This window comes from Rana temporaria, chromosome 6 (assembly GCF_905171775.1).
Source record: "Rana temporaria chromosome 6, aRanTem1.1, whole genome shotgun sequence".
NCBI lineage: Eukaryota > Metazoa > Chordata > Amphibia > Anura > Ranidae > Rana > Rana temporaria.
The window spans coordinates 126682310-126754398 of record NC_053494.1 but is presented as its reverse complement, the minus strand read 5'-3'; the positions used below and the strand labels follow the sequence as shown (position 1 = coordinate 126754398).

The 72089-nt window shown below is 42.7% G+C and overlaps 1 protein-coding gene across 1 annotated transcript; it reads left to right on the top strand.

Moving 5' to 3' along the window:
• Positions 1–18917: 18917 nt before the first annotated feature.
• LOC120943782 (carboxypeptidase O-like) lies at positions 18918–70196 on the top strand. Its single transcript, XM_040357329.1, has 11 exons — positions 18918–19078; positions 35476–35551; positions 37122–37246; positions 38218–38332; positions 43418–43519; positions 47976–48080; positions 50319–50429; positions 56229–56316; positions 61062–61264; positions 64423–64507; positions 69089–70196. Exons 1-11 carry the CDS (start codon positions 18990–18992, stop codon positions 69421–69423), a joined length of 1434 nt encoding a protein of 477 aa, XP_040213263.1. The 5' UTR covers positions 18918–18989; the 3' UTR covers positions 69424–70196.
• Positions 70197–72089: the final 1893 nt, after the last annotated feature.

Below are 72089 nucleotides of genomic sequence, written 5' to 3'. Positions count from 1 at the left end.
GGCTCTCCTCTACTCGCGTCTATCAGACACGAGTGAGAAAGAGCCGATCAATGGCTTACTGTTTACATCGTGATCAGCCGTGATTGGACAAGGCTGATCGTGTGGTAAAGAGCCTCCGCCGGAGGCTCTTTACCGAGATCGGAGATGCAGGGTGTCAGATTGACACCCAGCATCACCGATCGCCGCGCTGTGTACCGAACCGTAGTAATAATATGAGCAATGTGAGTTCCAGAGGGCAGAAGGGGGTAGATGAGGGGCACAGTGCCAGAAGACAGCCATTCTGGTAAATATCCAGAAGCTCTGAAGGAGCTAGGCAATGAATGGAAAGACAAAGCTGCCACCTGGATGTAATTGGATACAAACCATTGCACATGACTAATCTGCTCCTTCCCTCCTTGATAGACAGCACAAGAAGATGAGGAGTACCTGAACTACTGTTGTAGCCTGAGACTGTGCTTGGCTGCCATTGCAGCCAAAGTGGAGGCATGCACCTAGCAATAGTGCTAAGAAAAAATTTAGGGTACTATAAACTAGTTTATGTTTCTCTGCTTGTATGCAGGTGCCTACAGAAGGGTAATGTTTTTATCTGTGCTGACTCTTCAGCTATTTGGGTCAAGTCTACTGCCTTTTCTGTGACACTGTTACAATGTGGTTGTGTGGTGAATCTGAAGAAATGATTGGCTAGTTTTTCCCTCCAATTTTCTACAGATCCACTCAAAAAAAGGCCTTTCAGTGACCCAAGGCAGAGCTTCTAAAAATACTGACAAGATGTAGACTGTTATGTTGCCAGACGACAACACCAGCATAGGGGGCAGTCAGGGCTCCCCGAGTGGCTGGGAACCTTAGGACTCTTAACTACCAAGGATGGACTGACAGCCCTTTAAATTGATTGTAAAGGATTATCTTGTAAAGAAATTCATTCAGTTTAAAATATAAATAACAGGCAAAACATTTGTTTATAGATATTTAAAAAAAAACATCATAAATACCCTTTTTCCCTTTTTTATAAATTCCCTCTACTCTCAGCTTCATAAGAGCTGTGGTTAGGAGAAGCAGCAGCACACTGAACTTTCCAGTGAATGGCTGTGCAGGGGTTGTGGGTCAGGACAAGTCTGATTATTTAAGGAGAGAAGGCTCAGTTCCCAGCATAGCTAGAGAACGCACCACACTGTGTTCTCCTGCTTAGTGTGGTTTCTAATAGGAAAGTAGAGGGAATGGCAGGAACACCAGGGTTTTCACATAAAGGAAGCAATACAAAGAGAACAGATACTTATTCACATAAGTACATGGTGCAGCAGGCACATATCCAGAATATGAAATGCTGGGGTAACGAACACTTTAGGTGTTCACCATGGGGACATGGTGCTTTGAGTGGTCACAGACCCCCAAAGCATCCTACCAATGCTGAGGGCATGTGGCCTGGTACGGTTCAGGGGGGCGCTCTCTCGCCCCCCCTCTTTTCCTGCGGCCTGCCAGGTTGTGTGCTCGGATAAAGGGTCTGGTGTGGATTTTTTTAAATTTGGGTTGGAGTTCCCCTTAAAATCCATACCAGACCTGAAGGGTCTGAATGGACATTTGGGGGGAACCCCACATCATTTTTTTTTATTTGACGTGGGGTTCCCCTTAATATCCATACCAGACCTGAAGGGCCTGGTAATTGAATTTTGGGGGACCCCCACGCATTTTTTTTATGAATGACTTTTCTCTGTATTGCCAGGAGCCGACGATTCATTATAGCCGCGAGTGGTTTTAAATTACTTTTTTTCCTTCAGAAATAACACTTTGTGCAGGGACAGTTCTAAGCACGGGAAACAAGCGCTGCTTTACAGGTATACTATACAAACCCCCCGGGTATGAAAATTAAAGCAATATTTCACTTTTATTGTTTCACTTTAAGCATTATTAAAATCACTGCTCCCAAAAAAACTGACATTTTTAAAACTTTTTTTGCATTGATACATGTCCCCTGGGGCAGGACCCATGTCCTCAAACACTTTTTATGACAATAACTTGCATATTAGCCTTTAAAATTAGCACTTTAGATTTCTCCCATAGACTTTTACATGGTGTTCCACGGCTTTTCGAATTTGCCGCAAACACCCCAAATTGTTCGCTGTTCGCCTAACAGGCAATGTTCGAGTTGAACATGAGTTTGGCTCGAACTCGAAGCTCATCCCTAGTAATCATGTTTGTGCACCCGGTTCTTTCCACAGATTTCCAACCACAGTTCCCGGGGAAGACAACTCTTAAGCCCCATACACACTATCAGTTTTCCTGCTGGTTTTCTCTTCAGGTTTACCAAAACCATGTAGTACAAGGACCTGCCTGATTGCATTCAAATTGAAACGCTTAAAGTTTGACCTCATATTAGATGGTTTTGGTAAACCTGAAGAGAAAACCATCAGGAAAACTGATAGTGTGTATGGGGCTTCACAGCCCCCAGTTTGCAGTACCGCACTGTTTTACTCTAGCCCAGGGATAAGCAATTAGCGGACCTCCAGATGTTGCCAAACTACAAGTCCCATGAGGCATAGCGAGACTCTGACAGCATCAAGCATGACACCCAGAGGCAGAGGCATGATGGGATTTGTAGTTTGGCAACAGCTGGAGGTCCGCTAATTGCTTATCCCCACTCTAGCCAATATACAGGATGGGCTATTTATATGGATACACCTTAATAAAATGGGAATGGTTGGTGATATTAACTTCCTGTTTGTGGCACATTAGTATATGTGAGGGGGGAAACTTTTCAAGGTGGGTGGTGACCATGGCGGCCATTTTGAAGTTGGCCATTTTGAATCCAACTTTTGTTTTTTCAATAGAAAGAGGGTCATGTGACACATCAAACGTATTGGGAATTTTACAAGAAAAACAATGGTGTGCTTGGTTTCAACGTAACTTTATTCTTTCATGGGTTATTTACAAGTTTCTGACCACTTATAAAATGTGTTCAATGTGCTCTCCAGTGACATGCGGCGAGTGCTACGCTGTGGGCTCTTGCTGAATGAAGCTAGGACAGCCACTGATGGTTCTTCATTAGTGACAGATTTCATATGTCCACATTTTGGCAAATCCAACACTGAACCAGTTTCACGAAACTTAGCAAGCAGTTTGCTAACTGTAGCATGGGAGATGGATGGTCTTGTAGGCTGTCTTGCATCTGCTGCAATGACCCGGTTACTGCGTTCACCAGACATCAACATAATTTCTATCCGCTCCGCACGTGTTAACCTCGGCGACATGTCAATGGCTGTAAACAAAGAGAAACTTGTAACTCATGAAAGAATAAAGTTACGTTAAAACCAAGCACCCCATTGTTTTTCTTGTGAAATTCCCAATAAGTTTGATGTTTCACATGACCCTCTTCCTATTGAAAAAACAAAAGTTGGATTCAAAATGGCCGACTTTAAAATGGCCGCCATGGTCACCACCCATCTTGAAAAGTTTTCCATCTCACATATTCTAATGTGCCACAAACAGGAAGTTAATATCACCAACCATTCCCATTTTATTAGGGTGTATCCATATAAATGGCCCACCCTGTATAATCGATGCATCCGTGCCTGAAGAAGTAGAGCAGATCCACGAAAAGCCTCAAGCCTTTTTGGGTGCATGCATATTTTATTACATAATGCCACAGTTTTATCTTGACCACACTATGTCATGCCTGCATTTTATTGATTTTGTTACATTAGTACAAATGGCTTACACTGTATATTGCAATAGGCTGGATAGTATCATGTAAATATGAATACATATGTGTTATCCTGTATATATATATATATATATATATATAGATATATATATATATATATATATATATATATATATATATATATATATATATATATATAGATATATATATATAGATATATAACTATATATCTATATATATATAGTACCTTTGCATCTGTGGAGCAGGAGGATGCATCAGGCTCGATCAGGGCAAGGGGAAAAAAATAACCATTGTTTTCCTGTCCTAAGCAGTTTTGTGCAGACAATTCTTTGTGTATCGGCAACATCTGTTCCGTGCGAAAGACTAGGGTATATAGGGTATATTGTCAATAAAATTGCGATCATGTCTGCTTCCAGAAAATGTAAACAAAAATGTAAACACTCTGGTGTCTGCGTGACTGGCTTAAGTGATACCTACTTGCCTACTATAAAGTGACTGACAGTCAATATACTAGATATGTTTTATAATTAAAGTTAAACTAACTTGCTATGTTTTTCTTAAAGTTTAATAAGAAAAAATTACTTACGTCAGTGCTACAGTTTGAATTTAAAACGTATTTGTGTGAACTGTTAAGTCATGGATTGTGGAAACTAACTAGTGTTGGGTGATTGTATATAGTGACTGTATACAGGGCTGGTGCAAGGATTTTTGACACCCTAGGCGAAACCTAATTTTGCCGCCCCCCACTTTGGCTCTGCCCCTGACTCCACCCCCTTTGCCCTTGTAACACATGTGACTTGACACATATACTGACCTACCTGACAAGGGCCAGTGCTAGCCAATTTTGTGCCCTAGGCACGACCAGCTAATTGGGGAGGAGGGGAGAGGGGGGCTAAGAGAGAGGGGGACTGAGAGGGCGGCTGTAAGAGAGGGAGGCTTTGAGAGAAGAGGGGTTGAGAGAGTGGGGGGCATGAGAGAGGTAGGTAGGAGGGAGGGCTGAGAGAGAGAGGTAGGTAGGAGGGAGGGAGGGCTGAGAGAGAGAGGTAGGAGGAAGGGCTGAGAGAGAGGTAGGAGGGAGGGCTGAGAGAGAGGTAGGAGGGAGAGGGGGACTGAGGGAGAGGGGAGCTGAGAGAGAGGGAGAGGGGGGCTGAGAGAGAGGGAGAGGGGGGCTGAGAGGGAGAGGGGGGCTGAGAGAGAGGGAGAGGGGGCTGAGAGAGAGGGGGTGTTAGGAGAGTGGGGGCTGAGAGAGGCAGTGCTAAGAATGGAGGGAGGGCTAAGAGAGGGGGGCTGATAGAGATGGGTGGGTTGATAGACAAGTAGGCTAAGGGGGGGCTGAGAGAATAGGGAGGGGGCTTAGAGAGAGGGGGGCTGAGAGAATAGGGAGGGCTAGGAGAAAGGGAGGGGCTTAGAGAGAGAGGGGGTGGAGAAAATAGGGAGGGCTGAGAGAGGGGGGATGGCTGAAAGACAAGGGGCTGAGAGAGAAAGGAGGGGGGGTGGCTGAGAGTATAGGGATGGCTGAGGGTATAGGGATGGCTGAGGGTATAGGGATGGCTGAGGGTATAGGGATGGCTGAGAGTATAGGGATGGCTGAGAGTATAGGGAGGGCTGAGGGTATAGGGAGGGCTGAGGGTATAGGGAGGGCTGAGGGTATAGGGCTGAGGGTATAGGGAGGGCTGAGGGTATAGGGATGGCTGAGAGTATAGGGATGGCTGAGAGTATAGGGATGGCTGAGGGTATAGGGAGGGCTGAGGGTATATGGATGGCTGAGGGTATAGGGCTGAGGGTATAGGGAGGGCTGAGGGTATAGGGAGGGCTGAGGGTATAGGGATGGCTGAGAGTATAGGGATGGCTGAGAGTATAGGGATGGCTGAGGGTATAGGGATGGCTGAGAGTATAGGGATGGCTGAGGGTATAGGGATGGCTGAGAGTATAGGGATGGCTGAGAGTATAGGGATGGCTGAGGGTATAGGGATGGCTGAGAGTATAGGGATGGCTAAGAGTATAGGGATGGCTGAGAGTATAGGGATGGCTGAGGGTATAGGGAGGGCTGAGGGTATAGGGATGGCTGAGAGTATAGGAATGGCTGAGGGTATAGGGATGGCTGAGGGTATAGGGATGGCTGAGGGTATAGGGATGGCTGAGAGTATAGGGATGGCTGAGAGTATAGGGATGGCTGAGGGTATAGGGATGGCTGAGAGTATAGGGATGGCTGAGGGTATAGGGAGGGCTGAGGGTATAGGGATGGCTGAGGGTATAGGGATGGCTGAGAGTATAGGGATGGCTGAGGGTATAGGGATGGCTGAGAGTATAGGGATGGCTGAGAGTATAGGGATGGCTGAGGGTATAGGGAGGGCTGAGGGTATAGGGATGGCTGAGGGTATAGGGATGGCTGAGGGTATAGGGAGGGCTGAGAGTATAGGGATGGCTGAGGGTATAGGGATGGCTGAAGGTATAGGGATGGCTGAGGGTATAGGGAGGGGGCTGATCAAGAGGGAAGGACTGAGAGGGGGGCTTAGAAAGAGGGGAGGGGGCTTGAGAAAGGGAGGGGAAGTTGGGGGGAGATAAGAGACTCCTAGCCCTGTCACTGCAGTCCCACCTCTGTCCCAGTCTCTGTCTGCAGGTGTGTTTGACGACAGACAGTACCTTCCATGCAATGATGTCAGTCTCCTGCATGATCCGTCCAATTCCAGTGGCTCCCGCAGGCTCAGCAGTCCTGCCCGTCCTCTGTGCCCCCAGTGAGCGGCGAGCCTGTCTGTCCTCCAGCTCCGGTCCTCACATCAGAGCATGTAGAGGAACTTGGAGCAGTCCATGCTCTGGAAGGCAGCATGGGGTACTCTGTGCCCGCTTGTCTCCTGGGGAGGCGGGGTCAGGGGACAAGGTCAGGGAGGAGGCGGTGCCACAGTGGAGCTCTTCTCCCAAATCCCGGGCTTATCTGCACTCGAGTCGGCTGGCCCCTCGCTGTTCACTGCCATTATAGCGATGGATGCCCAGCCGCCCACGCCTCCCCAAGGGTGCTGCTGATTGCCACGCAGTCACACACATGGTGCTTGACAGCCGGGTAGAGGACGAGGCACATTGCCATGCTCCAGGCACCCTCTCCTCCCAGTAGAGTATAGTTAAGCCAGCGGCCGTGGCTGCGCTCTAGGCGGCAGTGCGCTCTAGGCGACTGCCTAATCTGCCTAGTGGTAGCCCCGGCCCTGACTGTATACCACATTTACCACTGACTAATGCAGAGTTGCAATGCAAGGAGATCAGCTAAAGTAGTTGGATCTGTATGTGCGTTATAATTAATTCGAAATTAGTCGATTAATCGATTAAAAATAAAATCGATTAATCGAACAAGAAAATTGTAATCAGTAACAGCCCTAATATATATATATATCATTATCTACATTCCATTATATTGTATATGTGTCATGCTACTTACTATTTGCAAGAAATGTTATGTAATCTACCAATTGACAGAATAAATACTATGGCCCAGATTCTCATAGAATGGAGTAAAACTACGGCGGCGTAACGTATCTCATTTACGTTACGTCGCCGCAAGTTTTACGGGCAAGTGCTTGATTCACAAAGCACTTGTCTGTAAAGTTGCGGCGGCTTAGCTTAAATCCCCTGGCGCAAGCCCGCCTAATTGAAATGATCCGGGTAGGGGGCGTGGATCGTTTAAATTAGGCACGTTCCCACGCCGAACTGCGCATGCGCCGGCCTCTAAAATTTCCCGACGTGCATTGCGCGAAATGACGTCGCAAGGACGTCATTGGTTTCGACGTGAACGTAAATGGCGTCCAGCCCCATTCACGGACGACTTACACAAACGACATACATTTTTAAATTTTGACGCGGGAACAACGGCCATACTTAACATTGGTTGCCCTTCATATAGCAGGGGCAACTTTACGCGTCGCAAATCTAACGTAAACGTCGTAAACTTCACTGCGTCGACCGCACGTACGTTCGGGAATTCGCGTATTTTGCTAATTTGCATACTCGATCGGGAAAACGACGGAGACGACACCTAGCGGCGAAAAAAAAATTGCATTTAAGATCCGACAGCGTAAGGCTCTAATGTCGGATCTAATGGTTATCTATGCGTAACTGATTCTAAGAATCAGTCACATAGATACGACGGCCCAGATTAGGACTTACGACGGCGCACATGGCGTTGCGCCGTCATAAGCGCTTTCAGAATCTGGGCCTCTGCTTTTACATTGATCTTTACTTATTTGCACCTCACGTGCCTTATTTAAAGTCCCAAAACTCCCCCTTCCCCTTTTTTACACAGATTTCGGGATGGAGAGGTATGAATTCTGTGCACTTCACTTAAAGTCCCAAACCTTCGTTTATAGTTAATTTTCTCATGGTTTCTGGAGCCAGAAGGAACGTGAGCCAAGCAAGTCTTCAACAGGAACGCAGGAGATAGTCTCTGTGATGTTGACCAAGGCGAAGGCAGAGATCAAGTGAGCTGGATGGCTTAAGTAGGCAGGATTGACGAGCAGGATATCATCAACAGGTGAGTCACTGTAGAGAGATATGAGCTGGCAATTAGCCAACAGCTGAGGGGTCCAGCTCAGAAAAGGAAGGGCTGAACCCAGCCCTGACAGACGCCCGCCATCTTCACTCATTGATGGCTGACTGCTGAATGCTTCCTCTGCTGCATGACAGTTCTTATATAGGTAAGGGTGGGGCTACCTGATGACGTCACCTGGTTGCACCGCCCCTGTGAGATGTCACTGACCAAGCATGCACAGGTCCATGATTTTTTCTTTCTTTATTTTTTATTTTTACTGCAGCATGTTCTATAAATGCTACATGCAGACTTTACATTTAAAGTAATTGTTCATTTTTATTGTGGCATTACTAAAATCACTGCCCCTTTAAAAATGTTTGTTTTAAAAAAATTATTTGTATTGATACATGTCTCCCTGGGTAGTACCCGAACCCCCATACACTTTTTATGGCCATTTACTTGCATATAAGCCTTCAAAATGGGAACTTTAGATTTTTCAAGTTCAGCTCCTATAGACTTCAATGGAGTTCATTGTTCAGGTCAGAACTTTTTCTCTGTTTGGGAGTTCTGGTGTGAACTTAACAGGAGTGGTTTCAGCCCATCTCTCTCTCTCTCTCACACTCTCTCTCTCTCTCTCTCTCTCTCTCTCTCTCTCTCTCTCTCTCTCTCTCTCTCTCTCTCTCTCTCTCTGTATATATAAAGTGCCAATATGGGGCAGACACAGCTGGATGTGAAAACAGCTCAGGACCAAAATAAAGCCTTGCACATCTACAATGGGTAAAATACAAAGTTTACTAGAATACAAGAAACAAATTTTAAGATTTTCACCAGATGGTACAAAACTCCGGAAAAATTTAACAACATTTTCCCAGACGTCCCAGATATATGCTGGAGATGTCAAAAAGGCAAAGGTACAATGCTGCATATCTTCTGGGACTGTCCCGAGCTGAAAATCTTCTAGAGAGAGATCATACGAATTATACAACGGCTTACAGACTTAGATATAAAAGAAGACCCAGCACTTTGCCTCTTACACGTAAATGACATATCAGAGAAAAGATATAAAGAATCTCTCGTCTGCCATTTACTAGATGCTGCAAAGACCTGTATACCACTGAAATGGAAATCGACAATAGCTCCAACAATACAAATGTGGGCTCGTAAAGTGAAGGAGATAAGCAGGTTGGAAGACATGGTTCTCTCATCACGCCAACAACAAGAGAAGTACTTAGAGATTTGGGCGCCCTGGAACTCCTTTTCGGCTTCTGAGGAGGGGGATCTCTCCTCGAAGAGGAAACCAACTCACAGGAGATATGAGTAGGGCAAAGGCATAAATTGTGAATGGGGTCGACATCCCGACGGGCGGGTCTGAAGGAAGGGGAGGGGAAAGAGGGGATCTGGGGGGGGGGGGGGTTCCCCTTTTTTTTCTTTGGGGTAGGGGCGATTAAGGGGTGATTAAGGGGGATAAGATATTTGGTAGGCGATGCTTGTTGAGGGGTAGCCAATGCAAGGTAAACCCGGAAGACAATCAGAAGGGTAGGCATACCCGTGAGGGGTTAAGCCCAAACAGGAACTCATATTGTGGGGTTTCTTCTCATTTTTTTTTCTTGTTTAATTTAAGGGGCTGATGTACTTGCTAATGGTATAACAAGGTGTGATTATCGTGACTGCCTTTAACGTGTATTTGCCTATCTTTTTGTAAAAAAATACAAAGTTTAAGTGGGTGGAGAACATCAGCAGGTAAAGCTAGTTATCTAATGAAAGTAACCAGGGGGATCCCAAAATAACCATTCAAATCTATATAAAATACACAGGGGTTACAGCACAGTGAGTATACACTTATAGCCAGTAAATTAGCAACTTCAGGCATCCTTGTCCTTTATAGTTACCAACTTGCACCATGCATGGCCCTTACCCTTGGGGGCGGTGCGGTGCAATTTCCGCCCAATCAAAATGAATAGGCTGAAAACCCACTGCACAGAGCTGCATGTGAATCGCACATGAACCACACAGAATTCCTCTGTGATTCACAATTCACATGTAGTTTCTAGTGTGGATGAGCTATTAGGTGTCAAAATAATTCCTACCATTAAGGAAGGATCATGTGGTGCAATGCTTACTGTTGTCTGATTTAGGTAGGATATTCTATATATGTACAGTATATATACACAAGTTTTTATAATATGTACATAGGTGTGTACTGTAGGCTGATTTATGGCCTAGCACAGGTGGCAGGCAAGTTGTGGCTTTTACATATCAAAAGCTTGAAAGTGAGTACTGGTTTATTTATTAATTTAGATATTGCTTGGTTCTTTAACAAGACATCTGTGAAAAAGTCTTTTTTATTTACCATTATATGTATTTACAGAGCCATGGTACAGTTTACTGTGAGTATTCCATCATGATTTACAAGTAGATTCGTTTTATGGGCTAGGGTGTATTGTTTGAGTTTTTGTATACTCAAGCTTTCTGGAATTGTATAAATGAATGTTTGTAAATTGCTATGCAGCAACTAGTTATAAATATATGTGCTAGTAATGCTGCATGCTCAAATGTTCAAGGTTGATTTACTAAATGAGCAAAGAATCTTCACACAATAGCCTGTGTAAATATTCACTTTGATTATCCAATCACGGAAAAAGCAAATCCCTGTTTACTCATTTCATCTGCACAGGATTGGATAATTAAAGTAAAGTACAACGTTTCCAAGGAACAGAGCTTTTTTTTCTCAGAAAATAGGTGCAGGAACTCAACCACGACCCCGTTCAGATTTCACAAACAGTAGAAGGGTCTTAAAGGGGCATTAAATACCAGGATTGCATTACATATAAAGTGCAGAGTTCAGGGGGTTACACACAGAGTGCAGAGCTGTTGCTTGTAAACACAGAAACCAGACTTCTGTGTTTACAAGTGATTGTGGTGAGCAGGCACCAAAGGGTCTGAGCCAGAGGTGGTGGAACTGAGTTCCCACAAGTTCCCCTGAACAAAAGCCCTGCCAAGGAAGATTCTCAACCCTTCAGTAAATCAGCCCAACTATATTCAGAATGTTAAATTACATTTAAACGCACTAGGTATTGTTTTCTACAAATATTTTTTTTAAAAAACACGTCCATCAAAAAAAAAAAAGTCTTGCATCTTTAGAACCCTAACTCCACAGCTGATTTAGGGAATCCAGGGGTAATTCAGTGAACACCATTTTAAAATGAAGCCTGTATGACATTATAAATATTTAATATGGCATTTTTTTTTTAACAAGGCAATATAAAGAGCAAAGGTCATTTCATTAATTTGGGAACTCTGTAGTCCCACTATTACAGTTCCTGGATATTGCAGTGGGGACTGAAGTTCCATAAAAAAAAGTTGATATTTCTTCTGCAGTGCTTGCAGCTGTAAGCCCAAACCATAATGTGAATAAATTGTGTCTAAATGAAAAAAAAATAAAAAAAAACACACCTGCAAATGTGAGTATTAATAATTAACTTTTTTTTTAAGTTAAAAACATTTTTGAAAATGCAAAATAATGTAAATAACAATATTAAAAAATATATATTTCCCTTTAACAAAACACTTAATGTGGATGTAAACCCTCACATATACCTAATGAACAGCCTCAGATGATACAAAGGGATGAAACAAATCATAAGTTTTACATGTATATCTGCTGTCTTCAGCTTTATAATTTTTTTAGAAAGTTCAGATAATGTTAGTAGATTTTCTCTTCTTGCTCAGCACTGCAGTGAAGCCTGGGTATGCAGCCAAGACAGCTGATTGGAGGAAAGTCACACACCCCCTCTCCTCATAGGTAGAGAACTGTTTGTTTAATGGTTCAGCACTCTGCTAATCTATTTATAGCATCCTCCCCAACACAAAACTCAGGCTGAGTAGAACTTGTCAGACGTTATCATGCTGATAACAGAAGAATGGACCTGGAGACAGCTATGGGACACAGGGCTCTGAAGAGAGATATGAAAACACTGCAGATATATGTTCCCTGGTCAAATTTCATGAACCATGACAGCTCTATAGGTGACCAGATGTAAACAGCCTCCACTGTCTGTTTACATCAAGCTACCTCTGCTGATGGTGGCTCACATGTGGATTTTCTGAACACAAGTGGATTCTTTGAACTAAAGTGGATGAGGGAGTGGTTAATTGTTCACAGGTGAGTATATAGGGTCTGTAAAAACTCCCATAGGAGCTGGATCCCTGCTGATGGTGGCTCACATGTGGATTTTCTGAACACAAGTGGATTCTTTGAACTAAAGTGGATGAATTAAAAAACAGGATTTGAAAACAGGAGGTAAGACAATTATAAGCAAGAAATACATACAGGAAAGACAAAAACACTTAATTTCAAGAGAGCAAATTTTCCAAGGATGAGGGCTGCTCTCCAGGACTTAGACTGGAAGGGAATATTGGCACCGATGAACTCAGAACAGAAATGGGAATTCTTCAAAAAGACTGTTTGGAACCTCACTGCAAAGTATATTCCCATGGGTAATAAGTTTAAAAGGCTAAAAATAAAACCTATGTGACTCACGGTCAAAGTTAAAAAAGATATAAACAATAAGAAAATAGCTTTTAAAAAATATAAAAATAAAGGAACACTAGTGTCATTTAAATGTTACAAAGAATATAACAGGATATGTAAAAAGGAAGTCAAGGATGCAAAAATTCAAAAATGAACGACAGATTGCAAAACATAGTAGGACAAACCCCAAAAAATTCTTTAAATATATTAATAGTAAAAAAGTGAAGTCTGAGCATGTAGGCCCTTTACAAAATAATCTAGAGTGGGTGACTGGGGACAAAGAGAAGGCAAATTTATTAAATGCTTTCTTCAGCTCTGTGTATACAATGGAGCATGGGGGAGCTCATGTCCATAATGGGGGTGGGAGTGACACAGCCAGAAATCCACAATGGCTCAAAAGTGATATGGTCCAGAATAAAGGTGGATAAAGCACCTGGACCGGATGGCATCCACCCACGGATCCTAAAAGAATTGAGCTCTGTCATTTCAAAGCCACTGTATCTAATTTTTAGGGACTCATTAATGACAGGAATAGTACCACTGGATTGGCGCAGGGCCAATGTGGTTCCCATATTTAAAAAGGGAACACAGTCTTTGCCAAGTAACTATAGACCTGTTAGTTTAACTTCTATAATTTGGAAGATACTGGAACGTTTAATAAAAGACCACATGGATGAGTTCTTGCTGGAAAAAAAACTATTTAAGCAGCAGACATTATGGATTCATGAAAGACAAAAGTTGTCAGACAAACCTGATTTCTTTTTATGAAGAGGTAAGTAATACCTTGAAAAGAGGCGTGGCTGTGGAAGTGTTATACTTGGATTGTGCAAAAGCGTTCGATACAGTTCCGCACACAAGGCTCATGTGTAAGGTAAGGTCTACAGGATTGGATATATCAGTTTGTAAATGGATAGAAAACTGGCTGAAAGACAGAATTCAGAGAGTCGTGGTTAATGATTCTTACTCTGAATGGTTTAATGTTATCAGTGGTGTACACCAAGGTTCAGTGTTGGGACCCTTACTTTTTAATATATTTATAAATGATATTGGGTCTGAGATCAAAAGTAAAATTTCTGTCTTTGCAGTCCAAGCTATCCTTACAGGATGTCTCCAATTTACAAGCCCACCTCAATGCTCTGTCTAATTGGGCAACTATGTGGCAGATGAGGTTTAATGTTGATAAATGTAAAGTTATGCACTTGGGGGCTAAGAATATGCATACATCGTACATACTAGGAGGAGTACAACTGGGGGGATCCGTAGTGGAGAAGGATCTGGGGGTTTTAGTTGATCATAAGCTCAATAATGGCATGCAATGCCAAGCTGCGGTTTCCAAAGCGAGCAAAGTCCTTTCTTGTATTAAGAGAGGTATGGACTCCAGAAAGAGAGAGATCATTTTGCCCCTGTACAAATCATTAGTAAGACCTCATCTGGAATATGCAGTTCAGTTTTGGGCACCAGTTCTCAAAAAGGATATCGGAGAACTGGAGAAAGTGCAGAGAAGGGAAACCAAACTGATAGGAGGCATGGAGGCAGTGTCATCTTAAGAGCATTATAGGCCCCCGGGCAATACAGTGCACTGGGGCCCTGTATACACAATTACGCACCAGAATTACTGACAAAAATCATAAAATTTACTGGCAGAACCACATTTTTTACTGCCACTGCAAAAAAAGTACCTAAAATTACAGTTTTCAGTGCCCAACAATGCAAATGTCAGTATTTAAACTATAAACATATAGCTAGTGCTATTAGAAATGTGTTTAAGTTAAACAAAAGTAAAAAAAAAAAAATGTCTTCATTGACATGAAGGTCAGGTTACTATAACCCAGCCAGCACAGAGTTTCCTCTTACATCAGAGTCTGCAGGATTCCCCCTTACAGTGAAAGGGAACTCTTATGTAAAGGGGAACGCTGCAGATCATGATCTAAGGGGGGAACTCCGATGTGGAGGGGGGCTATGGTGACCAGAGACAACCTTATATCAGAGTCCAGGGGGAATCCTGCAGACTCTGATGTGGGGGGTACTCTGGTGACCAGAGACCACCTTCCTTAGATTAAATACACTAAGGTAAGGGGGGTCACTAATATAGGAGGGGGAACCTTTATATCAGTGCCCCCTTACATTTTTGCATTCACTCCCCCCTCACATCAGCAACCCCCCGCACTCGTGGAGGACCGGATCTTCTCTGTGATTTCCGCGAACTGGGCATGGGCAGTTCTAACCCGTCACTCTCCATAATTTTTTACTGGGGTTGCTGGGCAGCCGGTGGGGCCCCCCAGGCAAGCGGGGCCCCCGGGCAACTGCCCAGCGTGACCAATGGAAAAGATGGCCCTGCATGGAGAAGCTTAGCTATGAGGAAAGACTAGAAGAACTAAGGTGTACGTTTATCAAACGGTGATAATTTATCTCATTTCAGTTCTCAGCAGTTCTCAGAGAAAAATCTTCTCCTCTGGCACCCTGTTTATGAAGCGGAGAACATTTGTTCTCAGAAGGAGAATAGATGAGAAGTTTTTCCTCTGAGAACACCTGAGATCTGAGTAGAAGGGGGAGGGGCTGCCTGTGATCTCCTGATACACCTGTGTGATTACAGAGCAGCTGAGTTTTAAAAGTGAAACCAAAGTTAAAAAGGTTGTGTTATTACATGAAAATAATAAGCGCTTTTTTAACTCATTTTTTTTACACACATGTTGGCACATTGTTTAAATGTGTGTTTTTAATTGCTAATTTTGGCATTATTTATGCATATTTTGGAATTTTTTTTAACATGGCATATTTTTTTAACACACATCTGGCCGTAGGTTATTTTATTGTGCATTTTTTTTAAACACACATTTTGGTCCTTTAGCACACATTTTGGCACAGGTTATTTTAAGATGCATTTTGGTGTGGTTTGTAATGCACACTTTGGCGCTTTTTTTAGCATATACCGTATTTATCGCGGTATAGCGCGCTCCCGCGTATACCGCGCACCCCTAAAGTTGCCTCGAATCCAGTGGAAAAAAAGTTTTTTTTGTACTTACAGTTTTGGTGTCTTGCGCGGCGTCCATCGGCGGCCTCGTCGGGTCCGGCGTCCGTCTGCGGCTTCGGGTGTCCTCTTCGTCGGGTCCGGCGTCCTTCTGCGGCTTCGGGTGTCCTCTTCGTCGGGTCCGGCGTCCATCTGCGGCTTTGGGTGTCCTCTTCGTCGGGTCCGGCGTCCGTCTGCGGCTTCGGGTGTCCTCTTTGTCGGGTCCGGCGTCCTCCCCGCTCGTTTCCCGCGCCGAGTTTGAATACTGCGCCGACATATACAGAGCGCAGTACACTCGTGTATTGTCGGGGCAGGCTCGGCAACTCTCGCGCTGACGTCCTGTACGTCCAGGACGTGAGCGCGGAAGGAGCCGAGACTGCCCGACTATACCCGAGTGTACTGCGCTCGGTATATGTCGGCGCAGTATTCAAACTCCGTGCGGGTATCGGCGTATACCGCGCACCCACGATTTTGCCCTGAAAAAAATTTGCATTTTGATTTGCTAAATGTGAATGGTGTATAGTATATGAACGGAATCCCAGATATGTAATGCAGCTATACACCATTCATATAAATGAAAAATACATTTATAATCATAAATTATTTTTTTTTTTAATAAAGTATACAAATATAAACCCTGTATAACTGTCATAGAACAGTCCATGGGTAAAACCATATTCTAGGGTTTATAATTTTTTTACTAATAAATAAAAAAATTATATAAAAATAATTTTAATAATAGCATTTTAATGCAGGTAGAATATATATATATATATATATATATATATATATATATATATATATATATATATATATATATATATATATATATATATGTATATATATATATATTATAAATATATTTTTTATAGATATAGGTATATATATAGGTGTGTGTATGTATATATATATATATATATAGATATATAGATAGATATATATATAGATAGATATAATATAAAATATATATATAACAAAATATAATATATTTGTGTGTGTATATATATATATATATATATATATATATATATATATATATATATATATAGGGCCAGATTCACAAAGGTTAGCAGATCTTTAGATCCGTGTAACCTATGTGTTTTAAGATCCGCCCTCGCAAGTTTGTGAGGAAAGTGTCAAATTCACAAAACACTTACCTCCAAACTTGCGACGGCGGATCCTAACTCCCCCAGCGGAATTCAAATTCCGCGGCTAGGGGAGTGTCATATTTAAATCAGGCGCGCTCCCGCGCCGATTTAAATACGCATGCGTCGTCCGGGGAATTTCCCGGCGTGCATTGCTCCCACTGACGTCAATAGGACGTCAGTGGTTGCGACGTGAGCGGGACTTGCGACGCGCGTGTTCGTGAATCGGCGTACGCAAACGACGTAGGGAATTTCAAAATCGACGCGGGAACGACGGCCATACTTAACAATACTTACCCCTGCTTTTAGCATGGGTAAGTATACGACGGGTACCGCGCTACGGAAACGACGTAAGAACACCGCGTCGGGTCCGCGTACGGTCGTGAATTTCGCGTATCTCGCTGATTTACATATTATTCAGTGTAAATCAGCGGGAACGCCCCCGGCGCCATTTTTAAATCAAAAAAAAGATCCGACAGTGTAACACAGTGTGACACTGTCGGATCTCAGCCCTATCTATGCGTATCTGATTCTATGAATCAGGTGCATAGATAGGACCAGTAAAAATCCGAGATACGATGGTGTATCTGAGATACTCCATCGTATCTCTTTTGTGAATCTGGCCCATACACTATAAATTCCTAACCTGCTCATTTTGGGGTGTGTAATGGTGGGGAATATGTGATCTGACTGTATGGCTGCTTGTGTGTGAAGCATGGAAGTCAAAAGACTTCCTTCTTCCTCCACAATACTCAGACAGCTTCACGCTTCTCACTCTGATTCTCCACCTCTGAGATGGTGAATCAGAAAGTGAGAATTCTGTCACAGATCGCCAGTGAGGTGCTGAGATCACACCTTCATAAACTGGCCATTTCTGTGACAGTGAGTTACAGATTCTCACTGTGCTGAGGTAATCAGTGGAGAACATGTTCTCAGCTGATTACCTCAGCTTCATAAACTGTGTATGACCTGAGATCAGCGGTGAGAATCGGGATCACCGCTGATCTCACTTTCATAAAAGGACACCTAAATGTATTCACTCTTGAGAAGAGAAGAATAAGAGGGGATATGTTAAACATGAAAAATACATAAGGGGTCCATATAGTGAACTTGGTGTTGAGTTATTCACTTTATGGTCAACACTGAGGACAAGGGGGCACTCTTTACGTCTAGAGGAAAAGAGATTTCATCTCCAAATACGGAAAGGTTTCTTCACAGTAAGAGCTGTGAAAATGTGGAACAGACTTCCTCCAGAGGTGGTTCTGGCCAGCTCAGGAAATTGCTTTAAGAAAGGCCTGGATACTTTCCTAAATGTACATAATATAACCGAGTACTAAGATTTGTAGGTAAAGTTGATCTGGGGTAAATCCGATTGCCTCTCGGGTGATCAGGAACGAATTTTTTCCCCTGCTGTAGCAAATTGGATCATGCTCTGCTGTTTTTTTTTTGCCTTCCTCTGGATCAACTGTGGGTATGGAGTTGGGTGTATGGGATTGTACTGTGTTTTTTATTTTGTTTGTTTATTTTTTTGTGGTTGAACTGGATGGACTTGTGTCTTTTTTCAACTTGACTAACTATGTAACCTCTAATCCATCATATTTAGATCTTTTTTTTTTTTTAGGCCTAGACAGATGTGGAAGAAGGTGGGTGTAAACAGGCAGATGTCCATTTACATCCTCCTGTCCATAGGGCTGCATTTCCAATCAGGTCTGCCTGAAAAACTGAGAGCCAGACCTAATTGGAATGGCCATGTGAAACTGCCCTAACATACAGTTATGATAGAACAATTTCCATAGAATTTATAGGAATAGTCATTACAAATTTATTTTTCTAAAGATCTTATTATCTGTTCCAAAAGAAACTTTCAATTTATAATATTTGCAAAGTGTTGAATGCTATGTTATACAAAGGTAAAAAGGATAGGTACTGTATATAAAAAGCTGTCATAAGGATCTTTATTGTTGTCTTGTAAAACTAATTGGCAATTGGTGAAGATAACATTATCTTTATTGCATTTTACAACCGGGTTGCCAATTTATACCAGAATACATGTGCACGTAACTCATAGATTCCGCAGGATCATCCACCACACTCTACAAGATACAGCCTGAGAATAAATGATGAAGTCCCAAACTTGGACAATTTTCCTGCTTTCCTGCCTTCTGTATCCACAACCAGTCATCTCAAAAAAGGTCACATATTATGGGTGAGTACAGAAACATTTATCATATATTCACTACGAATGACATACATTACATTGTAGAGTGTAAAAAGTATTTATAATTGTAAGCATTCATCAATAGCAGTTTTTTCAACCAGGGCTCCGTGGATCCCTAGGCTTCCTCCAAAGGTTGCTAGGAGTTCATTGACCTTGTCCTTGACCAATGAGCATTGTCTTCCTTTCAGATAAATAACCATTGGCAACAATGATTGGGGATTCCTCCTAATGACCTTAAATGTAAAGAGCATTAGCCACAATATGACCAATATACTAAGGTATCGTGAGCTGTAGATTATTAATGAGGGTTCCCTGAAACCAGAAAGTTATTTTAAGGATTCCGTTGTGTTAAAAATGTTGAGTAGCTTTACACCTGCTGTCGCTTTGGAATGTATTTTTCTGTTACCTCAAAATAAAATACTTTGAAATTAAAAATGTTGAGAGAGGTTGATTTATAGACTTGATATTGAAAGAAAGTAACCACATGCAATACTACAAAATACTCAAAGCAGATTCAATTTTTGGAAAATCCATGTTTAGTTGATAGAAGGGTTTCTTAACTAATTAGCCTGACTTTTAAAAATTATATTTCATAAAATAGGTATTATTTGCATACATTGATATATATATAAAAGTCTTGAGAGTTCATCAGAAGATGCTAGAAACCAAGGTAGTATAGTAGAGAATATTTTCGCTCAGCTTATCAGTAAGGAGTGGTTTACCAAACACTTTGCTTACTGTGATGCTTAGGTGAAAACTGTTTTTATATTTGCTTATTTAGAGGGTGTATATTTTAGGGTAGTTTAATTTACTTTATTGAGGGCCCATTCACTCAGTTATCATATTGTAGCACATATGCATTAATGTGTGTTATGCCACTTCTAATTGAGTGGTCTGCCTAAATGCACAAAATCATTTCAAAACAATCTTACAGTTTTTAATTTACTTTTTTATGCTGTATTTGATTTCTTTCTGTATAAAAAAAAATATTAAAGCTAATAAGGGGCCATTATTTAGCACAAGAACAGGTTTAGCATGGTTAAAACAGCTTATGTAAACCTCATCTATATAAAGTAAATTTCACCCTTAAATACCAACAAACACCAAGTCTAATTTTGTCTTTCTCATTAACTGCTATGCAATTCACCAAAATTTCCAAATGCATCTAAAGTCACCTGATTTTCACACATATTGGGGAAATAAAATATTCAATTTTACTCATTCCTACTAATCAGTAATTTCATAAAAAAAAAGTCAAACTTTTGTGCTGCTGCCTCTTTTATCCACCATTGGATGTTTACTAAGCAGTAGGCTGCACAGCACAGTTATATTAAAGTGTATTTCAACCATAATTTATTTATTTATATTTATATTTTAAACGTTATTTATTTAATTACTTTATAGAGTGGAGGGGGGTGGGATTGCAACCCCTGATACATTTATACTGCTCTAGTGGGGACCATATTTGCAAGAAGGAAGGCCCTAAAAGCATGAATTAAGTACCGATTCAATCCAAAACATTTCAGGGGTCCTCCTTCATCAGAGCTATAAAGAACACATAAACGATTATGATCAGTATACACTGTTGACTGGTATGGTAGTGATAAAGGATATTGAGCATACATATGTAAGGATACATAATACAAAATTAGACAGTCAGGTACTGATATAAAATATAGGAAGAAGATAAAAAAAATAGCTATATAATTCTTAAAAAATAATATGGAATATATAATTACCATGTAAATGAAATTTCAAAAATAACAATAGATAGAATTAAAATGATATCTAAATGCTTATCTTAAACTGGTATTCAATTAATACATTAGAGGAGTAGAATACACACTATTATTAAGCATAGACCAAAACTAGGCATAGGATCAAAATTACAAATAATTGTAATTAGTAATATAATGTATTGTAACTAGTGTTAGACTGCAGTTTTTCTTATCCTTAAAGGATCTTAAAGACAATAATACAGAGGCAGGAGTTTGATGTTGTTACAATACCAACAATAGTGAGATAACATTATGACATTGTAATAACAATCCAACATTTTACTGTAACTTTATACATTTATAGGAGCTGTGTGTGTGCTTATTACTGTTAGCAGCATACTCTAAATAACTTCACTCTTTTGTTAGTGAAATGTGCACATCACTAAAACTAGTTATTATGCTAAGGACAGCCAAGCACTTTAAATATAAATATTCTAAACAAGCAAAAAGAACCAAATGTGCCATATTGGAATTTAAAATAACTTTTATTCACATTATTTATTCACATACTTTTAGTGGATTATTTTAGTTTTTATTTAAACACATTATTTATGCTATGGCACATTGTGATTTATGTGACACGCTATTACTTTAAATTTATATTTATTTGTTGCTGCATTGAGGTGCTGCACTTTGTTTTACAAATAATTTTTAGACTAGAACAGTGTTCCCCTGGGATGCCACAAGCACAGAACCCAGTTTTCCCCTGGATCAGCGTCATGAGCTGCCAAAGTGCAGGCGGCTGGTTGCCACCACCATAGCAACCAGTGACAGTCTAGGGCCAGGACATGTAGCATAATTCGTCGCTCTGGTGTTAGCAACTGGCTCACCTGCACCATGGCAGTGCACGACTCTGAACCAGGGCGCCATGCAGGGTGGCATGCAGGGCCTCCCCAGCATTCAGGAGAAGAAATATGTTTGTTTCCTCCAGACCTACTCCACCTCCTGTCCCCTGCTGCGCTTCTGGAGCTAAAAGGTAGGGCTCTGCTCTGATGTGAAGATGGGGTTATGTGATTGGGGGGCCCTGTGATAGGGGGACTGTGTGGCTGGTGGGCTCTGTAAAGTGGGAACTGTGTTACTTGGGGGAAGGGGGGGCTCTGTGATGGGGGACTCTGAAGAAATACTGGCTCGGTGGTGATGGTGGTACACTGATGTGATGAGAAGGCTCTGATGTGATGGAGAGACTCTGATATGATAGGGAACTTGTGTAGAAGGGGTATCTGATGTATAGGGGTGACTTGTATTTGAGGGGGGCTGTCATGTATAGGGGGGTCTCTGATGTGTAGGGAGGATTCTGATGTGATGTTAATTTCATCAAGACAGATGTGTGCTTTTGCCCAGGCTTGGGTTTTCCATTGGTAAGATACAATTATTTATTTATTTTTTTTATCAGAAAAAATGTTTATTCTGCCAACAAAATAAAGTACAAAATACAGACCATCAAAAAGAAAGCCACAAATAAAAAGAAAAGAAAACAAACAAATCTTGTACAATACAATAGCGGCACCAAAATGAAATAAAAACAAAACACATACTATCAATTACAAAGAGTAACAACACGACCACACATGAGGCCAACGGGCCACAACTTAAACCCTACACCCCACAGTCTGCCCATAGAATCATAACCACCTCCCACCATTATTCAGAGTTTTATGCCTAAAGTAAAGTTCTTATAGAATATACACTTCAAACCAAGCCAGATCTTTCTCCTGGATAGAAAATGCCTCTCAAACCTGCAACAGCCGAGTCAAAACCAGTCTCGGAGGTGCCAGTCCAGGGGTCTCCAACCAGGGCTGCCAAATGGAATTAAACTTCTGGGCTGCATTTCTATGCTGATATGTATGGTGCTCCCATATATGGATAGGATTAACTTGTTCAATCCATTGTTTCTTAGTCGGAACATGCGGGGACAACCAAAATCTAGCTATCAGCTTCCTTGCAAGGTACACAAGTCTAATCACTGCAATATTAACTGGATGAGGATAAATTTCTTCATTTACTGCCCCCAGTATACATATTAGGGGGTCCAAAAGGATCCTAACTTGGAATACAGAGGAAATAACCTCCGTAACATTACCCCAGAACCTATGCAGCTTAGGACAGCGCCACATTAGATGGATAAGCAAACCCTCCTCCCCACAGAGTTTGGGACACAGAGAAGAGTCCTTTCTACCCCAACGGAACAATTGAATAGGTGGGAAGATAGACCCTATGCAACAAAAACAGGTGAGATAGCCTATGTGACTGTGAAACTGAAGTAAGAGGTCGCGCTTGTAAACATGTGTCCCATGTTTCACCGTTAATGTCTCCCAGGTCTTCTGCCCACCCTCTCCTGCACGGTTAAGTCGCTGCATCCTGCACTGTCGATAGAAGAGTAGAATAGACATGGGATATTAGGCCTTGTTTGTCCTTACCAAAGAATATATCTTTTATTAAGTGATGACTAGATAATTGGAGAGTAGAGATCTGACCCTGGGCTTGCAGGGCATGCCGGAGTTGCAAGTACCTATAAAATTGATGCCTGGGAAGATCGAATGCAGTCTGCAGTTCGTGAAATGATTTAAGTAAATTTTGGTGATATATCTGGGCAACATTGCGAATACCAGCCAGCCTCCAGGAGAGTAAACCGTCCAGCCCACAGACCTCCACTAAATTAGGATTATCCCATAGGGGAGTCTCAACAATAAATCCTGAAACTCTCAAATTAGACCTCACCGTGGACCACAATTTCCTCAGGCCCCGTACACACGGCCGAGGAACTCGACGTGCCAAACACATCTAGTTCCTCGGCCAGTTCAGCCCTGAAGCCACCGAGGAGCTCGGCGGGCCGAGAGCTCCCATAGAACAACGAGAAAATAGAGAACATGTTCTCTATTTTCTCGACGAGTTCCTCGGCGGCTCCATCGGGCTGAAAGTGTACACACGACAGAGTTTCTCGGCAGAATCCGGCTCTGACCGAGTTTCTCGCCGAATTCTGCCGAGAAACTCTGTCGTGTGTACGGGGCCTAAGGAGAAACACGGTAGGCGCCGCCTGTGGCAGGTGCGGAAACCAGACACGCCAAAACCGAAGAATCCCAAGACCCCATACGTAATAGAGTGTCAATGGAATCACCTTCATTGATGCACCCCATTCCACACAAATACTGCAACTGAGCAGCCAAGAAATAGAATTTGGGATTAGGGACCGCAGCACCTCCCTGATCCTTACCATATTGTAATGTAGAAAGCCGAATATGGGCAGTTTTTTTCTTCCATATTAAGGATCTAAATAAGGAATCTATCCAAGTGAACCACCTACGAGGTACCCACTGAGGCGAGTTGTGCATTATATATAGAAATTGAGGGCCCCACACCATCTTGATCAGATTAAGCCTACCGATAACTGAAAGCGAGAGTTTACACCAGGTATTACAGGTCATTTGCAAACATCTAAAAAGAGGTAGGAGATTCTCCTCTAAATACGTCTGTGGGCTGGCCGACACCTGAACCCCCAAATAGACCACTCTCAGGGACCTTGCAGCATCCGGCAGCGAAGCAATTGGGCCATCTATGGGCATAAGGACAGATTTACTCCAATGAATCGAAAAACCTGACAAGGAGCCAAATTGCCAAATTGCGTAATCAACTCCATAGCCGCTGTAAGGGATGTATCCACATCCCCTAAAAACATGTGTCGTCCGCGTAAAGGGAATTCTTTTCCATGCATGGACCTCTATTAAAGCCAGTAACCACAGGGGACGATCTAATCAGGGCCGCCAATGGTAAAAGGGTCCGTAAGATCTACATTCACGCGGATCCTAACCGTAGGGGCAGCATACAACAAACGTACCCACCTGATAAAAGTGTCCCCCAGACCAAAGCGATCCAGGACCTCCCACAAATAGGGCCATTCAACGCTGTCACAAATTTGGCAGCTTCCAATGAAAGAATTGCCCTGGCCAGTAATTTCACGTCAGTCGTCAACAATGAAATGGGCCTATACGAGTCTGGAGAGTGGGCCTCCTTACCAGGTTTCAATAACAGCACAACTATAGCTTCATTCATGGACCAAGGCAAGGTACCGTTATCATAAGCATCCACAAACACCTCTCTCAAAAGAGGTATCAATACATCCGAGTACCGCCTATACACCTCCGCCGGCAAGCCATCCGAACCCGGAGACTTACCAGGAGAGGAAAGCGCCAATGCCTCCAACATCTCATCAGCCGTGAGCGGAGCACTCAGTTGCTCCACATCCGAGGCCGACAGACGCGGAATTTGACATCGGTCCAGGAAAGAGGCAATCTCCTCCTTAGCAGGCGACACCTTAGAAGAATACACATCAGCATAAAAATCTCTGAATATGGATAAAATATCTGCATGAGATGACCCCAAAGCCCCCGAAGGAGCAGTGATTGCCTCTATATGGGCAGAGCCCCTCTGTGATTTCACCATCATAGCTAGCATATGGCCGGTGCCCTCCCCTTCCTCAAAGTATTTTTGTTGGAGAAAAAAACTCTTATTTTCAGCCTTAGTCCGTTCAGAGGGGGAATCCACAAAAGCCGACTCAGCCCTCTCAACCTCCAGAAGCAAAAACTGCTCCCAGGACCTCGTCCCAGCCTTAATTTCGTTAATGGATCTGATAAACTGACCCCTTAGATAAGCCTTAAGTGCATCCCGAAAAACATTAAATCCCGTAGAATGCTTGTTAACTTTAATAAAATTAAAGTCGGTATTGATAGGATCAGGAGTGGGGAACAGCAGCAACCAAAACGGGTTGAGCCTCCAACAAGAACTCTTAGCAATTCTGGAAGTCAGTACTTCAACACACAAAGGGGAGTGGTCCGAAATAGTTCTCGCCTCATACCGTGTAGAGACTACTAGGGGGAGCATTTCACTGTTACCCAGGCCAAGATCAATCCTAGAAAGGCCTCTATGCGAAGCCGAATGACAAGAATAAAATTTTTCCTGTGGATGGCTAAGCCTCCAAACATCTCTCAGCCCCAGCTCCTGCACAAGCCGAGCAAATGGCGTTGAGCCCCCTCTCTGGGCAGCCGCCGACACCCCAGGAGAAAATTTGTCAAGACTCGCACTCAAATTTTTTTTTAAATCTCCCACAATAAGTGCAGGCACACCCGGGTGACGAAACAGGAAAGTGGCCAGGGTCTCAAGGACTTCCACCGAAAAGGGAGGCGGTATGTACACATTTGCTATAATACATTGTAGATTATCCAAAATACAGAACAAAAAAATAAACCGACCTCCAGGGTCAATAAGGGAGGAGATGAGGACAAACTGAACAGTTGTATTAATAAGTGTGCTAACCCCTCTAGCATAGGACAAGAAGGCAGAGTGAAACTGGGTATTATAAATCCTAGAAGAGAACGGAGACACCTGACCAGGCAGCATGTGGGTCTCCTGCAGACATAACACAGAAGAACCCAAACGCTTAAGCATATGCCCCACCACCAGACATTTCACTCTGTCCCCCAGTCCCCTCACATTCCAACTAGTTACCACACATCGTACAGCCATAATACAGAGAAATAAACATTTTGCTCAGGCAAATACTGCACAAACCCAAAAATAAAAGACAATGGCAACCTCACAAACAAGTAAGGAATAATTAGGCATAATATAAATGAAAGTATCCCCTTAATGTTCAAATTCAGACAAAGTGGGCATAACCTGTAAAAACAAAAGTTAGGCAGACTGCAGATAAACGGTCCAACAGGACCACATTCAACATGAAAAAAATTAAAATAGAAAAAAGGGAAAAAAATTGAAAAACCGTAGTATCCACGAGGGACTCATCTTTAGGGGGCTAAAGTCACTAGCTGGCATCAAAAAGACCAACAGGCAACAGGCCTCTATAGGAAATCAACAAAACGTCTTCAGTCAGTGTAGACACATCCTGTGATAACAGTCTTCCGCCTTGGTAGGAGTTTGGAATAATGAGTCACTCCGATCCCAGATAAAAGTTATAAACTTGGCAAACAGCAGTCACTCATTCCTCCGCCTTCTCCCCAGATCTTCACGTAAGGAGCGCTCCTCGCTATCCAGCCACTGCATGGCCTGGGTAGGCTTATCAAAAAAATGAACTTCATCCCTGGCCACCACTCTCAAATAGGCAGGATAAAGCATAGCATATTGCAACGCCAGGGAACGTAGCCTCTTCTTGACATCATTAAACTGAGCACGTTGCTTTTGCACCTCTGCTGAGAAATCCGGAAATAGGGAGATTTTGGAATTATCGATCACCAGAGCATCCCCCAAAGGACGCGCCTTAGACAAAATTACATCTCTGTCCTTATAGTTGAGCAATTTGAATAGAAAAGCTCTGGGGGGATTACCCGGGGGCAAAGGCCTCAAGGGGACACAATGCGCACGCTCCACCGCAAACATAGGCGAAAAGGAATCTTTTCCAAACTTCTCCATCAGCCAATGCTCTATGAAAGCGACCAGATTTTTCCCTTCCATCCTCTCCGGAATACCAATAGCTCTGACATTATTCCGGCGCATTCTATTTTCGAGTTTGTCAATTTTTGCAGCGTGCTTGGCAACCATCAATTGTTGGGCATGAGAATCCCTCTGCATGGGGGCTAAATCATCTTCCAAAACACTAACGCGCCCCTCAACATAAGATGTGCGGTCTCGCAACTTCTGCATGTCCTGGCTCATAAAGGACATTTCCGCCTTTACCCCTTTAAGTTCAACAGTTAAATTGGTGACAGAAGCATTGCATGCTGTATTTGTTGCAAAGATGTCCCTTAGTGTGGGCTCAGGCCCATCCGAGGCCCGAGGCTGCAGTCACCACAATTATGTTTTTTACATTTTAGACTGGGGTTTCTCTAGATTTGGCTTTCTTCTAAAACGTGCTGTGACTGAAATAGATTGGAAAGGCTGGCCTTGAGTTTACTATTTTGTAACTAAATATAATATAATATTCTGCCTCGCATTCCATAGGTTGATATTCCAATAAATATTTTTCTCAGTAGAAAGTCTGCATGCTGTTGACTAAATTGGAGTTGGGCTGGCAGGGGTGATTTAGGCCCCCTTCACACTTGTGCTACTTGTTCTGCGACTTGGTACTGCAAAGTCGCATAAGTCGTACCCCATGATTTTCAATGAGTACCATTCATATCTGTGTGACTAAAAGTCGCACCGTCTTCAAAGTAATCCCTGTACTACTTTGGTCCAACTTTGATGCAAGCTAAACAGGCATTCCCTGAAATCATGGCAAAATTGTGTCAAAATCGCAAGGGTGAAAGGGGCCTTAGGGAAGTTAGGGGAGATATTTACAGTGGAGATATAAGCTTGGATGGGGATTTGTACTGGGAGGAGAATTACATTTTTGGTTATAACCTGTAAAGTGGGCTGTGCATTATGCAATTCTAACCCCTGTACTGTAGATACTTTTTTTAAGCTAAATTTAGAGCCAGACAGGATCTGGAGCAGGTGTGCATAGTAACCAATCAGCCTCCATTCCCCCACCATATTTTACATTTTATGCTGCTGACTAATGAACTCCATATGTAGACTGTATATACCATACTCCTGACCACTGCACTTTAAGTACATTACTCATGAAGTTCTTCTTTAGGGTAGGCTGTGTGTAGAAAAGCATGTGTAATGTAATGTGTACACTGAGGTTTGTACATGTCTGTTACACTTCCACTTGTAGCACAGTGATTAAAGCATACAGGACTGTGGCATATGTCTGCTGAGTATAGTATTGAGATGTATTTCTTTAAATAATGTATTTACTTGGGGGGGGGGGGGTTAAAAAAGAAACTTTGCCATCTTTTTTCATCCAGTAAGCCATTTTATCATCCCTTCTTGTGAACACACCATTACAGAATATGTTAAGATTATATGCAGATGTGTCATTTTATGTATTAATAAGTAATAGGGCACTAACAGGGCTATTTCACAAGTATTTAACAAGCCTTTTATAAAGACACTACCATAATCCAAAAATGTTTTTATGGTAGTCTCTAAAGTGATCTGTAAATACTTTGCAGGCATGTTAGCAAAATATTTATTTCCTTTATGACACCATAAAGAAAGACGTATTACATGTACATGTTCTCCTTTTAGATGTTAATAGTACATTAGGGGCAATAACAAAAATTGCAGCGTCATGAACTCAAATGAAGTTCACAAAGACAACATTAAACACTTGCGCACAGGGCACTTTCACCCCCTTCCTCACCAGGCCAATTTTCAGCTTTCCGCGCCGTCGCACTTTGAATGACAATTGTGCAGTCATGCAACACTGTACCCAAACTAAATAGTTTTTTATTTATTTTTTCACATAAATAGAGCTTTCTTTTGGTGGTATTTAATCACTGCTGTTTTTTTTAATAAAGGAATAAAGACTTACATTTTTTTTAATAGTTTGTTATAAAATTTTGCAAACAGGTAATTTTTCTCCATCACTGATGTGGTGGCATTGATGGGCACTGATGAAACGGCACTGGTGGGCACTGATATAGAGGCACTGATGAGGCTGCACTAATAGCCGGAACTGATGGGCACTAATAGGCAGCACTGATGGGCACTGATAGTTGGCACTGATGGGCATTGATATGTGACACTGATGGGCACTGGTTGGTGCCACTAATAGTTGATGTTGATGAGGAGACACTGGTGGGCACTCATTGGCAGCAGTCGTTGGCACTAATTGACAGCATTGATGAGCACAGATTGACAGCAGTCGTAGACACAGATTGGCAGAAGCTGATTATCGTCTCTTTTCTCTTCTCCTAATGCTGACAGCGTGAGAAGGAGCGGTGAAGATAGCCGATAACTGGCTTCTGTTGACATCGTGACCAGCTGTGATTGGACACTCCAGGGGACACTGTGAACACAGAGTACACCACCCTCACCCAGGAGCGGGTGCACGGCGGGAGTGATCGCAGTAAAACCGTCATTCGGCTATAGCGCGGTCGGCAAGGAATTATTAAATGAGGCCTATGTGCTATATCATTACACTTAGGCCAGCTGTAAAAAAAATAGATTTGTAGGTTCATTAACGACTACACCAGATGCAGATGGATGCGTTTTTAAATTTAAAATGGAGTTCCACCCAAAAATGGAACTTCTGCTTTTCGGAATCCTCCCCCCTCCGGTGTCACATTTGGCACCTTTCACCCACTTTTAAGCCACTATTAAATAGTCCTCTGCAGCACTGTGTCTACCGGGACTGTGGTGTGGTCCTGGGACCCTCTTTTGATTTCTGTATGGTACTCCATACAGGTAATCACCTTTCACTTGCTGCCCTTCACTTGCCCCCCTCCCCTATCGCTGTATAATTGACAATAATCCCAAAAATGTGTCCGATCTGTCCGCCATAATGTCACAGTCCTGATAAAAATCGATGATCACCAACATTACTAGTAAAAAAAAATGCCATAAATCTTTCCCCTATTAAGTAGACGCTATAACTTTTGTGCAAACCAATTCATATACGCCTATTGCGATTTGTATTACAAAAAGTATGTAGAAGAATACATATCAGCCTAAACTGAGAAAAAAAATAGCTTTTTTTAAAAAAAAATGGGATATTTATTATAGCAAAAAATACAAAATATTGTGTTTTTTTCTAAATTGTCACTCTTTTTTTGTTTAAAGCACAAAAAAAAACGCAGAGAGGATCAAATACCATCAAAAGAAAGCTCTATTTGTGGGGAAAAAGGTTATCAATTTTGTTTGGGTACAGCATCACATTACCGAGCAATTGTCAGTTAAAGTGACGCAGCCAAATCTTCTGGGGCTGAAGTGGTTAAATGGACAATTGCAGGTTTTAAAATGAATTGTGCGATAGCAATTTCTCCTTACCTGCTTGCCCTGCATGTAATCTGTATATGTCTGGCTAATGACGTCACCCGTGCATGCGCCGTATGTTCTATCTTCCGGCAAGCAGAAGAGTCTATGCCGGGGCTGTTTCATTTCCTAGTGTCAACGTCAGCCCCGACATCACGCAATACTTCCTAATGCTTCCTCCGCATTGAGAAGAGAATTCGCTAGACTTTGTTTCCGTAGTAACCGGAAACGAAGAAGAGGCTTGGATACCGCTATTGCGCGGGATTAGGGAGAATAATAGCTACTTCGGGTGGAAGTAAATTAGGAGACAGAAGTGGAAGACCACAGTTACTATGGCCCCAGCTAATATCAAGGATGAGCAATTGGAATATAAAGGAAAAGATTACAGTAAGAATGATTTTTAGGCATATCCTTAGTGCCCATTTTATTGTAAATTGATATTTACATTCTAATATTGTTTAAAAAGTGTATCTTTTAGAGGGTTTACTGCTGCTTTAGGATAATTAAAATCTATTGTAATAAAAGTGTGTCCATGCATTGAATTGCTCTGTATGCAAACTTTGTGGGTAGAACAAATTGCAACTCTGTGATAGTTAAACATTCATGTGACTATAGATTTTGGCCTATCTAACTTCCATTCCAGTTTCTTTCAAAAGTCATATTTTATCATCATAAATCATATGTCATAATTTAAATGATAGAGACTATGACATACCCTTACTGGAGGACATTTATTTTGCTAGATTTGTGTGCATTATAAACAATTGCCATGCCTTTTAATGATATTCTGCAGCCTCTTTGTAGCATGTAATGCTATTAACAGGTTTAAAGCTTATATATGATTTTAGTTACGGAGTTTACATATACTTTATATGCTTTAGTATTATGTTATTAAATATTACTTAATGATGTTTAGTAAACTATGAATAAGTCAGTAAATTCACAGACACAATTACTTTCATAATGTTAGATATAATCTCTATACTAATTTCTGACACCTTTTTTGCTGTGTTTGGTACGCACTATGAAATGTATTTATTTATACAAAGATTTTTTTTGACCTACCAATCACCTTCTGTCCCTCTGCAAATGACACTAGGACAAATATAGATGGCAAATCAATCAAGCTGGGAAACAGACAACTTTAAATGTCTGACATAGGTTATAACCTTTCCCTGTTTTCGTTAAATATATTGTATAGAGATGTACTTTAAATAGTTAGAAACAGGTCCCCTTCCATGAATATCAGCGTTGTGTGGTAGGAAATGTTTGCATTATTGATTTTTTTACAAGATATTTGCAGTGCTGTCAAGAGACAGAACAATATTTTATTCAGTACAAAAGTTAAGATATTTGATATACAGTTTCCTACTAAATGTACTGAGAAAACTCTGTAAGGTAATGAGAAAAGTGTTGTAACCCATAGAAAACAATAGAGCTGCATACCACCACTTTTATGATATCAGTATATATCATGCATTGGTAACTTCCCACTCGGACAATTACTTTAATCATTACCCATAATGGGCAGAATTACTTGGTTTATTGTGGTTAATACCTTACTAAACATACTACGTCAAGTGAACCTGGCCTAAAAGGCAACCAAGGACACAATGCTGATAGTGAAGATACTATCTTGACATGTTCCTTGGTTTGGATATGTTTTCAAAATGTCAGAACATGTATACCATGTTTCCCCGAAAATAAGACGTACTCCAAAAATAAGCCGTAGCAGGATTTCAATGCAAGAACGAAATATAAGCCATACCCCCGAAAATAAGACGTAGTGATGGGTGTGTCGAATCCCCGAAAATAAGACGTAGTGATGGGCGTGTCGTATGCGTAGCGGAGCGGTAAACAACACGTGATAGGCGTACTGTACTGGTGCGGAGCTCAGGAGCTGTAAAGAAGTCATGCAGCCCTTCTTATCTGCTCCACGGTATCTCTAAGTGACCGGAGAGATGTCGGCAGCCCCGTAAATAAGGTCAGCTCCCCCGTCAGGTGAAAGTGAAAGTAAAAAGTCTCCTCAGTGAAGTGAGGAGAAGGACGCTCTGTACTCAGGGGAAGAAGTAAAGCTTCTCCCCAGCACTGACCAGCAACAGTCTCTCACCCCACACAAACACCAGGGGATAGGGGGAAAAGCTGCTACTGAGCCCAAAGAGATCACCCCAGCTCCACTGTGCTCCACATCAGCTTTGCTGGCCTATATTTCTGTACAGCCAGACAAGATGAGTGCAAAAATAAAATAAAAATAAGACATCCCCTGAAAATAAGCCATAGTGTGATTTCTTGAGGAAAAATAAATATAAGACGGTGTCTTATTTTCAGGGAAACACGGTAGTTAGAGTGGCTCTTCACCTTCTGAAAAAATTCCCTCCAATCCACCCCTCCTCTCCTCCTCTACTTGAATATTTTTTTTTTTTATGAAAAATGTGCAGCCCAACCCTCCATGCATGTCATTCACCTAGGTTAATGACATGCAAAGTGCTTTCTGTGGCTCCTAGGATATGCACATCACATATCCCAGGAAGCATAGTCCTTCATTCACAAAGGAGGAGAGAGGCGTGCCTAGCACTGTGTCATTGGAAGGTGCACCCGTTAAACCTGGCCTCTTAACGATGTCACATACAACATGGTGGCGCGGAACTGAGGGGTGGCCGAAGACAAGAAGATCTCAGTGGGACAACGCAGGATCCTCTGGGTGGGGGGGCGGATCTTTAAATGTGGCTCAGCACTACCAGTTATCCTATGCAAGAATCACTTTAGGTTATGCAAGAAGTGTTGTACACATTTAGTGTTGAGATCCAAACTCTAAGTACCCTTTCTCTTACCTCAACTGAAAAAAGACAGTGGGGTAGATTCAGGAAAGAATTACGCTGGCGTATCCATAGATACGCCGCGTAATTCCAAAGCTGCGCCGCCGTATCTACTTTCTGTATTCAGAAAGCTAGATACGCCGACATTAGCCTAAGATACGACTGGCATAAGTCTCTTACGCCGTCGTATCTTAGAGTGCATTCTTACGCTGGGCGCTAGGGGCGCTTCCGTTGTTGTCGGCGTAGATTATGCGAATTAACTAGATACGCCGATTCACAAACGTATGTACGCCCGGCGCAATTTATTTACATCGTTTACGTTAGGCTTTTTCTGCGTAAGGTTGTTCCTGCTATTAGGAGGCGCACGCAATGTTAAGTATGGACGTCGTTCCCGCGTCGAAATTTGAATTTTTTACGCTGTTTGCATAAGTCGTTCGCGAATAGGGCTGGATGTCATTTACGTTCACGTCGAAACCAATACGTCGTTGCGCCGTACTTGGAAGCCACAACTTACAGAGCAAGTGCTTTGTGAATACAGCGCTTGCTCCTGTAAGTTACGGCGGCGTATCATAAATACGATACGCTGCGCCGCCGTATCATTGCGCGCCCCTACCTGAATCTACCCCAGTGTCATTCTCAAAAGAACACAGCAAAAAGAATTATGTGTCACCCATAATGGAGAGGTTTGGGGTATGTAAAATGTTAAACATACATACTCATCTCCATGCTGCAGCATCAGTGTGATGCTGCAGGCACCCCACCCCACACTGGCTCAAAGACCGAGAAATTAGAGATCACATGACCATTGATCACACAGCTCTTGGTGTGTTTGCACTAGGGACCAATGACTAATGGTCACCAGTCCCTGCTATGTTCCTCCAGAACTTACTGGAGCACCCAGCTGGGGAAGGGGCAGATGCAGCTGGCTCTCAGGCACATAATAAAAAGGTGGAGCCAGTTGTCAATCAGGAAGCCAGGTGGATATTAACATTATTGTCTGGATCCTTCCCAAGTGTGGCTCAGCTCTTCCCTATCAGCTGATAGCAGGCAATCAGCTGACCCTTGGTCACAGGAGAAGAAATGTAAATGTACTTCTGTGAGCTTCAACAGAAGTAAGGCCAAAAAGTTTTCAATTGTAATTTTTACATTTTTAGCTGTTTGTATCTGACAATAAAATATGTTTACAAAGGAATTGCAACAGTACAGCTGTAAAATCAAAAACAATGCCCGTCAAATCAGTTTGCTTTTCTTTGAAAGCAATGCACAGGAAAATAGTTAGTCTATTAGATAACACGTGATTCTTTCGAAATTTTGAATATGCATCAAAATATTGCTCCTAGCAAAGAAAGTGAACTTTATGTGTTGCAAATATTGAAAGCTTTGTTAGGTAAATGCAGACTGATAGTTGCAGTTTATATTAAAAAAAAATACCCACTTTATATAAAATAAATTCTAACTGGAGAAAAAAGAAACTGAGCACAAAATAGGAGTTGTTACCAATAGCAAGCTATCAGGTTTTATTTTAAGGAACAATTAACCAAGAATTCTGATTGATCACTTAGGACAACAATTTCAAATATGAGTTAATTTTCCTGTTCATCACTTTTTAATGAATTCTGCTGAAATATGCTCATTCTGGGGCAAATTATTAGAGCTTCTATTTACTTACAACTGTGGTTGAGGTATAGGAGAACACCATTTGACTTCTTCGAACTTGTGTGTTCAGCTTCTAAAAGCTAACTCGTGCAGTGCAGTACTAAGGACATTTTATCCTTTACTGTACTATACTATATTATACTACACTGTACTATATACACCAAAACAACTTTTTTTATTCACATTTTTGGTGGTGGTTAGTCTGAAATGGATGAGCAGTTGTAAATGGGGTCACTAGTTTAACATCACAGATATGAAAATAGTATATATGAACCCTTTTAATTTCATGGCACTCAAATTCCTTATTTTCTTTTTATTTCAACAGAGACCAGGTCCTCAAGATCACCCCGAAGACTCCCACACAGAGTTTATATTTACAAGCACTTACGAGACAATGGCGGGTAAGAATAGACAAATTCATTAAGTTGAAGCAGACAATGGTTTTCATTCACACCAGGTGCAATGAGATGTGTTAATCTGTGGTAATCAACATAGGCTCAATGCTGGAACATTAGCAGACATTTTGAACCTTAGTGTGCAATCAGCAGAAAGGATAAGGAATACAAAAACATACTTGGGGGGCACACCCTAAAAATGCTATACATCTAAGATGGTGCTGCTATAAGACCAAAGACAGTACAAAACAGATTATAGCGCACACATGCAAAAATGACATTTATCTGCAAGGCTAGTTAAAAACACCTGAACATATTAAAAAATATGGGGGTTTGGTAACACTATATGGTCATATAGTGCTAAGCCCACTTACTGCAACAAAGTACCCCGAATTAGTGGGTCCTAACCTGTTAATAGAATGAAAGAGCCTAGTGTCTCAACCTTGGGCGATAAACTCCCTTTATATGGGAGAACTGAAGGGATTCTTCCTATACACTGGTGGCCACTAATGTGAGGTAATGAAGAGGGGGAGGGGTGCTCCAGCCCAAGAGACCTGGTCAGAGTCTATACAAAATACAAAAACATACTTGGGGGGCACACCCTAAAAATGCTATACATCTAAGGATAAGGAATAGACACGTGCAATTTGTCTAGTTACAAATCAAAATTTGGATGAAATTTGGATGATTCTGAGATTCAGATGTATTCAAATCTCCAACTCACAACAGTAGCAAATTTCAATTACTCCGAAAAAAATTATTATAACAAAAATAACAAATTCATTTGCATTTATTCATTTCATTTGAATGACATGATGTGATAATTTGGGCCTCTTGTTAATGTTTAAAGCATCCGAAATAACAAACAATCCAAATTGATTCAGATCAATTCGTTTTTATTCTAGTAAGCATAGCGTGAATATTCTAATAAAATTATTTTTATATTAGGGTTGAGAGACCATTCATTTAATTTGCACAGCCCAGCAAACAAAGTCAGTTGGGAATGGGGAAATTAATTTAACTTAATACCACTAATTAAACAGAACTTCTAAAATCAAATCAATTGGGAACAATGAATATATACTCTCTTAAAATAACGAAGCGCTCCAAAGACGAATCTTTCTTACAACGATTATTTCTAAACAAAACTATTTATTACACAAATGAAACCAAAACTAAACCAATTTTTTCATTGTGCACATCTCTGTTAAGGAATCCATACTTGGCAGGGATCTATCATAATCATGTAAACTGCTTTTGTTCATTTGATTTAGTAAATCAGTTCCAATGTGGACAATGGTTACAAAATAAAACCAATATTGGGATACATATGGAGGCTTTTGAAAAGCTTACCTCTTTCTAAAATTTTTGGTTTTCTGGCCACTGTGTGGTTAATTAGCCTCAAAAATGTCTGAGTCGCTGTCTACATATTAGTATGCCCGTCAGGATTCAGACTTGAAGCCAGAGACAGCCAGGCTGCAAGCACTTTTAGAAAGAGGACAGCAATGGCAAACTCTGAATTTCTCTCAATAGAACATTCCTTTAACAAGTTTTTTTCTTTTTTTTTCTTAACCAGCTAGATCTGTGGAAACCAGACAGTGTAGAAGACATTTATATGGACAGAGAAATCCATGTTCGGGTCCCATCTACCTACGTCCAGCACATGAAAGAAAATCTTGATCAGCAAAAAGTTCCTTTTAAGTAAGTAGACTCATTAGCGGTAAAATACTGTAGGTTCTATATTAAAAATACTAGATTTCTATGAATCTATAAATATATAGTGTCTTCTTAACACAAATGGAACATGGTGGTATAAGGTGAAGAGCTGGCAGTGGCAACTCGTTTGAAAAAGTGACTTTATTACATTGAATGGAGTGTACAAAGTACGGTGGCTTACATGTTTCAGCAATAAGGCTTAAACACGTAAGTACATGCCACTCGATGTAATAAAGTGGCTTTTTTTCAGAGGGACGAGTTGCCAGCTCTAAACCTTATACCACCATGTTCCATTTGTGTTGAGAAGACACTCTGAGCACCATCAGTCCTCTTCTGTAGGGATTCTGTCTGAGTGTTACACCTTTCTTCTCATGTAATATAATATGATCAAGTGCAGGCAGCATGTTCCTGCACTCTGAACTGATGCCAAGACTACAAAACATCTCCCCTTTCCGCTGCTCCATAACATAGTCGTTAGAGATCGCTGGAAACAGCTGGCAATATTTCTGGTAGGGTTTGCACCTATAAAAAGATATAGTAAAATGGTTTTAATTACATATTTATCAGGCCAAAACTGACCAAACAAGATAGGGTTCCTATATCCTTTTAAGGGAGTGGGCAGTGCACACACCGATGTCATAGAACTTTATCACATGCTCATGGAATTCTGTTGAACACAACTAAAAATGAGCAGCAAATTAACTCAATACTAACTTGTTTTACTGGGGGCAGATCCTTCACCAGGAATGATGTCTGACAAATCTGCCTTTTCCTGTTCTTTCCAAGCTCAGTAAATTAATACATTTATGCATGCCCAGAGTTTCTTTCTTTATTACTCTATAGATCCAACAGAACAGTAATGATATGAAGCTCCTAACATGATCTCAAATGCAACAAATCTGAAATATATTATATTGTATACAAATTGTTAACTGTATTATCTGCTTTATATCCAGAATCATGATTGAAGATGTTCAGAAATTGATCGATAACTCCCTTGCAAGTCGGAGCAGAACAAAGGCGATATCTCTGGAAACCTACGACTATGATGTGTATCATCCAATGGATGAGGTAGGTCAGGAACTGCAACAAATATAAAAAAAAATTACGGGAACGTTTTGATTCAATCAAGCAATATTCCAGTTATTGCAATATATTCTGATTATAAGTTACAACATTTCATTTTGATACATTTTCTAAAGGTCACCTTGGGAAGCAAGTGAATGCAAAGACTGAAAAATCTTCAACATGTTTTTATGGATTGTAGAATATGGGGTGGATTTACTAAAGGCAAATAGATAAATGTGCATTTCCACTCTGCATGTGCAGTTGCTCCAGAGCTTAGTGAATGATGGGAAAACCTGCTGACTTCCATAATCCAATTATGTGTTATCTATTACATATATGCTGGTTATCATTTAAATTTGCTAGTTATATATAAAAATATATGCTAGTTATGCAATATTGTATATTTTCACATATTGTATGCGTTTAAATGAGCAATTGCAAGTCAATGATTGATATTATTAAATCATATAGGTATATATTAAAGTTCTTTGGAAATAAACCAATAGCTTAAAGCACCAAGCGCTGAATCCATGGATCCATATAATAACGTGGGTGAAGATGTCATAGGTATAAATGTCATAGAGAGCCCCGGGCAGCTGTGGCAACACTAGTGGCCAAACAGATAAAAAACAACCCCACAGCACTCAGGGGTTAGTTATCAATAAACAATATTCATGGAGGAGCATAGTCTTATATCAGATGTATATTGCACATGATAAAGAAAAACTGCCATTAAAGTGCCAAGAATTCACATTTATTCAGATGTAGAAATGGCTTTAAAAACATGAACCAGCATATGCGATCCAATTGCCGACTCACTTTAAAACCTTTGCCTGCTGAGAGTGATATTGTGCAAAAAGATATTCAGCCTATAAAAATATATGGTGTAATCATTATTTTTTGTCCAATTCAATATTTTTTTTGCACACAGAAAAAAATCAACCCAGTGAATGGTCTGTGAAAATAATTGGCTAATTGCCATTGTAACTCTAATAGTAATTTGGATCAAAGTAAAACAAAATACAAATACAGTGCATCCGGAAAGTATTTACAGCGCTTCACTTTTTCTACATTTTGTTATGTTACAGTCTTATTCCAAATTGGATTACATTTCCATATTTTCCACAGATTTTGTTTGAGACATCTTTGCAAATTTATAAAAAATAAATAAATCACGTGTACATAAGTACTAACAGCCTTTGCCATGACACTCAAAATGTAGTTTAGGTACATCCTGTCTCCACTGATCCATCCTTGAGATGTTTCTACAACTTGATTGGAGTCCACCTGTGGTAAATTCAGTTGATTTGACATGATTTGGAAAGGCACACACTAAGGCTGGATTCACATCCATGCATTTTTTTTTTGATTTTTTCATTTTGCAGATTTGCACTACAGTCCATTTAACATGGTTTCCTATGGAACACATTCTGTGGTGCAAATCTGCAAAATGCAAAAAGCACTAAACATGCATAGGTGTGAATCCAGCCTTAGACAGGTCCTGCAGTTAACAGTGCATGTTCAGAGCACAAACCGAGCCATAAAGTCCAAGGAATTGTCTGTAGACCTCAGAGACAGCATTGTATCAAGGGGAAGGGTACGGATTTTTTTTTGCAGCATTGAAGGTCCCAGTGAGCACAATGGCCTCCATCATCCGTAAATAGAAGAGGTTTGGAAACACTCTTCCTAGAGTGGGCCGCCTAGCCAAACTGAGGGATTGGGAGGAGAAGAGCCTTAATCAGGGAGGTGACTAAGAACCCGATGGTCATTCTGAGAGAGCTCCAGCATTTCTATGTGGAGAGAGGAGAACCTTCAATAAAAAGAATCATCTCTGCACCACTCTACCAATCAGTCCTGTATGGTAGAGTGGCCAGACGGAAGCCACTCCTCAGTAAAAGGCACATGACAGTCCGCCTGGAGTCCGCCAGAAAGCACCTGAAGGTCTCTCAGACGATGAAAAACAAAATTCTCTGGTCTGATGAAACAAAGATTAAACTCTTTAGCCTAAATCCCAAGTGTCATGTCTGGAGGAAACCAGGCACTGCTCATCACCTGGACAATACTATCTCTACAGTGAAGCATGGTGGTGACAGCATCATGCTATGGGGATGTTTTTCAAGCGGCAGGAACTGGGAGACCAGCCAGGATCAAGGGAAAGACAAATGCAGCAATGTACAGAGGCATAATTGATGAAAGCCTGCTCCAGAGTGCTCTGGACCTCAGACTGGGGAGAAGGTTCATCTTCCAACAGGACAATGACCCCAAGCACACAGCCAAGATAACAAAGGAGTGACTACGGGACATCTCTGTGAATGTCTTAGAGTGGCCCATCCAGAGCCCAGACTTAAACCTAATCAAACATCTCTGTAGAGATCTGATAATGGCTGTGCACCCACGATCACCATCCAACCTGATGGAGCTTGAGCGTTCCTGCAAAGAATGGGAGAAACTGCCCAAAAATAGGTGTGCCAAACTTGTAGCATCATACTCAAAAATACGACTGTAATTGGTGCCAAAGGTGCTTCAACAAAGTATTGAGCAAAGGCTGTGAATACTTACAAGCATGGGATTTTTATTTGTTTTTTATTTTTAATAAATTTGCAAAGTTTTCAAACAACCTTCTTTCGTGTTGTCATTATGGGGTATTGTTTGTTGAATTTTGAGGAAAATAATGAATTTAATCCATTTTAAAATAAGGCTGTAACATAACAAAATGTGGAAAAAGTGAATACTTTCCGGATGCACTGTATGTGTAAAGAGTCAAATGAAAATATTAAACAGATTCTAATTCAATTTGCATACAATGATGTACAATTGATATTTTTTTAGCAAGTTGAATAGATCTGCTTTGATGGAATATGCTGTAGTTTGGTAACTTCTCATAGTCAGTATATTAGTCAAAGTATATGTATAGCCAAAACTTTTTTTTCGTTTTGGATAAAGTAGGGACGAGTTAAATCACAAATTCATCTTTTTTTGCTGTCTGTGTCCCTGAAGGAATGAGAGCAATTTCACTGTTAGACAGTTGTCACCAGAACAGGTGTCCTTGTTGAAATACTTCCCCTCATCTCTTGTTCTGGTGACAACTGTACATTTTTGGAGTTCGTATCACTTTCTGTCAGACTATGGTCAGAAATAAAAAGTGCCGGTGGTTCTTTTAAGACTCTACTGAGAACAAAAAACTCCAGGACAAAAACAGTAATGAATTACACCTAATGATTTGTGTCTTGTTGAAGGACATTCATCCTGCTTTAAGCAAAAAACTTTGGCTCAGAAAACTACAATCTTAACTCTAGTACACTGCATACAGTGGAGGCTATGTGGGGTGCTAACACTTCACCTACTCCATTCATAAAACATATTGTATTCTTTTCACAGACTACAAAGTGATGTGGAATTAGAGAAGGGGAGATTGTGACATTTATCTGCCCTTCATCCAATCACAGAACACCTTATATTCAGTGAAAAGATTACAAGGTGTTTCAGGAATTGAAGAGGTGGATTGCAAGCGACCCACATAACCTTCATTACATGCATTGTATTAGACTCGGAGGTGTAATTTTCAGAGCCGGAGGTTCTGCACTTACAGTGGCATCAGAATAAATAAAAGTTACAGTTTTTACCTAATTTTTACTATTTCAAACATCGAAGGGGGTAATTAATTTTTACAATGAAAATGTGAAAATGTGCAAATATTTTTTTTTTTTCCAGAGTTCGGATGTAAGTGTTTGTTTGATCCACTTTAACAATATAAATGTAGTTTAAGGCTACTTTGACACTGAGGCACTTTACAAGCGCTATATGGCTTAAAATAGCACCTGCAAAGTACCTGCAAAGCACATCTTCTGTCACTCCAGTGTGAAAGTCTGAGCCCACATTAAAAAAAGTCCTGCAAGCAACATCTTTGAGGCGCTTTAGGAGCGGTGTATACACCGCTCCTAAAGCACCCCATCCCATTGAAATCATCGGGCAGCGCTGCCGAAGTGGCAGCAGTGCTTTGCGTTTTTTTTAACCCTTTATTTGGCTGCTAGCGGGGTTAAAAGCGCTCTACTAGCGGCCGAAAAGCGCCTCTAAAACGGCAATAAAGCACTGCTAAAATAGCGGTGCTTTACCGCTGATGCCCCTGCGCCTCAGTGTGAAAGTGCCCTAAGAGAATGTTTTAGCACAAATTAGAATCAGTAATCAGGGGGGCCAGATGCGACCCTGTGCCAGCTCTTGGGTCACCATTCCTCCTACTGATACAAGACACTATTCTGCCAACTGACATTAACAGTGGGACACCATTTCTTCTACTGGCACCAACAATGGGGCACTAATCCTCCCAATGATACCAACAATGAGGCACTATTATTTCTCCTAGTACCAAATGTGGCAATGTTTACTCCCACTGATGACAGGAACATTGAGGGCTCTTTCAGTGCAGGGACCGCCCTGTCTCTGCTCCGCTGTCCCCTATGGGGACCGTCTGTCCATCTGCATCAGTTCCGCTCCGCCGAACGGAAGAAAAATAGGGTTTCATCCGTTCGGATAAGCGGATCCCGACTGACGCGGACGCTAGCGGATGCTCCATCCGCTAACGGACGCGTCCCCATAGGGATTCATTACAAGTCCGTTAACGGACTTGTAATGAACGGACAGACGGAGCGGACGTCTGAAAGGGGCCTTACACTTCCACTTGCCACACTCAGGCCCCCCTGAAGTCTGAAGGACAATAAACTGGCCCTTTGTTTAGAACGTTTGGGGACCCCTTGTCTAAATGATCATAAAGTACAAAAATAAGTACACAAATTACTTTGACTTCTGCCTAACTATAAGTGTTTTTTTAGTGGACTTGCCTACTAAATGTAGAACTATATAAAAGAAATGGGGGAAAAAATGAAGAGGGCATAGACTGAGACTATTCTTGGATCTATAGTACATGTGTTAAAAACCCTAGCAGTTTACAAATGCACTTCTATTTCCATGTAGTAGCATGAGGTTCACTGATAATAAAAGACTAGATTAGGCTGCTGTTTTGTCTGCAATATATCACAGAAGGTACCAAAATTCTGCATTGCAATAAATATTGTTATGTATATACTTTAACAGATTTATGAGTGGATGGAACAGATTAAAGATAAGCACAGTGATGTAGTGTCACACCACCTTCTTGGAAATACCTATGAAGAACGGACAATCGAATATTTTAAAGTAAGTGAGAATCTCTGGTCCTGAGCAATGCAGCCTGGTCTAGGACTTGCTCCAGCCTGTGATTGGGCAGTAGAACATTGAGGAATTCATCCTTCTGCTTTTCCTATATACATTCGCATTCTAGCCAAAGTTTTTGAGTTAAATTTGGACCGAGCATGGAAGCGTTAGAACATCTGTCAACTTTTCATTGTTGTATTTGTCCCCATTTGGATTTCAGGCAGTTACCAGAAGTAATAGAAAATAAATTTTTTGACAGATATCAGAACATAAATTAAAAAATGGATTTATAATTAGCCTTGCACCACTATGTGAATTAAACCTCAATAATAATTTTAGTGATTAAGCTGCTACCTCAACATCTGAAGAATCACTAAGCAAATTGAAAGATGGTAGCGCTAGACTCAATAATCCAATAGGGCCAGATTCACGTAAGAGGGCGCATCTTTTGGCCAGGGTAGCGCATCCCATTTGCGCTACGCCGACGTAACATAGTGAGGCAAGGCCAGTATTCACAAAGCACTTGCTCCATAAGTTACGTTGGCATAGCAAAAATGGGCCGGCGTAAGCCCGTATAATTCAAATTAGGAAGGTAGTGGGCGTGTTGTATTATAATTAACCGTGACCCCATGTAAATGAATGACTGATCGAACGGTGCATGCGCGCGCATGCTCAGAATCACGTCGCTAAGATACGTCGGCTCAATGCTTTCGACGTGAATGTAACCTACGCACAGCCCCATTAACGTACAACTTACGCAAACGGCGTAAAATCAGACGGCTGTTCCGTCGTCCATACCTTGCATGGGTTGCGCCACCTATGGAGGTGTTTTATCTTTACGCTGGACGTACGCCTTACGTAAACAGCGTAGCTTACTGCGACGGGCGTACGTACATTCGTGAATCGGCGTATCTTGCTCATTTACATATTCAACGCGTAAATCAACGGAAGCGCCCCTAGTGGCCAGCGTAAATATGCACCCAAGATACGACGGCGTAAGAGACTTACGTCGGTCGTATCTTGGCAACATTCAGGCGTATCTCATTTTAAGAATGAGCGCATAGATACGACGGCGCACATTTGGACTTACGACGGCGTATCTACTGATACGTCGGCGTAAGTCTCGGTGAATCTGGCCCATAGTGACTAAAAAAAAAAGAATTAAAGTGTTATAAATGTTATTGATAAAAAGACAATGTTCAATAATCATAAAGTGCAAAATAGAAATGAAATCACAAAAAAATAGGAAACAATTGTGCCAAAAAAAGAAAGAGTTGCAAATAAAGTTCATAAGCGCTCTTCTAAACAAAAAGCTTCCTAATTTTTCAATGAAAGTAACATTTATATCACCATCACCAATTTCATTTCCACCCAATGTGCTCTATTGAAATGCCACTCACCAGATAGCCATGACCTCTTTAGTTGAAAGGAGGTCAGAAATCGCCTGTTTGGTAGATTTCTTCAAACATGGCCCGCATCTTTCATGGATCCACAGTACCACTCTACTGGTCCACCATGTCAGTATAAATTGGAGAAAGAGCTACTAGAGTGTAGGGATAAGCTGAACACCCCCCTGTTCGGTTCGCACCAGAACCTGCGAACACACCAAACGTTTGTGTGAACTGTAGAACCCCCGTTAAAGTCTATGGGACTCGAACGTTTGAAATCTAAAGTGCTAATTTTAAAGGCTAATATGCAAGTTATTGTCCTAAAAAGTGTTTGGGGACCTGGGTCCTGCCCCAGGGGACATGTATCAATGCAATTTTTTTTTTAAAAAAGCTGTTTTTTCGGGAGCAGTGAATTTAATAATGCTTAAAGTGAAACAATAAAAGTGAAATATTCCTTTAAATTTCGTACCTGGGGGGGGGTGTGTAAAGTAAGCATGTGAAATAGCGCATGTTTCCTGTACTTAGAACTGTCTCTGCACAAAGTGTAATTTCTGAAAGAAAAAAAGTCATTTAAAACTGACTTGCGGCTATACTGAATTGTCGGCTCCCGGCAATTCAGAGATAATTCATTCATTAAAAAAAAAAAAAAACGTGGGGTCCCCCCAAATTCAATTACCAGGCCCTTCAGGTCTGGTATGGATATTAAGGGGAACCCCGCCGTAAATAAAAAAAAATTACGTGGGGTTCCCACCAAATATCCATTCCAGACCCTTCAGGTCTGGTGTGGATTTTAAGGGGAACTCCACCCCCAAATAAAAAAAAATGGCGTGGAGTTCCCCCAAAAATCCACACCAGACCCTTTATCCGAGCACATAACCTGGCCGGCTGCAGAAAAGAGGGGGGACAGAGAGTGCCCCCCCCCCTGAACTGTACCAGGCCACATTCCCTCAGCATGGGGAGGATCCTGGTAGTTCGGCCAGTGGTGTCAGTGTAGACTGTGAATGGTGTCATACTGTCAGTCAGTAGGGCAGTGGACTTGGTCAGTAGGGTAGTGGACATGGTCAGTAGAGCAGTGGACGTGGTCAGTATAGCAGTGGATGTAGTCAGTAGGGCAGTGGACATGGTCAGCAGTAGGGCAGTGGATGTGGTCAGTAGAGCAGTGTATGTGGTCAGTGGGGCAGTGGTCATTGGCCAGTAGACATGGACGTGGTCAGTAGAGCAGTGGACATGGTCAGTAAAGCAGTGGACGTGGTCAGTACAGGCAGTGGATGTGGCCAGTAGGGCAGTGGACATGGTCAGTAGACATGGACGTGGTCAGTAGGGCAGTGAACGTAGTCAGTAAAGCAGTGGACGTGGTCAGTGCGGGCAGTGGATGTGGTCAGTAGGGCAGTGGACACGGTCAGTAGAGTAGTGGATGTGGTTAGTAGGGCAGTGGACATGGTCAGTATTTTTTACAATTTTTGATGGGAGGGAGACAGAGGAGGGCAGTATGAGGGACAGCATGATGAGAGGGGGGTAGTGGAGGGCAATATGGGGGCAGCATAATTGGAGGGAAGCAGTATGGCAGGGTACAGGGTGACAGTCAGCAGCACAACCTGAACACTGTACTCACTCTGCTGTGACAGAGAGTTTGTTGCTTACCAGGAGCGGCCTCGGGGCAGGGATCATTTAACCTACCGTTCTGGAACAGCCTTGAACAGCCTTGAGGTAGCAAGCAGGAATCAGAGTCAGGGGGCAAATCTGGGAGGCGGATGACTGCTTGCCTCTTGACTCTTGGCTGGATAGGAGGGCCGACGGGGTGACAGCCTGCTCCTGCAGCCGCTAAAAGACCTGCATTAGACATAAGGAAAATAGAGGAGATCGGCTCTCCTATATGCCGTCCCACCAGCCCTCCTATCCAGCCTGGTACTAACTGAATCCACAGTGTAGCATCAAGAGGCAAGCAGTCTTCCGTACCCAGGACCGCCAGCTCTGCCTCCCAGCTCTGCCCCCCGACTCCGGGACTGGCTCACACAAGTATAGACATTCTTGACAGGGGAGCCGCATGCAGCCTGGGGCCAGGTGGCGATCGCGACTCTTGCGCCCCCTATAGCTACGGCCCTGCATCCAGCCTTGAACGCTAATGAAACCTGACCCAGAGTCAATGGCTCAGACCCTGAGCCAAACTATACTTTCCCTACATTACTACTAGTAGTACACAAGAGGGTGCAATACATGCATAGGACCTGTGCGTGTATGTAAACAGCAATTGTATCACACATTGATTCATTGACACCACACGCAAACATCAGCATGAGAAATATATATCTAGAACCATAATTCATGGGTGATTCTAAACTGTCAACCTGTAAAGTCTTTTAAAGCATCACCTATGGAAAACTTTAGGTGTTTGGTATCTATTTATTCAACACAACTCCATATTTATATTTTACCAAAACACTGGGTATTATATTGTGTTTGCTTGCACTAAAATAAATGTTATTGTGTCTTGTCCTGATAATATGCATTCGATAAATGGCTACACAAATACTGTGTGACAAAAAAAATTGCAATGGCCACCATTCTATTCTCCAGGGTCTCTGTTTTCACACAACTCCAGGAAATTTTTAAATGATCCCTTGCAGTGGGGGTACAGCTTGTATTATTTAGGGGATAGAGTGGTGCTGATGGCGTTGGGGGAACACCGTCCCTTGGAGTCAACACATCCAATGCAAGGCTGGGGGATAAGAGGCAGCGGAGAGTCGAGTAATTCTTTTCTTATCTTCTTTCTTTTTTTTTTCCTAGACCTAAATAATCAACCTTTGCAGCCACACTGCAAAGCACAATTTTGTTCTTTCCTGGAGTTGGACTTTAACTGTGTTAATGTTACAAGAGGGCTTACATCAGGGCTAAACAATAGTCCCTGATTTCCTTCACACCCAGATCCTGAGGCTGAGTAATCTGTTTTCACAAAGCATGAGGTTCATGAACACTAAACTCCTATTTCCACCAACGATCTTCCAGATGATCTTAAAACAAGGATATTGAGATAAATTGCATGTGTGTCATTCTTACAAATGTATATCTTGTAGGTTGGATTGCCTTCAAAGAAGACGAAGAAAGTTATAGTTATGGATTGTGGAATTCATGCACGGGAATGGATTTCTGTAGCTTACTGTCAATGGTTTGTGAAAGAGGTATGTACGTATAGCTTCTTATTTTTAACATGCATCATGGCTCTGTAAACATCAGCTTTGAACCACAGTTCACTGGGGCAGAATGTGCACCTGCAGTGATTGCATTATGGGAATTGTGGGCCAGATCCACAGCCAGCAAGCGCAACTTAAATTTTCCGATTTAAGTTACACCGCCGCAAAATTTCTACCTAAGTGCCCGATCCACAAAGCACTTACCTAGAAATTTGCAGCGGTGTAACTTAAATCTGTCCGGCGCAAGGCGGGCCCAATCTAATGGGGTGAGTCCCATTTAAATTAGGCGCGCTCCCGCACCGGACGTACTGCGCATGCTCCCGACGCTATTTTCCCAACGTGCTTTGCGCGGATTTACGTTGCGCCGAGTTTTGAGAATCGCGATGGGTGTAAAAGAAAAAAAAAAGAGTTGCGGCGGGAAAAAAATAATTAAAAAATAATTGACAGCGACGCGGGATAGAAGGGTATACTTTTACATGGTGTACTAAGTTTACACTTTGTAAAAGTAGCCCTAATTTTGCGACGGCAAACTAACACTTACGGAGAAATAACGAAGGGAAAAAGCTTTGTGGATCTCCGTAAGTGCTAATTTGCATACCCGACGCGGAATTTCGACGAGAAATGCCCCCAGCGGCGGCCGCGGTACTGCATCCTAAGATCCGACAGTGTAAAACTATTACACCTGCCGGATCTTAGGAATATCTATGCGTAACTGATTCTATGAATCAGTCGCATAGATAGAAACAGGGATACGACGGCGTATCAGCAGATACGCCTGCGTATCCCTTTTGTGGATCTGGCCCCGTGTTACCAAAAATGTGTAGCAGAATACATATTGGCCTAAATTTATAAAGAAAATAATGAAATTTAATGTTTTACAATTTTTTTAATTGTATATGTTTTATAGTAGAAGTTAAAAAATATATATATATTTTTTTTTTAATGGTTGGTCTTTTTTTTTATTTCTAGCGCAAAAAAAAACTGAGGTGATCAAATACCACCAAAAGAAAGCTCTATTTGTGGGAAAAAATTACAGTACTTAAATTTTATTTATGTGACACATTGCATAACTGTGCAATTATCAGTTAACCACTTAGAGACCACCCACTGTATTTATACTGCGGCAGGGCGGCTCTATTGCGCGAAACGTTGTACCTGTACACTGTTTCGTGCATGAGATACTAAATCAGCTCCCCTGCACAGCGGGGGAGCCAATCCACGGGTTCGGCAGGCCCGATGTCCGCCGGTCACCCACGATCGCTCCATAGAGGGGCAGAATGGGGAATGAGGATACCCAAGGCAGATCTCCATTCTGACAGGGAAGTACACTGAAAACTTATGTTCCTAGTAATCAGGAACAATGATCTCTCTGTTCTTTCTGTCACTACTTCCCCCACACATTTAGAAAACACTAACAGGGAACACATTTAACCGTTTGATCACCCATGATGTTAATCCCTTCCCTGCCAGTGTCATTTATACAGTGATCAGTGCATTTTTTTTGCACTGATCACTGTATTGGTATTACTGGTTCCAAAAAAGTATCACTTAGGGTCAGATTTGTCTGCCACAATGTCGCAGTCCCGCTAAAAATCTATCACATAGTTTGTAAACGCTACAACTTTTGCACAAACCGCAATGTACGCTTATTGGAATTTTTTTTACCAAAAATAAATAAATAATAATAATACAAAAAAATACATATTGGCCTAAATTTATGAAGAAATTCTTTTTTTTTTTTTTTTTTTAGGGATATGAGTTATAGCAGAAAGTAAAAATATATTGTTTTTGGCTGAATTCGAGTTATGTGAACCGGCTCCATAGAGAGCCGGTCAAAATCTCCTGCTATTGCGAATTGGATGCCGCGAACTCGCATCCACTTTACAAGTGTGAACCCAGCCTTAAACTCAAATTTCAAAAATATTCACGGAATGCAGAGTGCACCAGGGTTCTGTTTTGATGTATGTAGGTTTGCTTGAGCTGAGAACCTGTAGGCATTTAATGAGCACCTGATGGAGATATTCTAAAAATGTATGACCTGCCTTGCTGATGGATTCCTTTGGATTCTTGACTCTTGAGGATGAGAAACTATTGTGAGTTCCATAGGCTTCATCAGCAGATTCTCCAGAGCTCCCTTCATTTCATCCTTTGCTATTTAGCCAGTCTCTACCTGAAGGTTACTAGAGGCAGCTAACAAGGCCCTATCTAACTCTTCTATTTCTCCAGATTCTTGCAAAGTACAAGAGTGATGCATTGCTGAACAAACTTCTCAAACAAGTTGATTTCTACATCGTACCTGTTCTAAATGTTGATGGATATATTTACAGCTGGACAAATGTAAGATCATTCTTCATGTTTTCATGTCTTCATGTTTGCTTTTATTTGCCCAATAAGAACGGTGTCACTAATATTTAATGCATTTTTTATATTTTCTTTGTTGTATTATGCTTTGCTGAATAACTATGATCTTATTACCATTATTGTTATTGCTTGAGAGTAAAATATGTGATCAACCAAAATGTTATCAGCACAGGCCTTCAAATTTTTGTTTTACAATGGTATTCTGAGATTGTCAATTTCAGTTATTTAACCTCCCTGGCAGTATGATTATGTCAGATTTTAGGTACTGAAAGCGGTACAATTATTTTGCATGGAAATTTGGCGTTTTATATTGTAGGCAGGGCTGGACTGGGACAAACATTTGGTCCTGGACTTTATCCAGACTGGCCCACTTTGACAGGTCTCTCCCATGGCGGCCGGACAACTGCCGCCCCCACCGGCCACCCAAGCCCCCTCTCCCCCTTCACTAGCCACTAGCCGTTCTACTTTATTAGAGTAGAACACAGGGGAGGGCTGGGCCAGGGGGCAGGGTGGCAATTGCCTCCCAAGCCACCCGGACTTATGGCCGGCAGCCGCTGCCCGCTACCATTTTTTATTCTGGTCTAGGAAGTTGGGCCGGGGGCATGGCCTTGGTGGCCGACCACTTATAGTCCACGCTCACGCTCAAGCTCCCGGTGGGTGGAAAACAGAGCAGCGCAGAGGTAACTACAACTCCCGGAGACCGGATTCTTGGAAGCAGGGTGTGCCAGGGAGTCGGGACGCAGGGCTGGATGCTGGCTGCAACTTGACCCCAGGACCATAAGCATTACCCCCCCAGGAGGCTGTGGCATGCAAGGACCTGCTGAGATCACTGTGGTTAAAGACCCTGACACCCATAGCTGACCCCCCCCCCATACACCCCATGTAACCTGCCTCAGTGATCAGGCTGCATTGATGGGCACTGGAGTTGGCTGCACTGGTGAGGCTGCATTGAAAAAACAGATGGGCCATAGATGGTGAGCTGATTCGGCAGTTCAATGGGCCAATTGACTGAACCTGCTTCCCAGGCCTAAGGCTGCCAGCCCTCCCCCCTAGAACGGTTGGTACTGGTATTCTTATAGGCAGTACCAGTGGGGAAGCTAGACATTATTTCACCCGGGGCAAAGGATCAGTTCGGTGCCCCCCCCCATGGGACAAGATTAGGCAGAAGTGAGAAAGCTGTTGAGTCAGCTGTCTGTCCCCTCCCCCGTGCTCCTTCTGGTTCCCCCATGCTCCTCTGGTCCTCCCCCTGCTTCTCTGTTTCCCCCCAGGTGAGCGCTGCGGGGAGAGACAGAGGAGCGGAGGGCGGCTGTCCGCTGTCACTGAAGCCAGCCCACTAAGCCATCGGCCCACCGGGAAACTCCCGGTAGTCCCAATGGCCAGTCTATCCCTGATTGTAGGCTTGTAATTCTTAGGAATAACTCACTTAAATCTGTCCAAACAAGAGTCTAGTAGACATCCCGGGTATGATAAAGTTTGAAGCACAAAATCTTAAATTATAATATAATAAATAACTATAAATAATTATAACAAATAATGATATAATAATAATAAAAATGTATCAAAAATGTAATCAAATCAAAAACACTGAAATTTGCTCAGTTGCAGAATTGTCGCTGTCATTACTTTTAGTGTTTGATGACGCATTTCCCCACAAATCGCTAACGCTCAATTCTGCAAGTGATTCTAATTTATTATCACTGTTTTCTAGCTGGTCTAAAACCACTTTTGACATAAAGGGACACTTTTTGGTTGCTATGGACAATCTACAGTTTCCAGGCAGAAAGAACAGTATTTATTATATAAAAATGCATGCAGGTCACTGGACAGACCACTAGGGACAAATGGGGTGTGTAACTATTTTATACAGTACTGTAATCTGTAAGATTACAGTATACTGTATGTGTATCGTGTTTTTTTTTTTTATTTGGCACCGATCTCCACCCCCATGCATCGTGACGTCGCAGGGAATGGAGCTCAGCGGCACTCGGGGCACTGTGTGAATCGAGCGAGGAGACAGCTCGCTCACACAGCGGGGAGACATCGCAGGATCCAGAGGACAAGGTAAGTAAACTCTGCCTGGATACTGCGATGCAATCCCGTGTCTGGCTCGGGGATACCGCTAATGGTATTGGATTTCCACCCCGAGCCAGACACAGGATTACCGCCAGGGAGGTTAATATTCCATATTTAAATAGTACATTTTAGGTGATCACAAATTTTGAATTAGCATTGTAATGTTACATTTTTACCAAGCCTATGCTTTGCCCATGGAGGGCAAAGCAATAGGTTTGTTTTAATGCCCCTTTCTTTGCAGCCCATACGTATCTTTGTTTGCTCCCCTGCCTCTGTCCAACTAAAAAGGCATTTTTTAAAATGAAAATAAAAAAGAATTCATACTTACCTGTTGTGTGCAAAGATATTGCAAAGAGGTCCCTCACCTACGCAGTACACAGCTGGAACTGTCCACTCTTTCCTCCCGTTGTCCCCTTAGCAAGCCATGTGCTATGGAAGCACCCATGCGGGCATGCTCCTACTCCAGCGCATGTGTGTCCATAGACACACACAGCATCAGTGAGCCTCGTCCCCACCCTTTTTACAGGAGTTTGACTTACAGCAGCAGGAACCTATGGCTTCTACTGCTCTCAGCATTTCCTGTTAGACCAGGAAGAGAGGAGATCGGTCCTGCAGCGGTCTGGTAAGTGTGTAGGGATGGTTGGAGTAAAGGATAGTTAGAGAGGTGTTTTTAACCTTAATGCAGGGAATGATTTAAAGTAGATGTAAACTCCATTCATGAAATCTATCTGTAGTGTTTACGTATCCCTCTCAAAAGCCCTAAGTGCCGTTGCTTCTTGCTGCTCCATTCCTCTGTTATCAGCATGATAACTTTTCACAAGCTCTCCAACACACAAGATAAAAGCAGCTGGAAATTTGTATTGGGGAGGGGGATTAGAGGGAGATTAGCAGAGAGCTTGTCTATTTACAGCACAGCTCTCACACAGTGTAAGTCCAGACTCTCCTCCCAGCAGGAAGAAACATTTATAACACGGTGTGCATTTTCTAAGAAACCTTTCACACTGACAGCACCCGTCCTTAGTGCTAAAGCACTGCTCATTTTAGCAGCGCTTTAGGCCTTGTACACACGACCAAACATGTCCGCTGAAACTGGTCCGTTGGACCAGTTTCCGCGGACATGTCCGACCGTGTGTAGGGCCTACCGGACAGTTTCCCAGCCTAGCAGACAGGTTTCCAGCGGACAAAAGTTTCTTAGCATGCTTAGACATGTCCGATGGTTAGTACGACTCATCGGACATGTCCGCTGGCCCGAAATCCCGCACATGCGTCGAATTGATTCGACGCATGCGTGGAAGCATTGACCTTCTGTGTCAGAGAACGTCGGTGACGTCTACGTCACCGCGTTCTCTGTCCGCGGGGATTTTGGTCTTATGGTGTGTACACACATCAGACCAAAACCTCCCAGCAGACATGTCCGATGAAAACGGTCGGCGGACCGTTTTCATCGGACTTGTCTGCTCGTCTGTACAAGGCCTCAGTGGTGCTTTTCGGCCACTAGAGGGGCAGTTTTAGCCCCCAAAAAATGGGTTAAAATGCTTTTAAGGCACTTTGGAAGCATTGCCCATTCATTGCAATGGGCAGGGCATTTTGGGAGCACTAAATACAGCACTCTCAATCCATCTCAAAGATGCTGCTTGCAGGACTTTTGGTAACATCCCACAAGCGCACCGCCCGAGTGTGAAAAGTCACACTGAAGTGAATGGGAGGCGGTTTTCAGGCACCTAGCAGAGGCTATTTCTAGCGCAAAAGTGCCTGAAAACCACCCCAGTGTGAAATGGGTCTAAAGAATATACACTGAGCAAAATTATAAACGCAACATTTTTGTGCTTTCCTCTATTTATCATGAGCTGATCTACAACTTTTTCTATGTACACAAAAGGCCTATTACTCTCAAATATTGTTCACAAATTTGTCTAAATCTGTGTTAGTGAGCACTTCTCCTTTGCCGAGATAATCCATCCACCTCAGAGGTGTGGCCTATCAAGATGCTGATTAGACAGCATGATTATTCCACAGTGTGCCTTAGGCCCCGTACACACGACCAGTTTCCTCGGCAGAATTCAGCTTCCGACCGAGTTTCTGGCTGAATTCTGCCGAGAAACCCGGCCGTGTGTACACTTTCGGCCGAGGAAGCCGACGAGGAGCTCGGCGAGGAAATAGAGAACATGTTCTCTATTTCCTCGTTGTTCTATGGGAGCTCTCGCCCCGCCGAGCTCCTCGGCGGCTTCAGTGCTGAACTGGCCGAGGAACTCGATGTGTTTGGCACGTCGAGTTCCTCGGCCGTGTGTACGAGGCCTCAGAGTGACCACAATAAAAGGCCACTCTAAAATGTGCAGTTTTATCACACAGCACAATGCCACAGATGTCACAAGTTTTGAGGGAGCATGCAATTGGCATGTTGACTGTGGGAATGTCCACCAGAGCTGTTGCCCTTGAATGTTAATTTCTCTACCATAAGTCGTCTCCAAAGGCGTTTCAGAAAATTTGGCTGTACATTCAACTGGCCTCACAACTGCAGACCACGTGTAACCACACCAGCCCAGGACCTCCACATCCAGCATCTTCACCTCCAAGTTTGTCTGAGATCAGCCACCCGGGCAGCTGCTGCAACAATCGGTATTCATAATCAAAGAATTTCTGCACAAACTGTCAAAAATCTCAGGGAAGCTCATCTGCATGCTCATCATCCCCATCGGGTTCTTGACCTGACTGCATTTCGTCATCGCAACTGACTTGAGTGGGCAAATGCTCACATTCAATGGCGTCTGGCACTTTGGAGAGGTGTTCACTTCACGGATGAATCCCGTTTTTTTACTGTACAGGGCAGATGGCAGACAGCGTGTATGGCGTTGTGTGGGTGAGCGGTTTGCTGATGTTAATGTTGTGAATCGAGTGGCCCATGGTGGCGGTGGGGTTATGGTATGGACAACGAACACAGATGGCATTTTGAATGCACAGAGATACCATGACGAGATCCTGAGGACCGTCGTTTTTCCTGACGAGATCCTTGGCAAGAATCTCTTGCCGCCCAAGTGTACAGACGCTCCTTTCAATAGAACCGTGGTTCTTTTGAAAGGCAAGAACGCGGTGACGTCATCGCACACGATGAGCATGCGCTTGTCACATTAAATGCCGTCACCGCCATCTTGCTGCACCCTACCTATGCCTAGGAAGCTACCGTGCATGCGTCGAAGTAATTTCGAGCATGTGCGGGTTTCCAGGTATGTATACACACTCTCAGGTTTTCTCGACAGGAAAACACTGCCGAGAATCACAACAAGAAAATAGAGAGCAGGTTCTCTATTTTCTTGTTGTGATTTTAGGCAGTTTTCTTGATGAGAAACCTGAAAGCCTCATACACACGCACAGTATACTCGGCAAGAAAGCTCTGCCAGCAGTTTTCTTGCTGGTTCTTGCCGAGAAAACCGAGCGTGTGTACGAGGCTTGAGACTGCTGGGCTGCTGTTTTTTTATTAGAGAACAACTGTTCAACTATTGTATGTGCTGACAGCACAGGGTATGTTAACCCTTCCTGCAACACTTAGTAGCGTAAAAAAAAAGGGAAAAGATCTTCATATGTATTGGTGTGTATGCAGTCAGACTTTATCACAGTAATAGATAGTGTGGGTTCAATTAGGCTTTTATGTTATGCTATTAAGTGAAAATATAAATATACTTCTATATACGTCATCTTTAATATCAGGATCGTCTCTGGAGAAAGAACCGCTCACCACAAAATGGGACTTGTTTTGGAGTGGATCTGAACCGTAATTTTGATGTAAAATGGGGTGGTAAGTACAAGTTGTTACATTCTGTATTACTCAGAGATTAGAGACAGAGGGCCTGATTTACTAAATGAAATGAAGAAACATGGATAAATAACGTTGTTGTTTGCACTGCAAGCTTTCATGGGCATGAAAATGTACACATGCATAGTGAATGTTATTCCTAATCTTCTTTATCGAATTGTACAACCGTGGGGGAGATTTACTTAAACTGGTGCACACAAAATGTGGTGCAGCGCTGCATAGTAACCAATCAGGTTCTAGGTTGCATTGCCAAAGCTTAATTGGAGTTAGAAGCTGATTGGTTACTATGCATAGCTGCTCCAGATTATGTGTGCCCCAGTTTTAGTAAATCTCCCTCAATGTTCAATGCATTTTGCTAGTGTTGAACATACAAAATGATGCTACTACTTTTGTGTGTTCTGTCCTATAAGGTGCCCTAAGAAATGTTTTTTGAAAAATACAAAAAATTCTAAATAAAAACATTTTGTGGTCACTTTACCACATGCAGAAAGAGTGTTATTCAATCACTTGTTTTAAATTGGTTTAAGCTGAACTCTCAGTAACATCTCCCCACTCCAGAACCAGAATACCACTTGGCAGTCTTGACTTCTACACCAGAGCTTGGGAAATACTCTGTGTGATTCCTGAACAGTGATAGAGTTTGGGTTGACCACTACCTTGTGCTCATAATGAATCTCCAGGATTCATAACTATTTGGTCAGAAAGTTTGCAGGTTTTCAGCAAAATAAGAAAAAAACTGTATAGTAATGCAATGCACAGCCTTTACCCCAGGTCAGAATCACATGGGCAATGTTTTGACGAGATGGATACCCAAACCCGATATTTATAAAAGAGTGAGCTCAGAACAGCCATAGAGGTTGATTTACTAAAGGTAACTTAAGTGCACTTTGCCATCTGCAAGTATAGTTGCTCTAGAGCAGGGATCTCCAAACGACGGCCCTCCAGCTGTTGCGGAACTACACTACAGTGCTCACCCTCCACTCTACTTTTCTCAGTGCTGTTGAAAATGTTAACATTAACATATCTTTCCATCTGCCTCTTCTCCAACATGCCTTAAAATTCTCTTGCAGTACAATATCCACAGACAAAGTTTTACTTTATGTTGCAGGAACCTCCTGAACCAGAGGCAGTCCAATCCCCCGATCTCCACACAGTTCCTTGCTAGGTGCTTTCCCCTCACATTCCCCAGGCTGTATTTGGCATTTTGACAATTGCTCTCAAATCATTTGGGGGTATTCATTTTTCATTGGTGATATGAATTGCTACTACTATGCAAGACAGTATTGTTTGCATTTTGTTTCAGCTAATCATATCTCTGGAGAAGGGATGGGTACTAAACTCACAATTAGGAAAGAGTTATGTGGAGATCAGAACATTGGGCTGCTTTGGGTTCCGGAATAAGTGGTTCCTGCAACATAAAGTAAGATTGTATCTGTGGATATTGTACTTTAAGAAAATTTAAAAGCATGTTAGAGAAGGAGAAGACAGAAAGATATATTTAAAAAAAAATGATGTTAATAATGTAAGTCCTGATCTTACTGGTGGCATTCAGTAGCTAGACAAGCCAAGACAGAATACCAGTTGTTAAGCAGGTTTTATAGACAGTTTATCTGTTCTTAATTCTGTTCAACCAAGTTCTTATGTGTTATGAAAAATATTGAAGGTCGAGTAAGGCCCCTTTCACACAGGGGCGGGAGGTGTGGTGGCGGTATAGCGCCGCTATTTTTAACGGCGCTATACTGTTGGAATTGCGAAGTTTTCGGCCTCTATCGGTGCAGTTTTAACCCCCGCTAGAGGCAAAAAAGGGTTAATACCACCTGTAATGCACCTCTGCAGAGGCGCATTGCGGTGGTATAGACGCGATTTCCCATTGCTTTCAATGGGAAGGAGCGGTGGAGGAGCGGTGGAGGAGCGGTAAACACACCGCTCCTCTCACCGCTCCAAAGATGCTGCTAGAAAGACTTTTGGAGCGGTCCTGCTAGCGCACCGCTCCAGTGTGAAAGCCCTCTGGCTTTCACACTGGAGAAACAGCAGCTGCTGTTTAGGGTCGGTTTGCAGGCGCTATTTTTAGCGCAATAGCGCCTGCAAACCGCCTCAGTGTGAAGGGGCTTAAGTCAACATATGACGACTATACTTACTGTAGCATGAACCAACTTACCAACTTTAAATGCGTTGTAAAAAATGAAAAATGACTGGCTCTGTAGGTCGTGTTTCTTAAAGCAGTAGTTCACCCTCCTTCACCTCATTATTCCATTACTTTCGGCATCGTAGCGCGAGCTACGGTATGCAGGTCTTAATTTTTTAATCCCCGTACTCACTGTGTTATCGATGATTGAAGAATCCGACTCCCGCGGGGAATGGGCGTGCCTATGGAGAGGGAGGATGATTGACGGCCGGCTCTGGCACGTCACGCTCCCCGAAGACAGCCGGAGTAGGTCTCGGCTATTCACAGCGCCTGCGCACAGGCTATGCGCAGGCGCCGTGAATAGCCAAGCCTATTTCGGCTATTTCCGGAGAAGCGTGACGTGCCAGGGCCGGCCGTCAATCACCTTCTCTCACCATAGGAACGCCCATTCCCCGGATTCTTCAATCATCGATAGCACAGTGAGTACGGGGATTAAAAATTTAGGACCGGCATACCGTAGCTCGCGCTACGATGCCGAAAGTAATGGTCTAATAAAAAAAAACATATTTTTTTTTTTTTAACAGGGTGAACCCCCGCTTTAAGGCCCCATGCACACGAGATGCTGCTAAACTCGAGTTCAGAGGCATTTGGGCATTTTTTTCAACTCCCCCTGAACACATTTAATGTTATCCTATGTGTCCATGCACACAATCACGTTTTTTGGCATTTTAAAGCAGTTGGGTTTATGTCCGTTTTTTCAGATGCAAAATTTTGGGTTCAGAAGCGTTTTATTTTTGCGTTTTAAACTTTGGGAGGGTCTACAATGTCTTTGAGATAAGCGCTGACAGCCGCAAATGCGGTAAAATGCCGATAATCGCGGCAAAACGCTGCGCAATTCGCGGCAAAAACGGGGCCTAAGTGTTAGGCGTCGTACACACGACCGAGAATCTCCTCGTAAATGAATCATCGTTTTCCTCGACAAGTTTCTTGTCAGGCTTGTTGAGAATCTTGTCAAGCTTTCTTTGCATACACACTGTCAAGACAAAATCTCGTCGTTCTCAAACGCGGTGATGTACAACACATATGACGGCACTATAAAGGGGCAGTTTGATTCCTCTGGCACAACTCTTGGGGCTGCTTTTGCTTATCTCATGTTACTGCGTGTTAAGTAAAAGTTTGGTAAGAGATGATTTGCTGTTACAGCGTGATGAATGTGCAATCTCCATTACGAACGCTAATTTTACCGAAGGTGCGCTCCCGACTCATACTTTATTCTGAGCATGCGCGGGTTTTTAAGCATACACGCGAACGTGTTTCTCGTCATAAACCAGCCCGACGAGAAACAAAACGAGGAAATTGAGACTCCCGGCGAGAAAAAAGAGAACTTACTCTCTTTTTTTCTCGTCGAAATCCACGACAGTTTTCTCGACGAAAAACATATACACGACCGTTTTCCTCTGCAAAAAAGCTCTGCCACCAATTTTCTTGATGGATTCTGTTGAGAAAAACGGTCGTGTGTACGAGGCCTTACACCTTTTTATCATGAAAATGCTTTTTATATGCAATACTGCTAGAAAGATACTTACCAAGATAACAATATAGGAGCTTCTCTCAATACTAGTTAAGTCACTGATCCAAAACAAAGCATTCCCATATCAGATGTGAAATATCTGCTTGTTCTGAGCAGCAACTCATTTGGTAGTGCAGCAGTGATCAGTATGTTAGTCTGGAAGCCTCTACCTTCAAATATAATTCAGCAATGGCATCTGCCATTTTTCTGTCTTGACAGATTTCCTTTAGGCAATGTAGCACAAACCAAAATACCAAAAATTTGGTCTGGTAATAAAAGTTCCTATTTCTTCATAATTAGAGAAATACATAGGAAAATCTTCTAAAAAGTCTATTTGCTTGGCAGAGGATCCAATAGGAGCCCTGTACACACGGCCGGGAATCCCGTCAGGAAAAAAAAACTTTGGTTTTCCAGACGGGATTCCTGGCAAGCTTTTCTTGCAAAGCCGTGCATACAGACGGCCATTCAAAAGAACCGCCGTTCTTTTGAATGGCAAGACCGCGGTGATGTCATCGACTACGACGAGCCGGTGCCCGTCACATTCAATGCTGTCGCCGCCATCTTGCTACACCCCACACTATGCCTTGTATGCTACCGCGCATGCTTCGAAGGCTTATCGAGCATGTGCAGGTTTACCTTCGGACAGGTAAGCATACAGACGACCGGTTTTCTCGGCAGGAAACACTCTGCCGGGAAACCCGACGAGAAAATAGAGAGCAGGGTTCTCTATTTTCCCGTCGGGATTCCGGGCCAAATGCTCTCCTGGCAGTTTTCCTGCCAGGAAAACCGGTCGTGTGTACGAGGCTTAACTCATAAATTGAATGAAACCATTGTTTTGGCATGACAGCCAAGCTACAAGCATTTTTAAAAGAAGAGATCATCATGTGTTTCTCCCAGCACAGATTTCCTTTGATCCCACACTTTTTATTTTATCTGATGACCACTTTGCTTCACTTAATGTTTTCTTAATTTTATCTTTATCATTTCAATTTCAATAACTCATAATTCATTGCATTTTCCTGATTTATGTAGAGCTAGGTGCATCAACAAACTGTTTGGATGTAACTTTCTGTGGACCGTCAGCTGCTTCAGAGCTAGAAACAAAAGGAATCGTCCGTTTAGTGGAACAGCACAAGCCAAATATTCTTATGTATTTTTCCATGCACGCTTATGCACAACTAATTCTTCTTCCTTATGGATATACAATGCAGCCATCTGAAAATCACGATGAAATGGCAAGTATTGTTGACCAATTTTATTGCTAATAAGGGGGATTTCCAGTGACATATTCTTGGCATCAGGGCTCGAGTCCTGCGGGAACGCGTGGGAACGGCGTCCCTGCACTTTTTTTGCAGCAGGAACGCCGTTCCCTTTGCAGGACTAGAGACGCCCGAGCGGCAATCGGTATGAGGTATGTGGCACCCAGCATTCGGCACCCTCCTCCTCCCTCAGCGCCTAGTCCACCTACATGCAGCTCAGCGCTACTTCCGGGTACTTCCGGGTTTCCTCACACTCTGTGGTCGGCTCTAGGTATGGTGGACTGGTGGAGCAGGAGGCGTCAGGGAGGAATATGCTGGTGGTGGTGCTGGGGACCTGACTGGGACACCCAAGATGAGGTGGAGGGAGAGCTGTGCGAGGCAGTGCTGCAGCTGCTGGGGGGAAGGTAAGGCTGGTGCACATAGACCTGTGTGTGTGATGTGGGGTGAGCTGTATTATATGTCACACTTCTCCCCGTCACACTGCTCCCCCAACTGACACACTGCCCCCCAGAAACTGCTCCCCCACCTGACACACTGCCCCCCCCAGAAACTGCTCCCCCACCTGACACACTGCCCCCCCAGAAACTGCTCCCCCACCTGACACACTGCCCCCCCCAGAAACTGCCCCCCCCGCCTGACACACTGCCCCCCCAGAACTGCTCCCCCACCTGACACACTGCACCACAGAAACTGCTCCCCCACCTGACACACTGCCCCCCCAGAAACTTCTCCCCCACCTGACACACTGCCCCCCCCAATAAACTGCTCCCCCACCTGTCACACTGCTCCCCCACCTGTCACACTGCTCCCCTGGCTGTGTCTAAACCCCCTCCCTACCGCCCCTGGCTGTGTCTAAACCCCCTCCCTACCACCCCTGGCTGTGTCTAAACCCCCTCCCTACCGCCCCTGACTGTGTCTAACCCCCCCTACCGCCCCTGGCTTTGTCTAACCCCCTACCGCCCTTGGCTGTGTCTAACCCCCCTACAGCCCCTGGCTGTGTCTAACCCCCCTACCACCCCTGGATGTGTATAAACCCCTCTACCACCCCTGGCTGTGTCTAAACCCCCTCCCTACCACCCCTGCCTGTGTCTAACCCCCTCCCTACCACCCCTGCCTGTGTCTAACCCCCCTCCCTACCACCCCTGCCTTTGTTTAACCCCCCTCCCTACCACCCCTGCCTGTGTCTAACCCCCCACCACCCCTGCCTGTGTCTAACCCCCCACCACCCCTGCCTGTGTCTAACCCCCTTCTACCACCCCTGGCTTTGTCTAACACGCCTACCACCCCTGCCTCCTGTCTAACACCCCTACAAACCCTGTGTCTTACCCCCTTTTTAGCACCCCTGCCTGTGTCTTATCCCCTCTTTAGCACCCCTGCCTGTGTCTTACCTCCTCCCTAGCACCCCTGCCTGTGTCTTACCCCCTCCCTAGCACCCCTGCCTGTGTCTTACCCCCTCCCTAGCACCCCTGCCTGTGTCTTACCCACTCCCTACCACCCCTGCCTGAGTTTAACACCCCTCCCTACCACCCCTGGCTGTGTCTAACCCCTCTCCCTACCACCCCTGGTTGTGTCTAACTCTTCCCTACCACCCCTGGCTGTGTTTAACCCCCCTCCCTACCACCCCTGCCTGTGTCTAACCCCCCACCACCCCTGCCTGTGTCTAACCTTCTCCCTAGCACCCCTGCCTGTGTCTAACCCCCTCCCTAGCACCCCTGCCTGTGTCTTACCCCCTCCCTAGCACCCCTGCCTGTGTCTTACCCACTCCCTACCACCCCTGCCTGAGTCTACACCCACATACCACCCCTGCCTGAGTCTAAACCCCCCACCACCCCTGCCTGTGTCTGAACCCCACCATCACTGTTGCATGTAAATCTGACTTACTGGTACATTTAATTTGGGTTTTAATTGTAATGATATAAAATGATTAATGTGGGGGCCTTTTGGTGGGCCAGATTTTTTTTTTGGGGGGGGGGCAGTACTTAATTCCTGGGCCCAGGCAGTACAATGTCTTGGGCCGGCCCTGATATATAGACACACACACACTTTTTTGTATTTTTGAGGTGGGGAATCTTGGGTGAGTTCCCACACTTTTTTCCCAGGACTTGACCCCTGCTTGGCATCCCTTTCAAAGAGTGTTTTAGTCGCTATTTTTTTGCCTAGTTCAAAGCTAATTTATATGTTTTTTAATGTGCCAACCATCTAAGATCATTGTGCGCAGTAACAGGAGAGTCATGGGTAGTGAACCTTATAAATCAGACCTAAACTCTAAGCCTCGGTTCACACTATGAACCGCATGTGAATCACACAGGAACCACATTGCATTCTTGTTCAATCCACATGCAATTCAGTGCAGTGCAATTTGAGTCCATTCCTTTTTTAATGGGTTCAAATCGCACCGCATTGCACAAAAGTTGTACATTTACCTGTGTTTGGTATGAAAGGCTGAAGTTTTTTTACATTTTATGCATGAAGGTAAAAAAATCTTCTGGGTGCAATAGCCCCCCAATACTCACATGAGCTCCATCGCAATCCAGCGATGTGCACGAGTGTCTCGGCTCTCCGGAGACACTCCCTCCTCAATGGCTGAGACAGCAGCAGGAGCCTGGGGACAAGGGCCTCTTCCCCACATACCCCCCACCCCAAAGCACCCCCCTGCCAGGCTGCCTGCTCGGATAAGTGTCTGGTATGGACCCCGTGCCATTTTCTTTTTACATTTTGGCATGGTGGTTCCCTTCAATATCCATACCAGATCCATACCGTTTAAAAAAGAACTTATATTTGCTGGCAGTCTTTTTATTTTCATTCAGCTGTCAGCGGGGAAGCATGCTGACAGCGGTCAGGTGCATTGCTTCAGCCAATCAGGGCTTAGAATGCACTGTGCAGTTCCCAAACCATTTGCCCATCCCTAATTGTGATATTGCTACGTAAAATTAGGCTTAGACCTTGAGTGGCTATCTTGGCTTAGTGTAGGTGCCTCAGGCTGTAATGTAAAGGAATATGAAAAACGTTATTGATTATCTTGGATTAATGTAAATTAATAGTAATATTAGCACTAATATTGTCCTGCCATTGTCATTGATTGGAAGAGATTCTAAGTCTATTTCCTGTTACTCAAAAATGTTCTTCTCTTTTAGGACAAAGTTGCAAAAGAGGCAGTTGCAAAACTGAAACTTGTACATGATTCCACTTATTATGTTGGACCTGCATCACATATATTATGTAAGCAAATGGATACAACTGAATATTTATTTGTTTGGACAGCTAGACTTAGAGGCAGATTTCCTGCAAGGAAACATAGACAGGCCTAGAGCCTGGGAAACAGTTGAATCAGGATCAGAGGATTCACTGCTATGCAGCACCTGGGCATTTACCTCAAATATAAAGTGATGTGGCTACCCTTGGAACTTGGAGTACACCCTTCATATTTTTGTAAAAATGTTGTTTTATCTTTTCATGTGACAACACTGAAGAAATTACACTTTGCTACAATGTAAAGTAGTGAGTGTTCAGCTTGTATAACAGTGTACATTTTCTGTCCCCTCAAAATAACTCAATACACAGCCATTAATATCTAAACCGCTGGAAACAAAAGTGAGTACACCCCAAAGTGAAAATGTCCAAATTGGGCCCAATTAACCATTTTTCCTCTCGATGTCATGTGACTTGTTAGTGTTATAAGGTCTCAGGTGTGAATGTGGAGCAGGTGTGTTAAATTTGGTGTTATCGCTCTCACTCTCTCATACTGGTCACTGGAAGTTCAACATGGCACCTCATGGCAAGGAACTCTGAGGATCTGAAAAAATTAACTGTTGCTCTACATAAAGATAGCCTAGGCTATAAGAAGATTGCCAGGATCCTGAAACTGAGCTGCAGCACGGTGGCCAAGACCATACAGCGGTTTAACAGGACAGGTTCCACTCAGAACAGGCCTCACCATCGTCGACCAAAGTGGTTGAGTGCACGTGCTCAGCGTCCAATGCAGAGCTTGTCTTTGAGAAATAGACGTATGAGTGCTGACAGCATTGCTGCAGATGTTTAAGGGGTGGGGGATCAGCTCTCAGACCATATGCGTACACTCCATCAAATTGGTTTGCTTGGCTATTGTCCCAGAAGGAAGCCTTCTCTAAAGATGATGCACACGAAAGCCTGCAAACAGTTTGCTGAAGACAAGCAGACTTGGAAAGGACATGGATTACTGGAACCATGTCCTGTCTGCCTAATGCATAAGTGCATTCAAGGAAACGCCCCCCAATATCTATCTGAAAAAATAAAAGCCCACAACCCCAATCGTATTCTGCGATCCACCAATCAAAACCTTGTCCACATACCCAAGGCCAGGTACAAGTCCAAAGGAAATCGAAGATTTGCAGTCCAGGGACCACGACTGTGGAACGCTCTACCAACCGCCATCCATCTGGAGGTGGACCACTTGGCCTTCAGGAGAAAGATTAAAACCCATCTCTTCTGAGGTCAAAGGGTTTTACCCACAGAATGGTTACAGCGCCCAGAGGCGATTCAGTTCGCATGTGTTGCGCTATATAAGTTTTTCACTCACTCACTCAGGTGCAACCCGCTGGCATTGGATGGACCGAAACATAATGTCTCAGAGGTGTTCTTTTGGATTTAGGTCAGGCGAGCGTGGGAACATTCAATGATATCAATTCCTTCATCCTCCAGGAACTGGCTGCATACTCTCACCACATGAGGCCAGGCATCGTCGTGCACCAGGAGAAATCTAGGACCCACTGCACCAGCGTAGGGTCCAACAATGGGTCCAAGGATTTCATCCTAATACCTAATGGCAGTCAGAGTGCCAATGATTAGTCTGTAGAGGTCTGTGCGTCCGTCCATGGATATGCCTCCCCAGACCATTACTGACCCACCACCAAACCTGTCATGCTGAGTGATGTCACTGTCAGCATAACAATTTCCACGGCTTCTCCAGACCCTTTCACGTCTGTCACATGTGCTCAGGGTGAACACGCTCTCACGTGTGAAAAGCACAGGGTGTCAGTGATGGACCTGCCAATTCTGGTGTTCAATGGAAAATGCCTATCAAGCTCTACAGTGTCAGGCAGTGAGCACAGGGCCCACTAGAAGATGTCAGGCCCTCAGGCCACCCTCATGAAGTCCGTTTCTGATTGTTTGGACAGAGACATTGACACCAGTGGTCTGCTGGAGGTTCTTTTGTAGGGCTCTGGCAGTGTTCATCCTGTTCCTCCTTGCACAAAGGAGCATATACCGGTCCTGCTGATAGGTTAAGGACCTTCTACGGCCCTGTCCAGCTCTCTTAGGCCCCATACACACGAGAGGATTTATCTGCGAATACGGTCCAGCGGACCGTTTCCGCGGATAAATCCTCTCGAGGATTTCAGTGGATTTCTCTGCGATGGAGTGTACTCACCATCGCATTGAAATCCGCGCCGAAATCCTCTGGCGATGACGTGTCGCGCCGTCGCCGCGATTATGGCGCGGCGACGTGCGCGCCGCTGTCATATAAGGAATTCCATGCATGCGTCGAATCATTCCATGCATCGGACGGATGGATCCGGTGAGTCTATACAGACCAGCGGATCCATCCGTTGGGATGGATTCCAGCAGATAGATTTGTTTAGCATGTCAGCAAATATTCGATCTGCTGGAATCCATCCCAGGGGAGAAATATCCGCGGAAACAGATCCGCTGGAGTGTACACACCATAGGATCTATCCGCTGAAACCCATTTGCTGGGATTTTTCAGCGGATGGATTCTATCGTGTGTATGGGGCCTTAGAGTGACTGCCTGTCTTCTGGAATCTCCTCCATGCTCTTGAAACTGTGTTGGGAGACATAGCAAACCTTCTGCCACGTATTGATGTGCCATCGCCTTGTGCTACCAGTAGTGACACTGACCCTAGCCAAATGCAAAACGAGTGAAAAACAGTCAGAAAAGATGAGTAGGGGAAAAAATATCATTGGCCTCCACCTGTAAAAAAAACAATTCCTGTTTTGGAAGTCATCTCATTGTTGCCCATCTAGTGCACCTGTTGTTAAGTTCATTACCAAAGCAGCTAAAACTGATTAACAACCCTCTGCTACTTAACTGACCAGATCAATATCCAAGGACTTGATTAACTTTACTCTGATTAAAAAGTGTACCTTTAACTTTTTTGAGCAGTGTATATATATAAATATATATTCTATATAAATATATATATATATATATACCCTGTATATATATATATATATATATATATATATATATATATATATATATATATATATATATATATATATATATATATATATATATATATATATATATATAATATATATATATATATATATATATATATATATATATATATATATTATATATATATATATATATTATATATATATATACAGTACAGACCAAAAGTTTAGACACACCTTCTCATTCAAAGGGTTTTCTTTATTTTCATGACTATGAAAATTGTAGATTCACACTGAAGGCTTCAAAACTATGAATTAACACATGTGGAATTATACATAACAAAAAAGTGTGAAACAACTGAAAATATATTTCATATTCTAGGTTCTTCAAAGTAGCCACCTTTTGCTTTGATTACTGCTTTGCACACTCTTGGCATTCTCTTGATGAGCTTCAAGAGGTAGTCACCTGGCGCAGCACCCCATCACTCTCCTTCTTGGTCAAATAGCCCTTACACAGCCTGGAGGTGTGTTTGGGGTCATTGTCCTGTTGAAAAATAAATAATGGTCCAACTAAACGCAAACTGGATGGAATAGCATGCCGCTGCAAGATGCTGTGGTAGCCATGCTGGTTCAGTATGCCTTCAATTTTGAATAAATCCCCAACAGTGTCACCAGCAAAGCACCCCCACACCATCACACCTCCTCCTCCATGCTTCACGGTGGAAACCAGGCATGTAGAGTCCATCCGTTCACCTTTTCTGCGTTGCACAAAGACACAGGGGTTGGAAGCAAAGATCTCAAGTTTGGACTCATCAGACCAAAGCACAGATTTCCACTGGTCTAATGCCCATTCCTTGTGTTCTTTAGCCCAAACAAGTCTCTTCTGCTTGTTGCCTTTCTTTAGCAGTGGTTTCCTAGCAGATATTCTACCATGAAGGCCTGATTCACACAGTCTCCTCTTAACAGTTCTAGAGATGTGTCTCCTGCAAAAGGTGGCTACTTTAAAGAACCTAGAATATGAAATATATTTTCAGTTGTTTCACACTTTTTTGTTATGTATAATTCCACATGTTTTACTTCATAGTTTTGATGCCTTCAGTGTGAATCTCCAATTTTCATAGTCATGAAAATAAAGAAAACTTTTTGAATAAGAGGGTGTGTCCAAACTTTTGGTCTGTACTGTATATATATAATGTATATAATACATTCATCTCTGCAATACAAGCACATTTATCCATGTTTTAATTGTTAATGGCACCTCCCAAATGTGGAAGCAAACACGCATACAAACACGCAACAAATGCAGCAAAATGCACAGTAAAGGCATGCAAACCACAACATGCCAAAATGTCCCATCATCACGGAGACATGGATGGGTTTTGAATATTAAAAATGAATGAAATAGCTTTTTAAGTTTGTGGTGCTCAGATACAGCAAATTGCCCCTTTAAACTGTACACCAAGCAAAAAAAAAAAAAGGAAAGGTTTGGTTGGACTATTATGTTAGTGTGTTTTTGTGTTTTTTTGTAAATATCAAAAAATCAAACCAAGCAAAAGATTAAACTTACATATGTGAACAGTTGCATATCACCACTTTATCCTAATATTGATTAAATGTCTGTTTCAGATTCTACTTCTGGAACTTCAGGAGACTGGGCAGCAGATATTGGCATCAAATTTTCTTACTCCTATGAACTAAGAGACGAAGGCGAATATGGATTTGAGCTACCAGCTGATGAAATTCAGCCTACTTGTGAAGAAACATTTGCTTCTATGCTCTCAATGTTTGAATATATAGATAAGCAATACCTAGGACCTCTTGATGATGATGATAAAGATGATGATGATGATGATGATGATGATGATGATAATGATGGTAATGGGGCAGTGGCTATCACTTCCCTTTGGATAAATATGCTTCTCTCATTTGCTGTCTGCATATACTGTGCTCTGATAAATTAAGAATGGTATTCATGCTTATGGAAAGCACTTTGAAACATTCTTTAGTACTAATATAATTAGTCAATTAATTAGGCATATTACCTTTTACCTTTTTCTTTTAGATAATATCATTTTATTCTAGTGTTTAAAGTTTACAGTTGAACTCTGGGAAAAAGTCCTCTCTTGCAGTGGGGCTGTGTGTGCCCACAGTGCCGAAGTTAACTGCTAGTTTATGCCTGGGGGACAGAGAAAAGTAGTTTTACTTACTTGATACTCCACTCCCACAGGATCCTCTGCAAAGGATCCTCTGCACACCAGCTTCCTGCAGTCCTCTGATGTCATCAAGACCTATGTAGGGACTATAGCCCTGCATTGGATATGAAGACGCTGAGGGACAGTCTACTGCCGGAGCAGAGGGGTGTGCCGTTTGCTGGGGGAGCAAAGAATCAGGTCAGTAAAAGTGCTCTCTTCAATGGTCCTATGTCCCTCGCTGGCATCTTCTATGTGGCTTCTTCCAGGTATCAGGCTGTGACCATCTTCATTATCTAGTGCAGGATGATGTCACTTCTGCACATGTGCAGAAGTGCAGTCATCCTGGGAAACAGGCATTGTGCCGGAATGTAAACTGAGTGGCGCTTGTGCAGCTCAGTGAACACTCCAAAGAAGACTGCGAGCTGGCAGGTAGGTTTCTTTTATTGCAGCAGAAATATTGCACAGCTCTGCTGCAATATAGAGCCTTCCTGCTTGCCGTTTTTAAAAGCAGGACTCTAACATTCCCTATATTTTACTTGTATACAAGTAAATACTTGCAATATGGGGGCAGCCCCAGTGCAAGGGAGGACTTTTGATTTTCCCAGAGTTCACCTTAAAAGCTTAGCTATTCATTTACAAATTTATGATGCACTAAATAGCATACAAATACATCCATTCTTAGGGAGTAAAATATTTTATTAGCAGCATTAAAAATTGTGCATTGTTAAATAATTTAGTGTAAGGCCTCGTACACACGACCGAGAAACTCGACAGAATCCATCAAGAAACTTGGTGGGAGAGCTTTTTTTGCCAAGGAAAACGGTTGTGTGTATGCTTTTCATCGAGAAAACTGTCGAGGATCTCGACGAGGAAAAAAAGAGAACAAGTTCTCTTTTTCCTCGATGGGAGTCTCAATTTCCTCGTCGTGTTCTTCGTCGGGCTGGTTTTGGAAGAGAAAACGTTGGAGTGTATGCTTAGAAACCCGCGCACCTTCGGTAAAAGTAGCGTTAGTAATGGAAATAGCACATTCGTCACACTGTAACAGACTGAAAAGTGCAAATGTCTCTTACCAAACTTTTACTTACCACGCAGTAACATGAGATTAGCAAAAGCAGCCCCACGGGTTGTGCCAGTGGAATCGAACATCCCCTGCCGTCTATGTGTTGTACGTCACCGTGTTTGAGAACGAGGAGATTTGGTCTTGACTGTGTGTACGCAAAGACAGCTTGTCAAGTTTCTCGACAAGCCTGACAAGGAGATAAACGATGTGTCTTTTACGACGAGTTCCTCGGTCGTGTGTACGAGGCCTAAGTCTACGGCTCTTCGGAAAGAACCAACCCTGCTGGTAACACCGCCCCAGTCGATGTATCTCCTGTACTATCCAGGTCTCAGGTAGTACTGATGCCCTCTATAGTTGGGCTCCTCATAGAAGATCCAGTGTCTGTCAAGAACATTGCAGGAGTGGATGTCATGATAGCGGAATTTTTCAAATACTTGTGGACATTCTTCAGTAAACTCCATCATCTGACCTTTGAAGTCTTCTCTCTCATATACCCCAATCTTGCATAAAGTTTGCTTAAAGAGACAGAAATAGATGTTAAACAAATTTCAGAAAGAAAAAGCTTTGCACAAAGAGAGTCGCTGTACAGAACCCAGCTGGTCAGCTATATGGAAAGCTGCGCCATCACTAATGGCTGGTTCACATCTGTGAATGCCATTTTAGGTGCATTACCATTGAACTCTATATACAGCAACATGCAGTTTTATGAAAGTGCATCAAAAATACAGCAAGCAGGATATGTTTAACACGTCACACCCAAAACACACATAAAGCATACAAGTGTGAATGAAGAACAATATGCAACTTTCTGTGTTTAGTTGTGGTACAGTGTTTTGTATTTTCTAAATGCATAGAACATATCGTTACAGCAAGCAAGTGTTAGAATTTCAATTGCGCATTTGTTTGTCCTGGGTTTAGTTAAAAAAAATGAACTAATAACATAGTGTTGCACATGAAGAGTTGAAGCGGTTATAGCTGCAAAGGGTGGGCCAAATCAATATTGAACCCTACGGACTAAGACTGGGATGCCATTGAAGTTCATGTGCGTGTAAAGGCAGGTGTCCTAATACTTTTGGCAATGTAGTGTATATTGACTCAAGTAGCAGATCACTCTGCTGTAATTCTCATCAACTGATTAATTTGTTTTGTTTTTTAAACAGAATCTTTATTGTGATGCCTATTTAATACCCCATGTCATAAAAATTGCACATGATATTAAAGCAGACAGCATGTGAACAAAAAGAGATAATCCTACAGGATCTGATGGAGTCCCCAAAGCTCAAGCATTGTTCAAAATCAGGATATTCCTCTCTTTTTACGAAAAACTGGCACCCCCTGTAGTTTGGAAACTCGTACACCATCCAGTTTCCATGTT

Coding starts and splice junctions, on each gene's coding strand:
- LOC120943782 (XM_040357329.1), top strand. CDS start 18,990: ATGATGAAGTCCCAAACTTGGACAATTTTCCTGCTTTCCTGCCTTCTG. Junction 19,079..35,475: donor AAAAAGGTCACATATTATGG/GTGAGTACAGAA, acceptor TTATTTCAACAG/AGACCAGGTCCTCAAGATCA. Junction 43,520..47,975: donor GGACAATCGAATATTTTAAA/GTAAGTGAGAAT, acceptor TATATCTTGTAG/GTTGGATTGCCTTCAAAGAA.